The sequence below is a fragment of the Bidens hawaiensis genome, unplaced genomic scaffold (assembly GCF_021521415.1).
Source record: "Bidens hawaiensis isolate Kalapana, Puna unplaced genomic scaffold, B.hawaiensis_p1.1 tig00419638_1, whole genome shotgun sequence".
NCBI classification, from domain to species: domain Eukaryota; kingdom Viridiplantae; phylum Streptophyta; class Magnoliopsida; order Asterales; family Asteraceae; genus Bidens; species Bidens hawaiensis.
In genome coordinates this window covers 111,149-183,237 of record NW_027504918.1, presented here as the reverse complement: position 1 = coordinate 183,237, position 72,089 = coordinate 111,149, and the positions used below count along the sequence as shown (strand labels likewise).

General features: G+C 34.6%; 4 protein-coding genes and 1 pseudogene across 4 annotated transcripts; 3 read left to right on the top strand and 2 right to left on the bottom strand.

Moving 5' to 3' along the window:
* The first annotated feature begins 15,488 nt into the window (after nt 1-15,488).
* Nucleotides 15,489-20,450, top strand: LOC143609431 (putative respiratory burst oxidase homolog protein H). The gene is made up of 14 exons (XM_077084185.1): nt 15,489-15,813; nt 15,961-16,123; nt 16,207-16,255; nt 16,815-16,928; nt 16,999-17,802; nt 17,966-18,055; nt 18,146-18,261; nt 18,346-18,448; nt 19,172-19,263; nt 19,355-19,509; nt 19,586-19,782; nt 19,888-20,016; nt 20,097-20,175; nt 20,255-20,450. The coding sequence occupies exons 1-14, from the start codon at nt 15,489-15,491 to the stop codon at nt 20,362-20,364; spliced, it is 2,526 nt and encodes an 841-aa protein (XP_076940300.1). The 3' UTR covers nt 20,365-20,450.
* A 765-nt stretch (nt 20,451-21,215) lies between these two features.
* On the top strand, nt 21,216-23,592 carry LOC143609435 (uncharacterized; annotated as a pseudogene).
* A 530-nt stretch (nt 23,593-24,122) lies between these two features.
* LOC143609434 (uncharacterized) lies at nt 24,123-25,408 on the bottom strand. Its single transcript, XM_077084188.1, has 2 exons — nt 25,201-25,408; nt 24,123-24,514 (listed from the first exon to the last, which is right to left on the bottom strand). Exons 1-2 carry the CDS (start codon nt 25,397-25,399, stop codon nt 24,123-24,125), a joined length of 591 nt encoding a protein of 196 aa, XP_076940303.1. The 5' UTR covers nt 25,400-25,408.
* A 1,323-nt stretch (nt 25,409-26,731) lies between these two features.
* On the top strand, nt 26,732-29,783 carry LOC143609433 (enoyl-[acyl-carrier-protein] reductase, mitochondrial-like). The gene is made up of 10 exons (XM_077084187.1): nt 26,732-26,911; nt 27,003-27,100; nt 28,204-28,335; nt 28,431-28,574; nt 28,668-28,770; nt 28,863-28,962; nt 29,046-29,122; nt 29,218-29,296; nt 29,362-29,480; nt 29,562-29,783. The coding sequence occupies exons 1-10, from the start codon at nt 26,766-26,768 to the stop codon at nt 29,653-29,655; spliced, it is 1,092 nt and encodes a 363-aa protein (XP_076940302.1). The 5' UTR covers nt 26,732-26,765; the 3' UTR covers nt 29,656-29,783.
* Nucleotides 29,784-31,239: 1,456 nt separating this feature from the next.
* Nucleotides 31,240-33,561, bottom strand: LOC143609430 (mitogen-activated protein kinase homolog NTF6-like). The gene is made up of 6 exons (XM_077084184.1): nt 33,404-33,561; nt 32,439-32,568; nt 32,215-32,352; nt 31,792-32,124; nt 31,523-31,706; nt 31,240-31,427 (listed from the first exon to the last, which is right to left on the bottom strand). The coding sequence occupies exons 1-6, from the start codon at nt 33,559-33,561 to the stop codon at nt 31,240-31,242; spliced, it is 1,131 nt and encodes a 376-aa protein (XP_076940299.1).
* Between the last annotated feature and the right edge of the window lie 38,528 nt (nt 33,562-72,089).

Sequence of the window (72,089 nt, the reverse complement as noted above, 5' to 3'; positions counted from 1 at the left end):
CCGATCAGTGGGACACTTAATCAGAGTACACGTACCCGCAAAGTAACAAGAGTAGCACAGTCAAGAACAAGGTTGGAGATGGCTTTGATAAGACGAAAACGGTCGCTATGACGGGGATGAAGAAGGTTAAAAAGGGAACGAGTATCGGGATCAACTGGATCAAACAAAAGTATAGCAAATCCGCTCAAAAACGTTAACATAATTCATCGATCCGTCTTGTATGTTTTGGAACTTTTGTACTATATTTGACGATTAAGGTTTTGTATAGAATGATGGGTTTGATTTCTTCATGTGTTGTTGTCTTCATAGTATTTGGTCAAGATGCTCTTAGGGTGATATTTGTTATGTATATTTTCAAGTAGAGGCATGTGTTCATGTAAGTTGTCTATCTAAAAATGAATGGTGTAGTGAGTTAATTTGTGATGCAAGCAAAAATAGTTGACACGAAGAAAATTTACTATTTTTAATATGGTATGTTCTCACCCAAACCAAACTGACCATTTAAAGTGGTCCATGTTGAGCCATACCCAAACATGTTCCGACGCAAACTAAAATGGTCATTTTTAAAGCATTTGTTAATATATAATACACATATATATATATATATCGGATTCACACGCTACGTACATACAAAACAAAATATTTCCATCGATTTATGAGTTCATCAGTTAGTTAAAACCAACAGTAAAATTCCATGAGGCGCAAATATTATTATTACTTAAAATCTTGTTATAATTAGCGACGTATTACCTAAGTGTATGAGCGTCAAAAATAACCACAAAAATGTTGGGGATATATGTAACAATATTTAAGGTTTTGTTATTCCTAGCTCTAACGTATTGTTATCATCTACGTACGTAAGATCTTTGTATAATTGTATAAGGTTTAACTAATCATCTCTATCTTTACTTTGTTTGGATATGAAAAAATAAAAAGGAATCTTGGAACACCGTAGTTGTAAAGTTAATTAACTAATTTAAGAAATCATAATCTATTTGTAATTCAACAAAAACATGCGAATAAATAAAAGTTAGTACATGCACACCATTGTTGAATGTTGAAACTTCTAGATATATAGCCAAAGACTTTAGCAATGACGTAATCACCCCTTAAAATAAAAATACACACGCAAAGGAAATGAATGGGCATTATAAATAGATGCACCGGCATGGTTTATCTGACCAAAAACTGATTATCATCTTTCAATTCGTTGGTTAAGAGTTACTATAGTTTTCCAGTGTAATCAAATCATATCAAATAAGATGTCAGGAACCGGTTCGAATGGGACTTCATGGGCCGATCAGTGGGATCACAATCCGGATCCCATGCCGGTTTCCAGTTATGGTAGAAAAACAAATGACGGAAAGTATGGGAAGAAAGTCGGAGAAGGATTTGGGAAGACAAAGGAGGTGGCTGTCACCGGAGCTAGAAAGGTGAAGCAGGGCGCTTCAGTTGGTATCCGATGGATCAAAGACAAGTATCATAAGACAACCCAAAAACACTAACACTGATCTATCTATCTCTTATGCTTTTGTTTTTTCTATCTGATTTTTTATGTTATTATGTATGATAACCTATTTGTTTGATTTATGTATAAACCACGATTGTTTCTCTTCCATCATATTAGAATTTCGTTTTAAGATGTAATTCATGTTTTGATTTTCCTTTTTAACAACGTTTAGAACTATCCTTAATACCTAAGTGATTTGACGGTGTAGTGGCAGATCCTGGATTAATTTTTCGTCAGTCGGGGCATAAAAAGGTTAATTAAAACGGGTTCTAATTCAGATATATATAGAACTGGTCAATAACTTTCACATTTCTTCAATTTACGGGCTTGTGCTTCATCACAAGGAGCCTAGTCATGGGCTTGTGATTCAACAAAAGGGTGGCCTGTGATTCAATAAAGGTGCACTTAATGAATTTATAAGAAAACAACCCGTTTTAAGCTTTTTTTTTAATATGCATCTAGCCCTCTCTGTATATCATAGTCATAATGATAGAATACGTGTGAACAAACTAGTGGAAGACTAAAAATCTGACTTATGAGGCTAACAATTTGACTTCGATTGATACAATTCACGTTATTTCTCTAATGTTACTAACAAGAATTGGATCGTTTATTTATACACAAATCAATACCAAAACACACTCATATGGATTCTTATTAACAAAATGAAAGAAAAAAATAATGTAAAAACAAAGATACATTCCTTTAGATCTTGAAAACGAAAAAAAGAAAAAGAAAAAAAAATCATATCTTAAAAAAATCAAATGTGACATTTGTCAATTTCGGGTCTTGATTTGTATTCGTTTTATCTTGTAAACCGACCCGTTTTGTAAACCGAAGCTTGGATATAATCAAAATGATGGATTTTATGTTACAATATTGTTTTACACTTGTTGGGTCTTGAAAACATCATTTTCGGCACTTAAAACGCGTAAAAATCACTTAAAACGAACTACAAAGGCTAAATCTACCAATTTTGAAAGTTGGGTTTTCACCAGCCTGCACCCCATGCGCGATGGGGGAGGGTGCCCGGCGTCGCGCGATGGCCTTAGCTGCAGCAGCTACAGATTTTGTTGTTTTATGCTTTGTTTTGATCCATTTTGCATGCAAACTCTAGATATTTACACCCACATTTGACCATTAACATTACCATATATATACATCACCATTTCCCTTCATTTTCTCCTGCTACAACTCCAAATTCTCTCTCAAACTTCATAGATTCAAGGTTATTTTCTTAGTTGTTCTTGAAGGTTTGACTTCCAAAAGTCAAACTGAGTTTCATCTTTCATTTTAATTAACTTATATAGTCTTAAAAATACTTGAATATGGTGGTACAACATATATATAATATACACCTCTTGTTACCTTTGGTAGTTGCTTCTCCGATTCCGGACAGTGAGGTTTCGGACCTTGTAAGGCAAGGCTTCATGGAGGACTTCGTGTTCTTTATATATATATATATACTGGGGATGGTTCAAGAGAGAAATGATATTATTGTAAGAAATGAATATGGACCACTAGTTTTGTTTTAAGTTTTAAATGCTTAAAGCTAAATAAAGAAACTATTAATTATTCTCTTTCTTCAATTAATATAACTAATAAACCATAATACTTATTTATTTAATTAATATAACTAATTAAATTATTATAATTAAAAAATATTAAGAACTCGTTTATTTTTATAACTTACTTTTTGTTTCTTGAATTTTTATCCTACACAAGTATAATTTATTCATACATTAAAATTTCTTTCTATCCAAAAACTAATTTCTTCCAACTCAATATATTAATATCCATCAACATATACTTACATTATGATGAATAATACCAAAAAACAATTTTACATGTGTTTGCATTAGATATCAACAAAAAACATACAACCTACACAAAAGAGTATAATCTACACTTATTCTAAAATTAAGACAACATATAAGCTACACACGAAAAACATTTAACCTACACACAAAATTCATCATCAATAAAATACACACGCACACGAAAACATATAACCTACACACAGAAAACATATAACCTACACACGAAAATTTTATCTTACACAAATACAATTTATTCATACGTTAATTTCTTTTCAAAACCAATTTCTTCAAATTCAACATATCAATATCCATCAACACGTAGTTACATTGTGATTAATAATTCAAAAAACTATCTTACACATGGTTGCATTAAATGTCAATAAAAAATATACAACCTACACAAAAATATATAACCTACACTTGTACTAAGAATAAGAAAAAATATAGTTTACATATGAAAAACATATGACATACGCATGTGTAGGGTATGTGTATCTTTGTGTAGTTTATATAATTGTTGATGTCTTGTATGTTGTACGTTTTTATTGCTCAAAGCAAGTGTAGGTTATATAACTTTGTGTAGGTTGTATATTTATTGAACTTAAATACGTTGATATATGCTAATATATCGAGTAAAAATTATTTTTTTAATATAAAGAAATAGTATTATATGAATAAATTGTATTTATGTTGAATAAAATGAAGAATGTGTAAATAAAAAATAAAACTAAAGTAGTGTTTTTATCTTTTTAATTATTATAGTTAAATTAGTTAAATATATTAATTAGAGATATTTATTATGGTTATATTAGTTGTATTAATTAGAGAGAGAGTGTGCATTTATTGTTGCATTTACATCTTTTTATTTATTTATAAATATTTAAAACCTAAAATAAAACAAGTGGCTTATATTCATTTCTCTCATTTCTTGCGATAATTTGATTTCTTTCTTGAACTTAAACCTATATATACTTATATAACTTGTTTATACATACTAACCATGCTTAACTTCTGCTCATTTTAGTTTATTTACAAGTTCCATGGTTATGGGTTTGAAGAGTCTAAACATGGTTTAACCGTAACTAGCTCCAAACTGTAAACCGAACTTTGTTCACTTGTTTTGTTAAATAATTGTTTAAACATGTTTAATGTTAGATCTAAGTTTCCAAAATCATTTTTATGAGTTCTATGGTTATGGGTTTGTAGATTCTAACCATGGTCTTAACCCGAAACTACATCCGAACCGAAAACCGAACTTTTGTTTAAAGACTTTATTGTTAACTTTTTTGGCTGTAAAACTTAAGTATTTGTACATTATTATAAAATTTATTTGATATTTGGGCATGTGGGAACCATCTATGAACTTATTGTGAGATGAAAACCGAAGCAAACCGAACTAAACCGATTTTTACTCGCTTGAGACACACAAGTGTGTTTTTAGCTATCAAGACTTGTATATTTCTTTAAAAATAGTTTACAAACTGATTTTAATTATTTTCTTAAGTACTTGGAAATGTTGGATCCAACTTGATCTCATAACAAAGTTTGAACCGACAAAACCGAACACTCGCTTAACGTACGTTGTTAGTTCTAAAACAATATATCTACATACTTGGTTAAGTATTATTGGGTTTTTATGAGTTATCTCATAACATTTAATATTTTGGAAAGTTGACTTTGGGTTTGACCAATTGTCAAGACCCGAACCAACAACCTGAACACTCGTTAAAACCCGTTTTAGTATCTGTATTCCAAAGGGACTTGCATTCTTATTTTACCCACCTTATTACTTAACATATGTTGAGTAAATATTAAGATTAGATACTTTAACCCGGTTTCGAGCAAACTTACATTTCTAAAGGGTTATTATTATAAGTTCTTAAATAGTTACATTTAAACCTTGAACTTTAATTGTTTACATTTCTCAACTTTTATTTAATTAAAGACTTTCAAGACAACCTTTCTAAATCAGAGATTTCTTTCCTTTTAGGCATTGTTCGTTAAACCCGTCGTTCTAGCAAATCTTCAAATTATCATCTTTCAAGTTTATTACTTGAACGTGAATACTTTCATACCCCGTTTTCCATCTTTTGTTTTGGGGGTGACATTTCATACTTATTCAACTAAATGCTTTATACTTGAATCTTAAACCACAAACGTTATTGTATACTTTACTTAAATAATTGCTCGATTTGGTGTTCTATGATTATATGCCTATGTGTTTATCGCTTTTGGTTGGTGGAACTATAAAACCTAGTCTATTTGGCAACCCCTAATAGCAAGGTGTCGTTAACGTAATGCAATTAACGATAACTATAAAATCCTAGACTATTTGGCATCCCCTTATAGCTAGGTGTCGCTAATGTGTTTAGCAATATCTTTTTATCCAAATTATTGCTTTTATTTATTGTTTCGTATACGAGTTTTGTGGCTTTTCATTACTATATATATTATGCTCAAACGTATGAATTGCTCACCAACCTTTGTGTTGATAAACTTTATTTTATGAAATGCTACAGGTATGCATCTTGGTTGATTTAGGATTGTGAAGAAAACATCATCAAGACCTTTAAGATATTACTAAAATGAACAATATTTAATTTGCTATATTTTGTGATATCTTTTTATGACTATTTATGAATATTTGCTATGTGACATTTTCGATGTTGTGAAATGAAATGAGTTTGTTAAATGTTTTCTCTTTAATTAGTGTCATGTGCTTATGGGCAATCGTTACACCTCGGCATGTTCCGCCGCCTTTAGTTGTGGTGTGACATCAAAGATCTATAAATATATTCGAAAGAAAAAAAAGGTAAATATTAAACCAAACATCAAAGATTTACCCAAAAAACATTTAAAAAGGTAACCATTACTCAAAGAGTGAAAAGGACCAATAAAAAGAAAAGAAAAAACTAAATAAAGAAACAAACCTTGAATGCATACCGCCGGTGTTGGTGGTGACTTACGGATACATTCCCACCATCGGTGGCCTTGAATGGGTCGATGTAAATACGGTGGCATCGAAACAAAGATAAAGTTGGTGGGTGGCGGTTGGATTGGGGAAGAGATGGTGGTGGCGGTGGTTTTGGGATGTAGAGAGAGGTTGTGGATAGATAATATGAGAGAGATGTAGAGATATAATTTTGAATTGTGAATTTCGAAATTAAGAGATAAGATCTTGGGAAAGATGAAGATGATGGGAAGGATAACAGGAAAAGGGCGGTTGGAGTAAATTATTATAATAACATTTATATTAAAAAACCATTAAATTATAAACTGAACATGTGGCACAACAACCACCATACATTAGAGTTTGCGAGGTTTTTGTAACTGGAAGAGTTTCTAGTATATATATATATATATATATATATATATATATATATATATATATATATATATATATACGGGAGGGATATTTTGAGAACTTGATGAGTTGTAAGAACTTTAAGAACTCAATTTTGAACCACACATTTAATTAAATGAGTTAGAATATGTGGTTGAGATTAAATTTGTTTAAAAAATGAATCAGGAGAGAGAATAAAGATTTTTGTTGATTACACAAGTTTAAACTTTAGTTACACATGTGTAAAGAGTCGATTCGGTGTGTAAAAATTTACGGTAATTTTTGTACATTACTTACACTTACGTATTACACATGTGTAAAAAAAATTCAAAAAAAAAGTTGTTATGTTGAGTTTTTCGAGTTCTTAAAACTCAAAGCGGCTCTCAAAAGAAATCAATCATATATATATATATATATGATTAGGTTCATTTCAGAATTGTTTTTTAGTGCGAGAAGTAATTCTAACCAATCACATAATTTCTTTTTAATTTTGATTATTTAATAAAAATGGTACATTGGTAAAATATAAATTATTTTGTTTTATAACTAATACTCATTAATGGTCTAGTTGATGATAAGTTATTAACCAATGATAGTTACAAATATTATTATTATTATTACTATTATTATTATTATTAGTACTACTACTACTACATAAAAATCAACACATGTGTATGTGTGTATTTGATCAAACAAGATGCTGGTTTATATGAGAATAATAATAAATAGAAAATGCAACAGTTTGATTAATATATTTACACAATATATACCTTATGATTTTGGTTGTAATAATCCATAGCACATACAACTTTGTAAGTTTTTATGAGTATTGTATTCACATACACTTTATTTTGTAAAAACAAAAACCTTGTTATTATTATGCATTTGAACTAAAATCATTTTATTCTAAAATATGGTTAATTATTATTATTTTTCTCTTTGATCTCGAATGTAAAGTTTTTTTTCCTCGATTTCAATCAACTAATGTATTGTAGACATTATGTAATGTAGATATAGCTATGTAACATAGTGCAAGCTTATTTTAAATGTTGTGTAGTCATAACTAATGTAGTGTAGACATATCTAATGTAGTATAGATACACTTTCAAATGTTGTGTAGTCATAACTAATGTGATCTAATGTAATTTAGGCAAAACTAATATAGTGTAGGCACACTTTCAAATGTTGTGTGGTCATAACATATAAAGTGTAGACATATCTAATATAGTGTAGGCAAAACTAATGTTTGGTGAAAATTATCATACACACATAATATTAGTTACTTGTTTGGTAAATATAGTAAGCATTTATCCTACATACCATACTAGTAAACAAAATTATCTTATACACGTAATATTAGTTACTTGTTTGGTGAAAATGAAATGAATTAAAAATACCTTAACATTGAAATAATCCCTACGTAGTATAATACATGAACCTACACAATACACAATTCAAATACCACATATAAAGTACATATATGAAACTAAACCGTAAAAATAATCCTTACATAGTAAATATATAAACAGTAACATCCCCAAATTTTGGTCCAAATTTGACAACTTAGTAAAGTTGAAGGATCAAAATGATTCTCTAAAATAAGTAATGAGAAAATTTAAATAAAGAAAATAAAATCATTCTATAAGGAAATAAAAATATCTCATAAAGAAGTTATCTCATGTTAAGGATATGGAATAAGGAAATTCCATCTCACAATGAAAGATGTAAGAAAGTGGAAGCATTCCACATGGGTATAAATAAGGAAGTTAAAATCCATCCCACATGGAAAGTGGTAAATATTTGGAAGCTCTTTATAAAGAGATAAAATTTCATATTAATATTCCTTTATGCCTAGCATGCACCCAGTGGTCCTAGCGGAGGGTGCGAAGCACCTGATGCGCACGCGCACGGGCTCGGGCGATGGGCGCAATGTGGCGCTTTGATAGCGCACTTCGCACGCTCGCATCGCCGCGATCCGCTTGAGAGCCGCCTTAGTATTTTTGTACAATGAGAGTTAGACCTAGAAGTGACAAGCAACCAAAAGACAAGGGACCAAAAGTGAAAAATCTAATTTAGGAAGCCATCGCGATACGCGATGAGCACAGAACAAAGGTCATCGCGTATCGCCATGGACCTTGATGACTCAGCACCACGTGTCAGCTTGTGGTACGGCGGCGGAGAATATATGGCGTCGCGATACGTGATGGCTAAGGATGTGGGACCATCGCGTATCGCGATGGGACCCAAAATCAGCTATAAAAGGGGGGCTTACGGCTCATTCATTCACACACCAAAATTCTTTCTCTCTCTAGAATTTTACTCTCTACCTCGGATTTTGTGCCCTCGATCCGCGTGCTATTTCTTGAAGTACGTGCCGACCAGTCCTGACGACGGCACACCTCATTTTGCGTGCCGAACCTCGTAAAGCGTGCCAAGCTCCGAAGTTCTGTCAATTTGAACCATAGTACATGACGTAGAGTAAAAGTACTGCTCGTACAATCTTAAACATATATATACTCCGAATACCCGTGTAAGGTAGGGGTTCTGCCTAAGTCATTATTTTATTATATTATATGGCTTAGACCATAGTCAGGGGTATAACCTAAACCTTGATCATAATTATGTTTACATAAGCCTTAAATATACAAAGGATTATAATAATGTTTCCTTACAATTAAGAAACACATAAATTTACATTCGTAAGAATATATAGTTTCTTCGCGATTAAGAAACGTAACATTTTATATACAAGGAATATGGTTAATATATTGTTTCTTCATGATTAAGAAACATAATAATTTACATACAAAGGTAGCAGTCAATGAATGTTTCTTCTTGAAGAAGAAACAGATTATAGATGTTTCTTAATGAAGAAGAAACTCAGCATACGATTAGTCAATAAACAGAAAGACTACAGGTCTAAATATTTTATTCAAACAAATGATCAATCAAGGTTTAAAACTATCAAAACCAGACTAAAGGTCTATAGCCGGATCAAGAGATGATCCGGATATTTATATATACCTATTTTATTATAGGTCAATCAATCAATCAATTGTTCACAGTCAAGGTTTCAAAGGCACACCGACGGTACAGGTGAATACGTTAACCTTTACAATCAGTCAAAACATATTTATACTCGATAAGACGAACGGGTGTTTGTCTTAACGAGTCAGTCAACGTTTACATAAGATTATGTGATCTCTAAAACATTATAATATAAGATAGAAAATAAAAGCAACTCAGACCAAATACACATGTGTCTGGATCCGTACATAACTATAAAGGCTAATTGGCCGCGGACTAACAGTCATAACTAGTTCTCCTTTCAGGGACTACCATGGCTCGGGGAACATTTGTGTGTGTAGGGTAGTGGTACAAAACCCAGAAGTAGAAATACTTCTGCTGAGTGTACAGAATACTATAATTGTATTATAATTGTCATTCAAATGATTTTTAGAGTCATACGTATTCACCAGCATATAGCTGACGTAATTTTCCCACATTTCAGGGAAACAGATTAGCACATGTAGCAAGACATTATAGACATTCATGGATTTAGATACTCGCAAGGTAATGATTGCTCATTTTTTAATTATTAAAATATTGCAAACAGTATTTCAATAAGCTTTATAAATCAAACACCGGGTATTTATTATCCGAGAAATTTTCAAATAAATTAATATTTTATTTAACCAAAGTCTTTCGATAAAATAAACCGCAACTCTGATATATTTACAAAATAGGTACAATTTGTGGTCACACGCCTAGGCCCTAAGTCGGGGTGTGACATAAACCCACATAATACAATACTATACGAACATTTATTCCCCACACACATAAAAATTTGAATTCAATAAGTAACTACACGTTCACAAAACCCTTGCACATAATTGTATGTTTCTAATTTTTCTATGTAGGTGCTATATGAAAAGAAATACATAATATATAGTCTAATATTGACAAAATTAGGTGTTTTATGAATAAATACTAAAAAATAAATAAATAGCTTACACAACCATAAATTACAGTATATATATATATATGATGAGGTTATAATAAGAAGAGGAGTGTGTCTAAGAAGTGTAAGAAGTAATATGATGCGCTAGATATGTTGATCTGACGATGGATATGGAAAGTATGTTTATGTACGGTGTGTTTGTTGTGCAGTGTGTTTTATTAGATCTAATGGTAAAAACACACTTCCTACACTTCTTAGAAAAAATATACTTCTTATTATAACATTGCTCTCTCTCTGTATAATTTATTTACAAAATTTTAATGAGGAAAATTAAATAGTATTAATAACCTTATGAGCATTGTTATGGATTAAAAAATAACCAATGAATTTATTAATGTCTAGTTTAATGAGGCCTACACCACAAAAGATATATGTATACCCTTCCAATAATGTCATTTTTATTGTAGACCATTAATTAAACACAATCAGTGGTTCAAAATCATTTCTCACACTTTTCACTGTAATATCACTTCTCGCATGATCAATCCCATATATATATATATATATTGTGCTACAACATTCCACTTATGTTTGGGCCAATCTCATCATCTCTTCAATGTACTAAATATTGATATTAATCACTTTAGTGGATTCCTTCCACCCTCGATATCAAATAGTAACATTGGAACACTTTAATGCTTTTGTGAATAATCTCAAGGGGAGAATAAGATTGATTTTGAAAAATTGCAAAAACTGAAGTTTTTGGTTCTTGGTTTTAATAATTTTGGAAGCAACCCTTTGGATTGAAAGAATCTCTTTGATTTTTTGTCCAATTGCAACAATTACCAGGTTTGTCAATTTCCAAAAACAACTTAATTGGGGTGTTACCAAATTCTCTTGGGAACTTCTCATCCAAACTGAATTACATAGGCCTTGCTGAGAATTATATCAGGCAGTCTTCCTTCATCTATAGGAAATTTGGTTTGCCTAATTGAAATTAATCTAGAACTAAACAACTTCACAGGCATAATTCCTGAAAGCATAGGAAAGCTAGGAAACATAGAAAGACTATATCTTGCCTATAATGCTTTCACTGGGATTATTTTACCATCTATAGGAAATTTTTCGTTTCTAATCGACCTAAATTTGGGTGCCAACAAACTAGAAGGCACTATAGAATCGACTTTAAGAAGCTGTAAAAAGTTGTTGACTCTAACCTTTATGCAAATAACTTCAGAGGAAGTGTACACAAAGAAATAAACCAACTGTCTTCACTTTCCCTCGTTCTACATCTATGTCAAAACAAATTGTCTAGTGTGCTTCCACAAGAAATCGACAACATGAGAATGTTAGGATATCTTGATTTGTCATATAATCGATTATCAGGTGAACTTCCAAGCAGTTTAAGCAGTTGCATCGGCCTAGAAGCACTAAATCTTTTCCAGAAATTTCTTCCATAGATCGATGCCATAGGCATTGAGTTCTTTGAGAGGCCTTGAATATTTTAACTTGTGTTTTTAACTTGAGTTGTAATAACTTTTCAAGGCCTATTCCGACATATTTGCAAGAAATGGATTTAAAGTATCTAGATTTTTTATATAATAACTTGAAGGAAAGGTCCTTGTGAAAGGTGTTTTTGCCAACACAAGTATGATATCAATCACTGGGAACCAAAGACTTTGTGATGGCATACAAGAGTTTCACCTACCCAAATGCACACTTAACGAATCCAAAAGAACATTTTTTGTTGGCTGTTTTAGCGATCTCACTATCATCCATTGTTGTAAGTTTTGCTTTGGTGTAATATCTCTTGTTTTATTGTTGTATAAAAAGAAATAAATATGAACCAATGGATGCAATATTGATTGAATCGTTTGAGAACATTTCATATTAAAGACTTTTTAAAGCTACCCAAGGGTTCTCTACAAAAAAAATCTAATTGATACAGGTAGCTTTGCTTCAATCTACAAAGGAATTCTTGATAAAAGTGGCTTCACTATGACAATCAAAGTATTGAACTTTAATTAGCGAAAATGTTTTAGGAGTTTTATTACCGAGTGTGAGGCCTTGAGAAATATTCGGCATCGCAACCTAGTAAAGGTAATAACTTCTTGTTCAAGTATCAATTACCAAGGCAATTATTTCAAACCTTTAGTTTATGAATACATGCCAAGTGTGAGCTTTTAGAGCCGGTTGCATTCAATACACCAAATGCTAGATTTTGGTCAAAGAATTAACATTATCAAGGATGTGGCTTGTGCACTTGATTATCTACATTGTCACTATGGAAATGTAGTTGTTCATTGTGATTTGAAGCCAAGCAGAGTTTTACTGGACACTGATATGGTCGCTCATGTTGGAGATTTTGGGCTCGCAAAAAGTATTTCCCTTGAAAGAATTTCTAATGCAAACAACAATAGCTCAAGTGTTTTATAAGGAACCATTGGGTATGCACCTCCAAGTAAGTTAATGATCCATAGTCCATTTTACTATTTTCTTTTAGTCTACATTATGTTATGTTACATGATTAACTCTCCATGAGTTGCAAAATATGGACTTGGAAGTGCAATCTCAACCAGCGGAGGCATATATAGCTATGAAATCCTTTTATTGGATATGATGACATGGAAGAAGTCTGTTGAACCAATGTTTGAAGAAGGTCTAACTTTGCATTCTTATGCTAGGAATGCCTTGGCTAATGAATATGTGTTTCAGATTCTGGATCTAGTGCTTCTAAATGAGGATGTCGATAAAAAGAGTCTGATTTCGTTAGTTGAAATAGGAATGCAATGCTCTTATGAGTCTCCACAATATTGAATAGATACTAAGACCGTTGTTCATGAGCTCTTCTCTATTACAGTTGCAACTAGATCTTGATTTGTGAAGGGTCCACAAATAAAGTTCCCCAACCACCAAAAAGTATAGTATGTTATCGTGTTATCATGTTTGTCTATAAATGTTTGTTCTTATGTCTATCATGATATGGGTACGATTATGTTAAGTGTTTTTTGGAATGTATTACATTTAAATCTTTTGGTACTTTACTTTGATTATTTTGTTTTAAGTTTTGAAATGACATTTGAATGTTGACTTTTTTAGAACTTTTGATACTAACTAGATTATAATAAATGTTTGTCTTATTAAATTAAGCCCAAATTATAACAACATAGTAGTCCAATTTTACAACCCATACCCAATATCCAAAATTTAATGTTTTAATTAAGCCGATCGACCGTTTGGACATTTCATTTTATCATCAGTCAACATCAGTCAATTCTTTTCATCATATGCGATTAATGAATGAATTACTACAAGTAGACACCACATTGTCACTAGTCACCTCTAAGGCTCTCAGTTATCACTATAACAGGCACCTTCAAGTGATGGTGTAGTGGTAAGCATTTGATTCTCTTTTAGAGCGGTCTCTTGTTCGAATCTTGTTTCACGGGCTTCCTATCATAACATACGAAGGCTACTTACGTAGCGTAAGCAGTGATTCATATGCTCTTATTGGTTATCAAAGTACTGATGGGTCCCGTGAATTTTTTGGCAACGGTTCTTATGGTTATCAAAAAAGCACTAGAGTTGGATTTTTTTTTCTAGGTTATGCATTAACATATTATTTTTCATTAACATAATAATTCTCACATTTAGTGGCCCGCATTATTATTTCCATTAATTGGTTGCAAATAGGGCTGCCCAAACCGCTAGATGCTCGTTCGTCGTTTTCGCTCGAAAAATGCTTGTTCGATTTCCGCTCGATTTGGAAATGAGTCGATTCAATCGGTTCGATATGAAAACAAGCCAAGCACGAGCGAAGCTTCGCTCTGTTCGATTCGGTTTGTTTTACTCAAATTATTTTTTTAGTTTAAAATTTATATATAATATATATTTATATAAAATATACAAAATTTTATGGAATTTTAAATTTCCCACTTTTGTGTTGACTTCAAAGTTAATTTTTAAACCCTAGACACTGGTTCAATACTTCCACAATCTCACTTTTCCATAAACTTTCCTGTCATTCTGTCATTCAGTAGATTTCGATTACACCTTTGAAAAACTAGCTACTGGTTCTCGTCACACTTGATACATGAGCTATTTTTTCTATTGTTAGGAGAAAATATCGACCACGTATATTCGTTGAACTTATTCTATATGTTTTATTGCTAACTTTGAGTTTGAGACATTTTAGAGTTGGAACTCTATACATTTTTTAGTTGAAAGTTTTGAATATAATTAATGACATTTTGGAGTTTTAGAATTTTAAAATTGAAAACTTTGTACGAAACCAAGCCCAAGACCAAGCCTAACCAAGCCACTCGATTTAAAACCAAACCAAGTTCAAGCATAAACATATCGCTCGTTTCTTTAAATTCAAGTCGTTTGGTTCAGCTCGGTTTTAAACCAAACTAAGTATGAACGTGTATGCGTTCAGTTCGTGAACAACCCTAGTTGCAAAACTGGAAGAGTACAAAATAAGTTGTTAATTTAATGGAAATGTGACAGAAGTAGGTCGTTATTTTTCAAACATTGAACAACATATGAATGTTTTTACGGTCAATAAACACATGGATGATCCGTCACTATTTCAGAACATGTAAAGACAAGAAGAAGTCTTTGTACTCCAACATCTTCTTGTTTCCATATTTGAGAATCTAAGTATAGGACTTGATCCATATTTTTCTCAAACACTAATTATAAGCACTATTTTCCCCTCATTACTAGTGACTATTTCCCACTCATGTCCATAAACATGTCTCACTCATTTTAACCAAAAGAGTTGTTAAAAAACCTATGTCCACAACACTAACAAAAATGAAACAATCATTTTCCTTTGCATTCTAACTAAAGATGGAATTTGATGGAAGCGCGGTTTTGTCTATTGACCGGTCAAACCGAACATTTCTGAAACAGGAAGTGAAATTGTCAGCCTCGGGCAGGCTAAGCAGGAATGCTAGTAAGTCGGGTTCTAGCCGACGAAGACTTCTGCCTAATGATGGACCACGGTTTGAAAGACAAGTTACTTCAAGTGCCACTAGAGGCCTTGATGGCTTGCGGTTTGTTGATAGAGTCATGACTGGGAAAGAAGTAGACGCGTGGATGGCTATCGAGAAACGTTTTCAACAATTTTCTACAGATGGAAAGCTGCCTAGAGAAAAATTTGGAATATGTATTGGTTAGTTTTTCGGATCTTGAATGATATGTTAACAAACCAAGGGTGTAAACGAGACAACTTCAAGCTTAGCCAAGCTTGCTTGGCTTGTTTACGCCCCTAACTTACAATATAATTGTTTTTTAATATTATTTTGGTTTGTTTTTTAAGGAAGGGGTGACGGTAGCGAGTTCTCGGGCGAATTGTTTGATGCGCTTGCGAGGCGGAAGGGGATCGACGGATCTAGAGGGATCACATTAGAGCAAATGAAAGTATTCTGGGAAGATTTAACGAATGAGGATCTAGATACTCGAATTCATATTTTCTTCGATATGTAAAATCAACATTCATTTATATTTTTGCATACTGACAAACTAGAACTCGTAGGTTGCAACTAATAATGAAAATTCTATTTAGGTGTGACAAAAATGGAGACGGGTTGCTATCAGAGGAAGAAGTAAAAGAGGTACACCACATTGATAAGCTATATGACTTGTATAACATTTTCCACATATCACACAATGCATGCAAGGTTATACGGCCCAAATTATATGTGGAAAATGTTATACAGACCCGTATAAAACTAACATAAAGTTTTATAATACGAATCGTTTAAGTTGGTCTCCAAAAATTATTTAGGTGTATAACTTCTCTGAAAAGGTGACATTATTGTGTTGTTGATTGAAAGTTATACTTCACGTATAACATGTTGGGGTGGTGTATCTGTAACACCCCCCCTAACAAAAGGTCAAAACATCCAAGTTAAAAGTACTCTCACAGCAACTACTAAATCATTGACTATTCTTATCATTTCAACCAGATCCATCCCGTTTAATTGAGCGAGCATTTAAGCACGTTTTTCAAGCCCTCTTCGACCTGTTTGGAAGCGCTGTTTTGCCTAATCAGTAATCACACTAGAATGATTTAACTAAAAGAGTCCAAAAAACACTTGTTTCGTTTCCTAGGTTCTTTTCCGTCTTAATCTTGAATTTACGTTGACTGTTTCGGCTTTCCTTGTATTTAAGGTCCTGATAATGAGTGCATCAGCGAACAAGCTTTCAACTTTCAAGAAACAAGCTGGTACATATGCAGCTCTAATCATGGAAAGACTTGACCCTGATCACTGTGGTTACATAGAGGTAAATAACAAACAATATACTCGACGGTCAACATATCACACATTTCTTTTAACACATAATCAACTGACAGATGTGGCAACTCGAGACATTGCTTAAAAGCATTGCAACACCGAAGGAAGCCACTGTGAACTCTGATGACACAACTGATCTAGCCAAAACAATGATCCCAGAAATTTACAGAAACCCGTGGAGAAAATACATGACAAGATTTTTTGAATCTGGACTCGAGAACTGGAAAGTATATTGGGTATTATTTCTATTTTGGGAAATGAATGTCGCACTGTTTTTATGGAAATTCCACCAATACACGATGATGCCTTCGTTCCAAGTGTTGGGGTATTGTAGTTGCGCCGCGAAGGGAGCAGGCGAGACTCTAAAGTTTAATATGGCCCTCATTCTCCTTCCAGTATGCAGAAGAACACTTACAGCCATCAGAGAAACTTATGTTGCAAAAGTATTACCGGTCGATGAAAATATTAATTTCCATAAAATCATCGCAAGCGCGATAGTGATGGGGACAGTGGTTCACACTATTGCACACTTGGCTTGCAATTTTGTAAGGCTGTCACATTGTCCTTTGAACCAATTTATGGCCATCTTTGGGGGTTTATTTAAAAGACAACCGAGTTACATGGACCTAGTACTAAGTATCCCGGGTTATACTGGGATTATTATGATTATTCTGATGGCGATCTGCTTCACCTTTGCGATGAGTTCTTTTAGAAGAAACGTTGTTAAGCTGCCTCCACCGTTTAACAACTTGGCGGGTTTTACTTCCTTTTGGTACACTCATCATCTGTTAATCATTGTCTACTTCTTGTTCATCATTCATGGCTACTTCTTAATCCTCACCGTAGGATGGTACAGGAAAACCGTACGTCACTTGACAACTTGACTTATATTCCCACACAACTGCAAATACACAATATTCACAGAAAGTGTGAAAATTGCGTATTTGATGGAATTTTTGTATTTATATATGGTGTAGAGCGTGAAACATAAGTTGACCAAATTTTGTCAAAACAACATGTTTGCAGACATGGATGTATCTGTTGCTTCCAATGCTGTGTTATGCGAGTGAGAGGCTCCTTACAACGGACCATACGTTGCATGTTGACACCATTACGGTGACCCTATGTTGAGATCCTTAGTTGTTATTATACTTTTTCATTGTTAAGACAAATCCTTGATTATCAGTTTGTGTTACGCAAATCCAGGCTATAATATATTCTGGAAATGTGTTAGGTCTCTACATGACCAAACCTACAGGATTCAAGTACAAGAGTGGCATGTACCTCTTTGTGCAGTGTCCAAAAATATCTCGATTTGAATGGTATGAGTGTTATTTAAATCTTTAATGATGAATATATATTAATTCGATTATTAACTGTATATAGATATTGGTTTACTATGACAGGCATCCTTTTACCATCACTTCTGCACCCGGAGATGATTATCTAAGCGTGCATATCCGTAGCTTGGGAGACTGGACGAAAGCCCTACGGGAAGAATTTGCAAAGGTCAAACACTGTATTCTAGTGAATGGGTTTCAATCGGGGTAGGGTTGAAATAGGCCGGACCGGGTTGGATTGATCCGCTGACACTTCTTTTTCATTGTAGAACATGTTATACATGATGAAAGATTCATTACAAACACTAATTATTGTGAGAACAAAAAAGAACACATCTATAATTTTCAATATATTTATCAGTGCTTCGTATTTTTTAAAACTTTTACTTACATACAAATGCGTTATGTACACAAAAAACCATAAAATTAATTTGTTTATATGTTTTTTCTAAAAAAATTTAAACGTTTACCTACACATTGCTTGCACATGTGTAGGTTGACTAGGTTCAATAAATAAATAAAATTTGTTCATAGTTCGTTTTTAATATCAGAAGAGATGAATAAACATTGCATTTCAACAATTTTCTTATATTTTAAAAAATTTCAAGGTTGAAAAAACGAATGATTTAGGTTGTTCTTTCTCTTCTCGTAAACAAATGTGTTCGGCCTAGAACTCTCCCCTTCATGTATGTATATTTGAAAGGCACCAAAGACCATATTATTACAATATAAATTGGCATGTGCCCATTTTACCTAAATTTTCTATATTGACCCGTCCCATGTAAAACACAACCCAGATCGACACTTTCATAAGTAAAAGAGTTGAGATTGCCACCTCAGCTCCATACCAACCGTTCTATCTTAATCTAAATTCTGAAACGAAGAAATGCAGGCCTGTGAGCCTCAGCAGAAGCACCCAACAGAAGGAAGTCTAGCCAGAATGGAAACTAAAACGAACTTGACCATTATGGAATCACAAGCAATGTGAGTGCCACATAATTTAAGCCTATATCACCCGCTTTTACATAATTTCTAATTAAATTCCATGATATAATATTGTTATGCGTTTTGGCAGATATCCTAAAATCTACATCAAAGGACCATACGGCGCGCCAGCACAAAATTACCAGAAGTACAATGTCATATTACTGATCGGTTTGGGTATTGGAGCCACCCCATTTATCAGCATATTAAATGACATTTTATACAACCTAAAACATTCAGTAAGTAGTAAATTTTAAATAATACAAAACTACATAATATAGGTAACCAACTTTCAAAATAATAGTTAAGGTAATCTGACCAGTTATCAATCAAAATGATGATGTGGCAGCTGATGTGACGACAACTTTGACCATGTTGACTTATTTTTCCTCATTTCTATTGCAGAAACCAGGTGAAAGCTTGGATAAAAGAGCTTACTTTTACTGGGTGACAAGAGAGCAAGGTTCATTCGAGTGGTTCAAAGGTGTACTAGATGATATCGCAGAAAATGATCACGATGTGAGTCTTAACCTTAACTAAAAGTTTTATTGTACTATTTACTTAACAAGAACCTACTTTCTTAAATCTTTATGTTCTCATGAGGATTTCATATGTGAATATCAGCACATAATAGAAATGCATAACTACCTCACGAGTGTATTCGAGCAAGGTGATATGAGATCAGCACTTATATCCATGGTGCAGTCGCTGCAACATGCCAAAGATGGAGTTGATGTTGTCTCACAGAGTCGGGTATAAACTTTCTTCGAATATATGATCAGTCAAAACCTAATTCAAGAATTTATTTTCTAATAACAAACAAATTATTGCAGATTAAAACACATTTTGCAAGACCTAACTGGAGAAAGGTATTCCATAACTTGGCAACTACACATGAAGGTGGCAGAATAGGTAAAGTTAAAACATTGCTCGAATACCTTTGTTTGTGATGGATCAATATCTTGAAACCCTGGGTTCCAATGAATTGCAGGTGTTTTCTATTGTGGAGCCCGAGCACTCACAAGACAGTTAAAAAAACTCTGCAAAGAATTTAGCCAGCCAATTGGGACTCATTTTGATTTCCACAAAGAGAATTTCTAAAAGGAGATGAAAATATACAAGTGGTTTTCATTCTGGCGTAATGGCAAAATAATCATGCATACCAGTGTTTGTCGAAGTCTCAATATGAAACGGTTTTGGGTGATTCTAATTACCACAATTCACTCTACTCCAATGGATGGCTACATATTCTTTTATTTGCTTCCAATAATTAGTGCACGTGCATATGCTGTATATGTGTGTGACTCCACCAGTTTTTGGTGAAATTTTATATGATACCAGTGGGTACTCCAAGTCATGGTATGCCTCAGTTCTCAACTCGTGTTGCCACAACGGAGACGAAGCCACACTTTTTTAGAATTTTTGTAGTTTGAAAGCTTATTTCTTTGTGATCAGCATTTACTAATGCTTTGTAAATTCAGCTTTATGTAGGGTATATATATGGAGGCTTATTTTAGTAAGGACAATTTTGATGATATGAGAAAATTAATAGAAAAATCTACCTGTTGGATCATCCTATAACTGAAAACTCACCTCCTAAATACACAGTCGCGTATCAAACAAGCGTTAATCACACTGCATCTGCCAAGTCCTAACTCCTAACTCTAGTGCCAGGAAGCCCCCAAATTTGCCAATCATAAAAGTAGAACCTGACTAAAAACAGATTCTGCAGTACGATGAACGATAACAATTAAGCATATAAGCAGGCGATCGCAGTTTAAATTACCAATCAATTAGCTAACAACTCTTAGACGTCTTAAAATTACATTTACACAAAAGTTGATTGATTCTAGCCTTTTCAATCAGAGGATGAGATTAAAAAATTGAAGTAACAAGGTTCTCAGATGAATGAAGTCACAGGCTGCGCTCACTTGGAGTCGGACGGGTGGATCTTGGGTGGTGCAAACTTATTAGGTGTGGAATGAAATATATTATATGGATTTTTGTTGAAAGGAGGCTAAATTCTTTTATTAGTAATAAGAAAATTCATAAGGAATTGTCTCCCTCACAATATTCCGAACATCACTCGCCTCCTAAATCATTCTCTTCATCCAACCTTTTTTCTCCAAACATCACCATACCGTTGCAAATTTGATATAACAATGGGTAAGCCATTGCCGCCCACCCAAAACCACCACCCTAATGGCACCCTCCTCCTCAGCCACCGCCCAACACCGCCACCATTCTCGTCTCCCCACCATCAGCTCTACCATCCCATGGTTCTTCCTTTCATTACTCTTCCTCTACGTCATCTACTATTCCACCCTCCTCTTTGAACCTGCCCCTACCTTCACCAGCACCAAATGCCTAGCCACCACTCAAAACCTCCAAACCAACACCTCCCAAACACAGGCGTTTCGGTTTGACACCGAGCTCAAACACATTGCATTCGGCATAGCCGCCTCCGCCAACCTATGGCGGACCAGGAAGGAATATCTAAAGCTATGGTGGCGGCGTGGGCAGACCCGAGGGGCTGTTTGGCTAGACAAGCAAATAAAAACCACCGAAAACGAAAACCTGCCCGACATGCACATATCTGAAGACATCTCAGATTTTCCATACACTAATCCTGATGGGGACCAATCCGCCATACGGATATCGAGAATTGTATCGGAAACGCTGCGGTTGGGAATGGAGGACGTACGGTGGTTTGTGATGGGAGATGATGACACGATATTTGTTGTGGAGAATTTAGTTAGAATTTTGTCTAAATATGATCATAATCAGTTTTATTATATTGGGACATCCTCAGAAAATCATGTTCAAAACATGTTGTTTTCGTATGGGATGGCGTTTGGTGGCGGTGGTTTGCCATTAGTTATCCGTTGGCGGTGGAGTTGGAAAAGATGCAGGATAGGAGTCTTCAAAGATATGCTGGTTATTACGGGAGTGATGATAGAATTCATGCTTGTATGTCTGAACTTAACGTCCCCCTCACCAAAGAACCAGGGTTTCATCAGGTTAGTTTTAAACACATTCAACTACCATGAGTTTTTGACATAAGACGAAGCTATCACAAAATCACCAGGTGATGATGTAAACGAGTAATGGTCAGTTTTGGGTCGAACCTATGAACACGTTTAACTAACCAAACTTAAGTCAGTTTTGGGTAGAACCCATGAACACATTTTGCTAGATGGGCTGGGTTCGCGTTGATCCATTTAACCCGATCATTTTTCTATTTTTTTAAAAATCTGTTATTAAGTCGTAGCTTAGATCTAGGTCTTTTATGCCAAATTTTTAAAAGTAAAAAAGAAATTGACACAAACTTCAATAATGCATACATATTTTTTTAATATATATGTTTGTATTTTGTTCCTAATTGCTTATAATCTGTAATTTTATTAATAATAAGCACAAAAAAAAACAAAAACAAAAAAAAATCAGGTTGAATGGGTTGTCTTCGTGTCAACCCATCGTGTCATGTTCAGGTTCACGTGTTGGACATAATTTCAGGTTCGTGTCAAACTGACACTTTTAGGTTTGTGTCGAGTTCGACCCGCCAAACCACAGACATGACCTGTTTAGCACCTCTAGTTTACAGTATTAAATGGTAACGTGTTTCTACAACCTGACTCGACCCATGTTGAGCCACTGACCAACCAACCATTTTGTCATCTCTAATGTTTACCTTCCAAAACTTAGCTCCAACATTTAATAATGATGTTTTACCGAATGTGCAGTATGATGTGCATGGGAATCTATTGGGCCTGTTAGTAGCCCATCCAGTAACTCCATTAGTCTCACTCCATCATCTGGATGTAGTAGACCCGTTATTCCCGGGGATGCGTAGAGTACAAAGCATCCAACACTTGCTAGAATTCGGCTAAATATGATTCAGCTAGCATCATACAACAGTCCATTTGCTATGACAAGAAAAGAGAGTGGACCATTTTGGTGTCATGGGGTTATGCAATACAAATCATAAGGGGATTTTTGTCTCCAAGAGAGCTCGAGGCACCCGCTCGCACATTCCTATACTGGCACAAAAGGCTTGATTACACTGCATACGCATTTAATACTAGACCTGTTACAAGGAACCCGTGCCAAAAGCCTTTTGTGTATTACATGAGTTCAACCAGGTATGATAAAGCTAAACAGAAGATTATTGGGATTTATAGTCTTCATAAAGAACGTTACCCTTATTGCAAATGGAAAATGGATTCTCCTGAAGATATTGATACTATTGTGGCCTTAAAGAAGGAAGACAGTAGTCAGTGGACAAAGGTAACCTTTTTTCCTTTCAAATTCATTCCGTAAAATGTAAAAGAGTAGTAGAGTACTTAAAGTTTTAATGTTTTATGATACTGCATTCATATTCTAACTGGTTTTCTTAATGCAGGCACCAAGAAGGGACTGTTGTAGGGTCTTGCCAGCTAATAAAACAGGAAATTTATACGTGTGGGTTGGTAATTGTAGAACAGATGAGGTTATTGAGTTGTAGACTACTACAAAGGTACCCTAGTTTCTCATAGATTCATAAACAAAAACAAACAGTGTAATCATTGTAACAACATGTTAGGAATTTTCTATATTTCCTTTGGTATACATCTTATGTGTAAATTCTAGAGCAGCCCATGTATTGTACCATTGATTAGAAATTTTGCATGTGCAGTCAATATATCATTTAGTTTCTAAGTATAACAATGAACTTGTCTATTATAGTACTATATATTCTTCTCCGTATACTCCAACTTTAGTCTAATTATAGCAGGAAATGAATCGTATCAAAAGAGTCTAGCAGTTAACGGTTCCCATACAACACATATGGGAAAAACCAGATGAAGATCATTACCTGGTCAGCCTTCTTCACTAGCCTGCTGTAAACCTTTGTCGAGTCTTGGTTCATCAGAAACCGCGAATGATGCATTTGACTCGTGTAAATCAACAGACAACTCATTGGGCTCATGCAAATCAGAGAATGTGGCACTTGGCTCTTGAGAAATTGAGAATGGGGCTTTTAGGTCATGAACAACTGATAATGAGGAATTGTGATCATGAGACACATTAGGCTGAGTAACAAGAGCTACCGAAGCATACGGCCCATCAGAAACTGACAAGAAACCATCTGGTGGACTTTCTAATGCCAATACAGTTAGATCAAGATCTGTAGATTCACTGGTTTGCGGTGACTTCTTGTTCTTGGCTCTTGGGACAAATATAGTTCTTCCATCCTTAGTTTCCATGTCCACTAACAAAGCAAACAATAGTTATCAGATATGAACTTTCAATTTCAACAATTCCAGTATGTGACAAACCTTATAGCAGAAATATTCTAACTAAATTTATTATCACCATAAATAAAATCGACCAAACAGACCACACTTTAAAAATTCAAAGATAAATTCCGCACAAACTGTGACTCAATTCAGCAGCTTATCAAGGCTTATCGATCACACACTTTACTGCTCAAAAACGCGTTCCAATAATTCTCTATTAACCAAGCCCTAAAATATAATCTAACCCTAACTTGGTGACTGACCAATACATCACCATATTAAATTATAAATCATATTACAATCAGGACACTAAAGCAACTTGACCGACTTATCAACCTAGTCCTTCCATATTCACCAACTTGTGAATACGGTCCGGAATCACCAATAGATTAAACCTAATTCTGCAAGATAATGTCATACAGTCATAGAGATTGCCAGAGTAACCTAGGGTTTAACTAATCGCTTCATTATCAAGCTATTTCTAATTACAGTAACAATTAACAACAATCAAATGATTAATCACCATTTATTAAGGCCTAACTATCTCGAATTGAAACTAAAACAGAAAACGCACTAATGTAGAGACACGTAAACGAATTTAACTACTAACACAATTAGGAAGACATAAAGTTAACCGAACTGCTAACGTAATAGATACCAGGAGAACTGAAGCACCAGAGGATGAAGAAGCAGGCCATGACAACAAGCGGAATGAGATGAATCAGTTTGTACGTCACCTCTGAACTCGTGCTCGACTCTCTCCGGCCAGCGGCGGAAGCCGGATTGAAGATAGGAAGATCGCCGCCGGTGAGGTCCGCCGCAGACATGGACCTCTTCCGCCATGAGTGTTTGTTCATTTGAAACTGCCGCATCCGATCGAGAGTAAGGGTTTTACGATCGGGTACTGTGTGTGTTGATTTTAGGCGCCAAAATTCGTTGCACGTGACAGGATAAAGAAAGCTAGTGAGTTAAGCTGGTGTAGACCAGGTGTTTGTTGAAATGTATGGTATCTATACGACTAATCCCTTTCTCATTTAAAACTTATAAATATTTTTTTCTCAAATAACATATGGTATATCGTATCTTTTAAAAGACTAAATGCAAATCTATCTACACGTGAGCCGAGCTTGCTATCACTCAAGTCAAATGAGTCGAATTTGAGCATAGGTAAGATCAAGCCCACCTCAACCTATTACACACCTTTTTTGAACAACAATTATTATGCATACTCTATTACACCAATAAATATAAACTACACATTTGCCTAGGTTTGAATCTGGGACCTCCTCTCTAAGAGACAAGTGTTTTTATCAAGTAAGCTAGCTGATAATTCATTTGTTGGAAATATAATAACAAAATTAATTATATAAATAACTTAACAAAACAAATGAAAATTAAATATATTGTAACATTGTTATATAAATTTGTATCTAGATAAAATTAATAAGTTGATTAGTTAACTTTAAAATAAGCATTCAAAATCATATTTTTAAAACTAAATATCAGGAGTGGAAAATAGATGCGTAAAAAAACTTGGACCGCCACAAACTGACAACTATTTTTACGGATGGAAATTGTCGACTCATATTTGGACGGATGGAAATGTGAAAATGTGTAGAAAAGGGACCAATAACTCAAAAAATAAATTGTTAACATAGAGTATATTTTTAATAAGTTGGTTTAAATTTGGATAGTTTTGATTACTTAGTCTAGCTAAATTCTATAATATTAATCGAAATTTTGTTATTTATGTGATTACGTCTCTAGTTATTAATCGGTTACTTTGACCAAGTGTAATGTGTAAGATAGTAGTATAGTCTATAAATAAAGACAAGACCTTCGGTCTTATCTAAACATATGCTAGAACTATTTAATTTTTGATGACACGTTGTGTTGGAGTGAATCAACCTCGTTGTTCTTGCATCGGAGATCACCGGGTTAATAGTTTGTGGCGTGCCTTGGATGACCTCAATGCTAAAACAGACAATGTCGACACAATCATTGTAGAAGTGCATACTCTGGTGATGGTAGCACGAGTCATACCTATAAAGAGAGTAGTTAACCCGTTAACCGAACCCCAAGTACCCGATAATAAAATAATAAATATGATGTCAACGGCCAGTGGCATAGTCAACAACTCATGAATCATCAGTCATAAACCCGTCTAACGGAAAAAACGTATCGATCGGAAACCTGAATAGTGACAAGCTGAGCTAGACTGCAATGGCGTGTGCGAGGCTTCTAACTCTAAAACCCATTCATTCCCTCCGGCAACTTTCCGGCGAGGTTAGGGCTTTCTCCGCCCTCATGTCACCGCCTTCCACGGCGGTCTTCTACGAGACCCACGGCCCTCCGGATACCGTTACTAAGTCATATTCTCTCTGTTTTCATAATCTACCTTCTATTAAATTTTCAATTAACTAACGGTTACTGAGTTTGTTTGTTAAAACTTGTGTGCAGAGTAATCGAGCTTCCGCCGGTTGAAATTAAAGCAAACGACGTCTGTGTTAAAATGCTTGCTTCTCCGATCAATCCATCCGATATTAACCGAATTCAAGGTTTGTTTGAAATCACAATTATTGACCTGATCATTTGGAATCGTGTTATCAGTTATCAATTTGAGTTAATTTAGTTACTCATTTTTAACATCAAGTGTATTTAAGGGGTTGAACAAATTGTATATTATTACATGGAGTAAATTAAATATCCTGCAGGTGATTAAGATATATTTAAAAAAGAATAATTTGACATGAGATTTAGACCACCCGTAGTGGGCGGTTCCCAACCCTCAACCCCCCACCACCACCAAAAAAAAAAATTTTAAAACCACTCGGAACACCACTCCCGTAGCGTTTTGGTCTTCAAAAACTCTCCCAACGTTTTGTACACAACGATATATGAAGAAAATGGTGGGTGGGTTCAAGGATGAAAGACACTCATGAAACCAACCAATGGAGATTAAGGTGGGCGGCGTTTTCCCCCACCCACTACACATGGTCTTAAAAATTCCGTAAAGTTAATTTTTAAAACGTTGCTGCAATCACTTGAAAGACAAAGAAATTAAGTAAAACATATTTTGAACTTGATGATATTTGGAGACTTAAATAAAGGCTTTTAAGTAAAAAAGAAACTAAGCTTATTTAGAAAATTATTATTAAAAAATGTAAACTTTTATTAATTATGTCGGTGTCTACTCGTTAGTTTGATTGTTATTTATTGATTAGAATTGAATGTAGGTATGATTATGAGATTTGATATTTTTTGATTTTGGAATTTTTTTTATCAAAAATGAAAATTTTGACATGATTGAATTTTCATTAATATTTAATAAAAATGAATTTTGAAATTTTAAACTAAATTGGAATTTTGACATAATTATATTGTTCAAGGGAAATAAAGAATATTTTAAATGGAAAGGTGAAAATGAATGTGATGGTTACAAGTTGAAAAATCATAGGAAGAGGCCATGTTACATCCAAGTTACTTATTTGTCAGATAGGAAGATATGTAACGATGAAAAATTACAGTAAGACTTGCTAGATTATGGAAGGAATCTGTACAAAATAAAATGGACAATAATGCCCCTATACATAACAAACTGTTATAACAGTCAACACTCATGATTATGATTGTTGAGATGTACGTGCTTTTGTTTTTGTAGGTGTGTACCCTGTGAGGCCGCCGCTGCCTGCTGTTGCAGGATATGAGGGTGCAGGAATCGTACACTCTGTAGGCCCGGCAGTACAAGCTTTTTTGCCAGGCGATCTGGTCATGGTGTCTCCGCCATCACCTGGTGAATTTCATAATCTTTAGTTCTTGTTAACCTAGTTTATTAATTATTATCTATCATATTGTTATTGTTTTATTTGTTATTTAATACCTTCTTAGGTACATGGCAGACACATGTTGTTAAAGATAAAACTTTGTGGCACAAACTTGATAAAGATACACCAGTCGAATACGCTGCCACGGTGACAATTAATCCTTTGACTGCTCTAAGGATGCTAGAAGACTTTGTGGAACTCAAATCAGGTGCTAATGTCTGATAATATTATATTTTCATGTTCTAGTAGGCTTTCACCTGATGAACTTGAATTTTGAAGTTTATAAAGTATAAATGAACAGGGGATTCAGTCGTGCAAAATGGAGCAACTAGTATGGTTGGCCAATGTGTCATTCAGCTCGCTAAACTTCGTGGCGTTCATACCATTAATATTATAAGGGACAGGTCAATAAGTAATATCTTTCATTTTGTACCTGAAGTTAGATTCAGTTGTTACTTGTTAGTTTAACTTAATGATGGATTCTGTTGACTTGTAGGCCCGGGTCAGATGAAGCAAAAGAGAAACTCAAGAAACTTGGTGCTGATGAAGTGTATACCGAGAGCCAACTCGATGTGAAAAATGTCAAAAGTCTTTTGGTATGTTTTTTACTTCAAGTTTTCAACCTACAGTCTGCAACTTGTTATTTTTATTTGTGCCACACTTCTAATTCTTGTTGTAGGATAATATACCCCAACCTGCTCTCGGATTTAATTGTGTTGGTGGAAATGCTGCTTCACTTGTTCTAAAATTCTTAAGGTGAGACTAATACATTATGGCTTATACACACCTTACCGTATCTCATTATAATGTGTTTCTTTAATTAGATTCCTTGTTACTATCAATGGTTTCAGGCAGGGTGGAACGATGGTGACTTATGGTGGTATGGCTAAGAAACCTGTAACCGTATCAACTTCATCCTTCATATTTAAAGTACGTATCCAGCTTATAAACAGTTAAAATATTAAAATTTATCCTCATAATTCGTTTTCTTGCAGGAGCTTACTTTAACAGGATTCTACTTACAAAATTGGTTGGGTCCAGATAAAAATGAAGAGTGCAGAGAAATGTTGGATTATCTTTTGGGCTTGATTCGTGAAGGGAAATTGAAATACGAGTTAGTCACTTAACATTAAAAAAAACACATATTTTAGTTGTGATTTGTATTTTGATATATGATTGTTTTTTTTTTTTGCAGCATGGAGGTTGCTCCATTCAGTGAATTTCAGACAGCATTAGACAAGTCACTTGGAAAGCTTGGAAGCCAGCCTAAGCAAGTCATTAAGTTCTAATATTTGGTTTGGCTTTATGTATGTAACTCTTTGTATCTTCTCTTCGGTATTTACAAAATATATTATGAATGGTGATCAAGCATAAAAGTTATGGAGATAGTAGGGTAAGAAAGATTAAATCACACAAACACAATAATATGATGTATAGAGGATCTTGGTGTGCAACTAAAAGTTGATTTTGTCATTTTCTTATCTCTAATACGGTATAAATCACTGTTCATAGCTATAATTAGTGCTTGATCGATATTACATTTTTTTTTCACAAAAGCCTTGTTTGCTGATATATGATCTTCGATCTAATGTAAAAGATGTGTTTTAAGAGTTTAGAGATTGTTTAAGCATGGTTAAAATTGTGGAGTTCTTGGTTTGGTTTAGATGAGTTAAACCTGTTAAAAGTGTTGATAAAACTGAAAGGGTTTCTTTATAAAACTGCACTCAAAACATCTTTTCTTATTTAAAAATTACTTTACTAAGATTAAGCATCTTATAAAGTTTAACTATACCATTTATATATAAATTTATAGACATTGCGGAAGGTTGATAAGTCAACATGTAAATATTTTCCTCAAATGTATTTTTGCAATCAAACAGTAAGTTTTCTTAGTAAAGTGAGGTCATGTTCGGATTTTCCTTACATGGAAGATCGCCTCTAGTCATTTCTTGATCAAAAAACATATTATACGAACTTTAAGTTGTTTTATATAGTTTAGCATTTACATATAAAAGCTGTACTACTTTGTGTAGCTTAAAAACAAATTTATTCTGAAGTGATCATTCAAAACTTAAAAGGTCATATCAATATACCATATCATGATCTTTTTTCTTTAGTTTCTCTTTTTTCTTTAATGTTCAAGCATGATCATGTTAGGTGTTGACTGAAAAACGATTTTTCTTTAGTTGCTCTTTTACTTTAATGTTCAAGGATGATCACGGTGGAAGTTGACTGGAAAATGGTTGAATTGTGTGCATCATTTTTCTTTTATTTAATATGTGATCTTTTGGAATTGGATTTCAGTTTTCGTAGTAGATTAAAAATATTGAAATATGAGCATTTTTAGATACTACACGTCTTATACTTGCATGCTACTAATTTTGTTTATCAAAACTTGCATTATAAATGTGTACATATTCTTTTTTACTAACAAAGATGATAAATTTATCACGCATAAAAACATATAATGAACACAAGGATAGAAAAACTTTAAGAAATTTAATATAGATCATTAAATTAAAATATCAAAAAAATACATTGTTGCTATACACAAACAGAATCAGATAGTTTGATGAAAAATTGAAAAGTTTATTTTTATGAGCCTATTTGTCAAACAAATAAAAATAAATAAAAAAAAATCTCATAATTATATGATCAAATGTTAAAAATAACTTAACATAGTTACATAAGTTAAACAAATACTTTATAGACTTTGTTCTTGGATTATTATCAAATATCAATATGGATCATGTAACTTGTTCTATATAGATGTCATATATTATATGCAACCCACATTCCAAACCAAAAAAAATACACACTCCAAACGGATATACTACTCATAATGCACAACTTACAAGTATTACAAATCAAAATCACTCCACCCCACCATCACCATCACTGTCTGGATTAAACTTCAAAGCTTCCTTCCAAATAAGCTCCTTTACATCTTCCTCACTTAAGGCTGTTTGCTCAAAATCAAACACAAATGGTGATGAACAAATGGGCTCCTCATTTATCTCGTGTAGACTTAGCAAGAAAGGGTGATTAAGAGCATCTTCAACTGTAATAAACATGTTAACAAAGTGTAAACCATATTAGAATATCAGTAACCAAAATGTCCTTTTAACCACTATCCCAATAAAAAAAAACATTTACCAGTTATGCGTTTAGAAGGATCAAAAACTAAAATCTTCTCTGCAAGATCCAACACTAGCAGTGACACATCCGGAAACTTTTCTTGAAAAGATTTAGTTGGTACACGAGGAAGCTGTTTAACGTACTTTCTAGCATTATCACTTCTTAAAAATCCAAGATCCGAGTCATCTGGTGAACCTAAAAGCTGCACGCATTAAAAACAAATGTTCAACTATTACAATAATAATAATAATCAACTCTTTGAATAAAATGCTTTATAAAACCAGTACCTCAGTTATAAGCACCAATTGCTGGACATAATCTTTACCAGGAAACAAAGGTTCCCTCAAAGCAATCTCCATTAAAATACAACCAACTGACCAGATATCAATGGCTGTAGTATACTCAGTACAATTAAGCAACAACTCAGGAGCTCTATACCACCGGGTGACCACATATTCAGTCATGAAATCTGACTCAGATGTCGTTCTTGCAAGCCCAAAATCACAAATCTTTAAATCACAATTTGCATTCAGAAGCAAGTTGCTTGGCTTTAGATCGCGGTGCAAAACATTTGCAGAGTGTATGTACTTTAGCCCGCGAAGCAACTGGTACAAAAAGCACTGCCAAGTGCAAAGTGCAATGCGATTATCAGAAAACACTTGCATATCATATAATGTTTACTAAAGATCAAAAGAAATGCATAAGCTCACTTGAGAGTGGTCATCTGTTAATGCCTGAGATGAGCATATAATCTGATGAAGATCTGTATCCAGTAACTCATACACAATGTAAACATCCTTGAATTTCTTTTTACTTGGTGGTCGAATGATATCCTTGATTTGGATGATCTATGAAATATGAGTATTAGATAATATGAATACACAAATTATGGGATTGAATAAAGAAAAAGTAATGAATGTGAAGATGTAAGTACATTCTCATGATCCATATGGGTTAGGAGTTTGATTTCCCTTAAAGTCCTCTTGGCATCAATATTGTTATCAAACGCATTCCCGATTTTCTTGATTGCAACGTCTTCTTTTGTGTCAGAGTTTTTAGCACAACTACAATAACAGTAACACACGATTACATTTTGTCAATATAGAACAGAAAACAAGTTCAGTGATTGAAATGAAGAGCCTTCATCATGTCAGACGTATAGTCAACAACCATCATTTCACAATTAACAGAACCAGAAGAAGATAAACATCAATAGGGGTGTAAACGAGCCAAGCCGAGCCCGATCTCGGTTTGTTTTGACTTACGAGGGCTCGAGCTCGAGCACAGCTCGTGAGCTGTTTTTCAAGCTCGGGTTTGGATTGTTTATTATTTATTAATTAATTAAAATAAATTTTTTATTATTTTTGTATATTTTGATATAATAAAAACCTTTGTTTAACGAGCCAAAGCTCGGTTGTGAAGTGTTAACTTAATACCTAGAAGTCCAAAAGAGGAAAAAATGAAAATACACAAGGCTCGTTAAGGATGACGAGCCTAAACGAGCTTCCCATACAAGGCTCAAGCTCGGACTCGATAACTAAACGAGCCTCAATCGGGCTAGGCTCATTTCGAGCTTTTTATCGACCCGAGCTCGCGAGCAGCTGTGCTCGTTTGCACCCGTAAACATCAACTTATGACAATTATCAAGGAAGGTTTTGATAGTAAATTACAATATATATAAGTTTTAAGCATTAGAGTAATGATCAACCTCACATTTAATTAGTTTCAGCTGATAATTACAAAACAAAACAAATCTTATCATATATTCTAATCTAATTTATATAATTGGCATAATTACAAGTACAAGCCCTGACTAATACATACACTACTAATCTAGTAATCTGAACATCAATTGTGGATAAAGTTAATAAAAGAAACAAATAAAAGCGATTTGATTACCAGACGATGCCGTAAGCACCACGGCCAAGAGGTTGAACAGGAGGAACGTATTTGGAAGAGACCTCAAATACGTTGTAATGAATGTACTTGCCGCCGTACGACGGAACGCCCTTTAACACTGTTTCTCCTTTACCTTTAGATACATCTCCTTCTTCCATTGATTCTTTTGTTAATTAATATTCCATCAGAATAATCGAAGCTGAGGTGGATGTGTAGACTGGACTGGAGGGTTTTTTATTTTGAATTGGGAATTTGGGAGTGCAAACAAAACCTTTTTTCATAAATTATAATTTTGGTTCTTGTTATTTTCTCTTTATTTTCAAAGGTTTTTTTTTACTTTCCATCAAAAGTAAATCATGTCTTAAAACAAGGTTTACTATCCCTATACCAAATGTTGTAGTGTACAAAGTTTAAAAAAAACTCCACATTTTTAGATAGTTTTTAGCTTAAACTAAAGCTATTTTTGGCGACTACTGTTAAAATACACATGTGAAGTTATACATTAAAAATATTTTGAGTAAGTAAGAATAGCTTTATTGTTAGATATTTATTTGTGTAAGTTGTTAATCTATCTATTCAAATAAATAACTACTCATTTTTGTCATTTGTCACTCTCATAGTTCTCTTCCTCTTTTTTTCAACATTTCAATATTGATCCTTATATTTTGAGTCATTTCAATATATGAATTGAAGTTTATTTTTCTTGATTATAAATCCTATTCGATTCATTCATTAACATTAATGTTGAAAGATAATAAAATAAGAAAATATCAAAATTGAAGTTGCAGACATATTAGAATAAAATTTTAAAATCACGGGTAATTAAAATCAAGGTAAACTATAACTTGTTTTTAAACTGTGATTTGAGCAGCAATGCATAATTTTTTATATAAGATTTGTTTCAAATTTGAATTTAAATTTTTCTCATATGTATTTGAACTCAGGAAAATGTGTATTTTCTTAATTTTCTCTAACCATTTTATATAAATATTGCAAACATGAAGAATACATTTTATATATATCTCGGTGTTTAGCATTAAATCATTGAAGATGAATATTATAGTTTACGGATGGCAATGGGTCGGGTTTGGTTCGGCTTTAGGTATTCCCAAACCCATACCGGTTATGAAAGTCTTGTTGGAATACCGTATGCCCGAGACACATAATTAGGTTAATGTGGCTAGCCGTGTTTGATCCAAGTCGGGTCATACCCAATAACGAGTTAGACACACACCAATTATGTATTTGTTGAGATATGATCTATAAAACAAATACAGAACACAACACATTCAGAAATCGGGTTTCTGAATAATTACTTGAAAGTGTTAAATAAATTAATTGGTTAATTTATTTATTCAAATAATTATTATTGGAATGATTATTTAAACATGTGTTCTTTTATAAAATGGTTTATAAAAGATGGGATGTTTATATATTTTATAAGGTATAAAATATATATTATTTAGACATGTATGCCTTACACCCCATACACTTGGTCAAAGTTGGTAAGGACTTGATGGAGGTTGAGTAACTTTTACTTGACCAAAAACCTAACTTAAGATATGAATGAGATATGATCTCATTTATATAAAGATCAACATACTTTCAAGATATAATAAGTAACCACAACTCTCTCTTTCCCTCTAGCTTTTGGTTCGGCCGAAGTCAAGAAACAAAAGAGGTTCGAGTCTCGGTTTCTCGTGTTCAAGCTTCCTAACATAGCTCGGTGTGTGTTGGAGGCTCGGGGTATCTTCCGTTTGAGGATTTTCCCTTTGAAAGTCTAGCATCAACATCATCATCTTCTTCAACCATCAACTACATCTCTTAAGGAGTTAAGAATGTAAGTTTTACAAGCTTTGATAGTTTAGTTTTTCCGTATTATTTGATCCTTAGTCTCGGGTTTCTAATCTTAAGATTAATGGTAATCTTGAAACAAGAATAAAGGGTTATTCATAGATTAACACACATATGAACTTGTAATATATATATGGATATATGTACATAAAGTTTATAGATAATCACGCTTCCGCCTTTTAATGACTAGTTAAATGATTAACTAAGTCTAAAATATCCATAGAAGCCCAACAATTGACGCATTTGGATGCGGGATCAAGTGGGAGCTACAACATCCATGAGTCGTGTGTCCCTTAGGATCGGACCTAAGACACACACTTATTTCGGCTAACAAGTGTGGTCTAACTTAGTGGCTCGTGTCTAGTATAATTGTGTATGCTTGTTAATTGATTGTTTGATTATGTGGTTGTTAGATATTAGGATATCAACTTCGTCACATAGAATTAATTAACAAAGCATAAAACGGGTTCTAACAATTATCGGTAATTACGTGACACGTAGTTTAATAAAATGGATTTATTAACTAGCCGTCTCACGCCCATAATAAAATGGTTTTATTATAAATTAGAATTTTGAAAATGGTTTCAAAATAATCATGTTACTAAATGCATGTTAGAACATGATTTAAAGTTTTACAACTAGAATTATTAAAACTAAAAATCCCTTTTAAAATTAAGGATAACAAGTTAAACATCATCCTTTTATATAACGCTTAACATATTAGTAAGCTCTTAGTGGGAAAAAGGTCACCTAACCGCGTAGAGTAAATTAATATGTTGAGGTAATATTGGCATATAAATGGGAAAAAGGTCACCTAACCATTTGTATGTTGATATTACAAGTTGATACAAGTAGGACGACTTAAATTAGAACCATGTGAAGAGGGTCACCCAAGCATGGGGTCTAATAGGTGTTGATGGGATAAACATGCCGACACGAAATATGATTTCGAACCGGTCCCATAAACTCTAGAAGTTGCAAAAGGGTTTGCAATTGTTATGAATAACTACCTTGATAAACCGACAATGGGAAAAAGGTCACCTAACCGGAGTCGGGTTTATCGTTGGATTCTAGATTTTAATTATTAATTATATTTGGTATATATAAAAGGGTATTAATAATTAAAATAAGTAAAACACTAAAATGAACTTAATTAAAATTCTGCAGATGGCCGCACACGTCGACGACAACATAATCCCTAACGTCCAAAATGTATCTCTCCAATCTATTCTCGCTAAAGACCGTCTTAATCACAATAACTTTTCGGATTGGTTCTGAAATTTAAGGATTGTTCTAAAACAAGAAAAATTATATCATGTTTTGGAAACACCTATCCCCAACGAACCGGAAGAGGGAAGTGAGGTCGAATACATGAATTGGGTCCAACACACGGAAGATTCCATTCAAGTGTCATGCTTCATGTTGGCGACTATGGTTCCCGAAATCCAAAAGGATTTCGAAAACCATAATGCGTACGACATGATTACTCAACTTAAGGAAATGTTCCTTAAGCAATCGAGGGTTGAAAGGTTCGAAACGGTTCGAGCCTTGCATGCATGTAGAATGGATGATAATCAACCAGTTTCAACTTATGTACTTAAGATGAAAAGTTACATTGATCGCCTCGCCAAGCTCAATTGTCCCATCTCAAAAGAGTTAGCAACGGATTTGATCCTTAACTCTTTGTCGAAAAGGTTCGACACTTTCGTGTTAAATTATAACATGAACGGGTGGGACAAAAACATTGGAGAACTTCACTCAATGCTTAAACAGCCGAGGCGTGCATGGGTAAAAGGGTTTTACCCGTGTTTGCGATCAATGAAGGTGGATCCAAGAATCGATCTCAGCCCAATCCTAAGGCTAAGGTAGCAAAAAGAAAGGGTCCTCCTGTGCATCTTAAGGGTAAGGGCAAGGCACCGGTTATGGCAAAGAAACAAAAGGTTGTGGAACCGAGGGGTCATAAGGATGATCCTTGTTTTGGTTGTGGGGAGACCGGACATTGGAAACGCAATTGCCCGGTCTACCTAAAGGAGCTAAGAGACAAGAGGAATGCGGGGCATGCCTCGGGTAATGTCTTTATGATTAATATTGAGCTAAATCTTATTTCTTCTAACACATGGGTATTGGATACCGAATGTGGAACTCACATTTGCAATTGGTTGCAGGGGTTCAAAAGGAATGAAGACTTAAAGAAGGGCGAAGTGAGTCTTTTCATGGGCAACGGTGCAAGGGTGCACGTGGTCGCTAGAGGAGACTTCACTTTATCGCTTCCAAGTGGTTTGGAAGTTGTTTTGAGGAATGTTTTGTATGCTCCTAGTTTGACTAGGAACATTATTTCCGTGCACCTTCTTAGACAATGTAATTTTGACTTTAAATTTGTAAAATCAGAAATGCATGTATCATCTAATGGTATCTTTTATTTTAAAGCTGTACCAAACAACGGTATTTATGAATTGGTTCATGATAATACCTCAAATAGCTCATTATATCAAACTTCCACCAAAAGACTCAAAAAGGATTTGAGTGATTCCTACATTTGGCATTGTCGCCTTGGACACATAAACAAGAATCGTGTAAATACTCTCCAAAAGAATGGTCTTTTGAAAACAAACGAGTTAGGTTCGTTTGATGAGTGTGAATCTTGTATTCAAGGCAAGATGACCAAAGAGCCTTTCAAAGGTACAAATGAAAGGGCTAAGGACTTGTTAGGTATCATACATACGGATGTATGCGGACCTCTCAAGCCCACTAGTAGGAATAGTGAAAGGTACTTCATTACCTTTACCGACGATTTTAGTCGATATGGGTATGTGTATCTAATGAAACACAAACATGAAGCCTTTGAAATGTTCAAGGAATTTCAAAATGAAGTACAAAATCAGCTCGACCGAACAATCAAGGTACTCCGCTCCGATAGAGGAGGCGAATACCTAAGTGATGCTTTTCAAAGTCATCTTAGAGATTGTGGAATTGTTTCACAGCTCACTCCTCCTGGTACTCCTCAACATAACGGAGTATCCGAGAGGAGGAATCGAACACTGTTGGACATGGTTCGATCAATGATGGCACGAAGCTCACTACCACCATCATTTTGGGGATATGCACTACTTACAGCAGCTCGTATTTTGAATATGGCCCCGACCAAAAAGGTGGATCAAACACCCTATGAAGTGTGGCATGGAAAGGTTCCATCCCTTTCATATTTAAGGGTATGGGGATGCAAAGTTTATGTTAAACGTGACACCCCAAATAAGCTTGAGGCTCGATCCATCAAGTGTATCTTCATAGGATACCCAAAGGATGATATAGGATATATATTCTATGATCCTAGTGAACAAAGAGTGTTTGTTTCACGCAAAGGATACTTCTTAGAAACTAAGTTCCTTATGGAAGGACCTAGTGAAAAGAGAGTGGAACTTGAAGAGGTTCAAGAATCACTGGATGATACACAGTTGGTCGATACTAGCTTTCAACACGAGGATGTTGAAGGTGATCAAATGGTTGATCATACACACGTTGCTCGCAGATCTAGTAGGGTTAGTCAACCTCCGGAGAGATATGGATTTCTCGTGGATGGTTGCTACTTGGTCGATTCGGATGAACCGATCTCCTACAAAGATGCTATGTCACAACCTGATTGTGAAAAATGGCTTGAAGCCATGAGCGCCGAGATGCAATCCATGCACGATAACCAAGTTTGGGAATTGGTTGATCGTCCACTTAACTCCAAACTGGTTGGATGTAAGTGGGTCTTCAAGAAGAAGACCGATATGCATGGAAATCTAGATACTTACAAAGCACGACTTGTAGCAAAAGGTTTCACACAAACTCAAGGGATTGATTATGATGAAACCTTCTCGCCGGTCGCGATGCTTAAGTCGATCAGGATATTATTTGCCATTGCAGCCCATTTTGATTATGAGATATGGCAGATGGATGTCAAGACCGCTTTTCTTAATGGATATCTTGAGGAAGATGTCCATATGGTTCAGCCTGAAGGTTTTGTCGATCCATCTAATCCTGACAAAGTATGTAAGTTAAGGAAATCAATCTACGGGTTGAAACAAGCATCACGGATGTGGAATCATCGTTTTAATGAAGAAATCAAAGCGTTTGGTTTCGTCCAAAACGGTGATGAGGCGTGTGTGTATAAATGGGCTAGTGGGAGTATAGTCATGTTCCTTATTTTGTATGTCGATGATATACTTTTATTTGGAAATGATATACCAAGTATGGAAAGCGTTAAAGCGTGGTTAAGTAGTCGTTTCTCAATTAAGGATCTTGGAGAAGCGACATATATCTTGGGAATAAAGGTCTATAGGGATAGACAAAGGAAATTGATCGGACTCAATCAAAGTGCATACATTGATAAAATCCTGAAAAGGTTCAGGATGGAAAACTCTAAGAAAGGTTTGGTACCTATTCCTAGAGGAACCGTGTTAAGCTCATCCCAAAGTCCTAGCTCTAAGGAAGAGCAGGATAGGATGAAGCATGTTCCTTATGCTTCGGCAATAGGATCTATTATGTATGCAATGATGTGCACTAGACCGGACGTCTCGTATGCTTTAAGCATAATGAGTAGATACCAGCACAACCCAGGTGACAGTCATTGGATGGCTGTCAAGAATATATTAAAATACCTTAGAAGGACTAAGGATATGTTTTTAATATATGGGTCTGGTGATGAGGAACTCGTCGTAAAGGGTTACGTGGATGCGAGTTTCCAAAATGACCGAGATGATTCTCGGTCACAGTCGGGATATGTCTTCATTTTGAATGGAGGCGCTGTCTCTTGGAAGAGTTCGAAGCAGGATGTTGTTGCGTTATCCACTACAGAATCTGAGTACATCGCCGCTTCAATGGCAGCCCAAGAGGCTGCATGGATGAAAAAGTTCATCATGGATCTAGGGATTATCTCTACCATTCAGGAGCCCCTAAAGATATTCTGTGACAATGAGGGTGCTATTGCACAGATCAAGGAGCCTCGTGCTCATCAGAAAACGAGGCATATTGAGCGCAGATTCAACTACATAAGGGATGAAGTTGAAAAGGGAAAGATATGTATTCATAAAGTTCATACCGATCAAAATATTGCGGACCCACTCACGAAGCTCCTCGATAGGCCAAAGCATGAGGGTCATGTTTGTGCATTAGGACTTCGGTATTCTAGTGAGTGGATTTAATCTGTGTTTAGTGTTTGTATAAGAACGAATGTAATGGGTATCTCATGAAAATTAATTATGTTTTAATTATTCAATGAGTTATGTTCTATATTTGCATGTTTAATCCATGAATGACTTATGTTGTTCTAAACGTCCGTAGTCGATCATACTTGTGGGAACAAGTATGAAGGTAAGACTATTATGAACCCGGATTGGTTGATATTCATGTGATGAATATAGGGCATAGGTTTGCCACCAAAGTTCATAGATATTTGTGGGATACAAATATTGGACTGACCCGCTCTCAAGGATCACTGCATAGAGTTAGTGTAACTGATCATAAGTAATCCTTGAGTAAAGGCGAGTATCATTGTGTCCTTTGACCTAAGATGTATATTGGATCTGGTTTTTCATCAAGTCTGATAACTTGACTCTCTTCTTTGTTATTTCGGTAACACGATAACGTGTAAGAAAGAGCTCAGATATCATACGAGATGTCAACAAGGGTTTATGCAGTCAAGATGGGATTTGTTCCTCTTATGTGTTGAGAGTTTAGATGTCTAAGGCCTGTTAAGTTAAATCATTGAGAGAATGATCACTCTGTGTCTCTTCGATTTGACAGGACATCTAGTAACAAAGGGATGTAATGATAAGACTTACCTATATCATATCAAGTATGGACTTGAAGGGGATGATGTTATTGAATGGCACTTAGTCAAACACACTAGGGATGGTGACCTGTTGTTAGGCGGTATTCACCATTAGCATTAACTTCCCATGAGTCTCGTGCAAGTGGGAGATTGTTGGAATACCGTATGCCCGAGACACATAATTAGGTTAATGTGGCTAGCCGTGTTTGATCCAAGTCGGGTCATACCCAATAACGAGTTAGACACACACCAATTATGTATTTGTTGAGATATGATCTATAAAACAAATACAGAACACAACACATTCAGAAATCGGGTTTCTGAATAATTACTTGAAAGTGTTAAATAAATTAATTGGTTAATTTATTTATTCAAATAATTATTATTGGAATGATTATTTAAACATGTGTTCTTTTATAAAATGGTTTATAAAAGATGGGATGTTTATATCTTTTATAAGGTATAAAATATATATTATTTAGACATGTATGCCTTACACCCCATACACTTGGTCAAAGTTGGTAAGGACTTGATGGAGGTTGAGTAACTTTTACTTGACCAAAAACCTAACTTAAGATATGAATGAGATATGATCTCATTTATATAAAGATCAACATACTTTCAAGATATAATAAGTAACCACAACTCTCTCTTTCCCTCTAGCTTTTGGTTCGGCCGAAGTCAAGAAACAAAAGAGGTTCGAGTCTCGGTTTCTCGTGTTCAAGCTTCCTAACATAGCTCGGTGTGTGTTGGAGGCTCGGGGTATCTTCCATTTGAGGATTTTCCATTTGAAAGTCTAGCATCAACATCATCATCTTCTTCAACCATCAACTACATCTCTTAAGGAGTTAAGAATGTAAGTTTTACAAGCTTTGATAGTTTAGTTTTTCCGTATTATTTGATCCTTAGTCTCGGGTTTCTAATCTTAAGATTAATGGTAATCTTGAAACAAGAATAAAGGGTTATTCATAAATTAACACACATATGAACTTGTAATATATATATGGATATATGTACATAAAGTTTATAGATAATCACGCTTCCGCCTTTTAATGACTAGTTATATGATTAACCAAGTCTAAAATATCCATAGAAGCCCAACAAGTCTGTCCCAAACCCGTCGGGTTTTAATCGGGTAATTACCCGTCGGGTTTCGGGTTTCTTATTGGGTTTTGATAAAAACTCATTGGGTATATCCCGGCTCAAAACCCGCTAGATTTCTACCGGGTTTTGACAAAATATAATTAATTGATTACAACGAAGGTTACCATAAAGATAAAATATCACAAATAATTGACATAAACAAGTTTCGACAAATAATATATTTGGAATATAGTATATATATATAATATATAATAAGCTATATCGGGTACATCGGGTATATAATCGGGTAAATGGGTTTATCTTATCGGGTAATCGGGTCGGGTAATCGGGTATATTAGAAATCCCAAACCCATCCCAAACCCGCGAAAAATTTCAAAACTAATCTCAAACCCGTCTCAAACCCTAATGGGTCGGGTATTACCCGTCCCATTTATGTCGGGTTTTGGGTTTTCCCATCGGGTTCGGGTTTCATTGTCATCCCTATTATAGTTTTAATCCATATGAATAACGATTTACTATATGAACTATCTATCATTTATTTATATGACTTTTTTGTGCAGTATAAAATGTTAGCAACAAGAAGATCAATATTTAGTTTTCAATTTTTTTTTTCATAACTCAAGACAAAAATGCTCCAAAAACATATATTTTAGGAATATTGGATTTTAATAATCCCTATTGAATGGTATTGGCCGATAATAATCCATATTCATTTTATTACCACTGGCGGTCCCAAATTCAAAAAAGTTGGCCCTCAATGGTCTCCCGTTAAATGTGACTTAACGACGTTATAGTTTTTTCTGAATTTCAAACCAATGTTTTAGGGCTTTTGATCGTTAGGAGGATACAAGTCGATTGGTGTAAAACTTAGTTCGAAATAGTGCTTCAAAATGACGAAGCAATGCTTTAATACGGGTGTTTGAACTTACAATTAACCAAAATCAAGTCGTTTAGATCATTGTTTGGAGCTAAGTTTTATATCATTCGACTTGTATCTTCCTTCTGATTAATAGCCCTAAAAAGTTAGTTTGAAATTCGGAAAAAAGTATATCGCCGTTAAGTCCTTTTTAACGGGGGACCAATGAGGGCCAACTTTTTTGAATTTGGGACCGCCAGTGGCGATAAAATGAATAGGGATTATTATCGGCCAATACCATTCAATAAGGATTATTAAAATCCAATATTCCTATATTTTATGACTTGATTTATACTTTTTATACATTCAAATATATTAAATTTAATATGTCTTATAAGACAAATTACTTAATTAAAAGCATTCAAATTTTTAAACAAAAAAAATATGTTTTAATCCATTTCCACTATTTTCGCTTTCCAAAAATCATTTAGGATATGAAAACCTAGAATATCGTTTTCATCAGTTATTCATTCAAATCATTTCAATATTATATTACTTAGTAATTTTAATTTTAGACAAATACAATAATTTGAGGTTATGTTAGTGTAACTTGTTGGGTAGTACATAATTAAAGTGTCTATAATAGTTTATATTCAAAATAATAAAGCTATACACAACTTAAAAAAAAAAAAGAATTTACTGTTATTTGAACATGGCTTTAAGGTTAGTATGTCATTGTCATTTTCCATTCATATGAAATGAAACAAATCATTTTGTTATATTTAAATTTTGGGTTTTATATGTTTCTTGATTATAAAATTAATTAAAATTTGTCATATGCAAAATATTAATAACAACAAATAATTTATCATGATCAATCAATTTCAGATTCCAATGATGATTATATCATCAAAGTTCAGGTAATCTGTTTTTTGAGATAATAATGTTTTTTTTTTATAAACATGAGCAAATGATCTCAAATGACATCATGTATATTAATTGATCAAAATGTATGCTATTTTATGTGTATGAATATTTTTTTGTTAGTTTCATGGATATATATTATAATTTCTCTAGGGTTGCGGTATGTACTTGACTAACCTTATTTGTCACACAGACATATATGTTACCTTATAAAGAGTTACAAGCAGAAATGGACTAAAGATTTTGATTTTTGATAAACAATGCATATCAACTAATACAATCACAAATGTAGTGTACAAGGAGGGTTTTACTCCCTCCGTTCCATTAAAAGTGTTGATGTTTCTTTTTTTGTTTGTCTCATTACAAATGTCCACTTTCAAAATTTATTAGTCAATATCCAAATTTACCCTTAAACGCACACAATTAACATTAATAACTAATATTGATAGACCCAATTTCCAAGGACATTACTGTCATTTGGTAAGCAAGAAAAGTAATCATCCAATCTACCTTAAACTTTGTGTTTTTCAAACCATGACACTTCTAATGAGACGGAGGGGCTACTTATTTGTAACATATTTGTGTTATCTTAGTTATGTAATTTCTGTGATTTTCATATAAATTGTAATTGCATTAACAAATATATGATCATTTTGTTGACTGAAATTCACTTAATGATTAAAGTTAATGTTTTCATCAATTAACCGTGTAATACACGGGCCTCAATCTAGTAATATTAATAAAGAAAAGTGATATGGGCTAAATTATTTATAAATATTATAAGTATTTCTTACACTTTGAGCCACTTTTGGGTTGGTTTTTATTAAGTTTTACTCCTAGTCGGTTCAAATTTTATATATAACTAGTTTTTTACCCCCGTATTACGGGGGTCGTTTTATATTATTTGTATTTAATATTTATCTATTTTTTAAATTTTAACTTTTTTTATTGTATGAAAGTTAATAATATACTTATGGTTTGATATTAAATTGTTTCACAAATAAATGAGATGTTATAACTCGTTTTAAAAGCTATATGAGTTTGATGGGACCCAAGCCCCGTTTGTTTTTTTTACTATAAAATTAGTTTTTTAATTATAAATAACATATATCTTTTTTTAAATAAATCATATATTAATTTTTAATATATTTCTATTTTATCGGATTTGTGTATCAAATATTTGGTGAGATTATTTTTTAATTTAATTAGATGTTATAACCCGTTTAAGAAATATCTGGGTTTGATAAGACCCATACCCGTGAATTCGGGTCAAATGCATGAGAAACCTCCATTTAACAATCAAGCAAATCTGGTGACTCCAAAAAAAGGGGGAGCGACCACATCGCGACACGTAGGATTTTTATGTTTTCGTTTATATATATTATAGATAGTCTCGTGAGACAACGAACTAAAATGGAGTATTTTTGCTAAAATAAAGACCAACAAATAATATTAAAAGTTTTATGTATTTCTATTTTCACTAATATTAAAAAAAATAGAAATCGATTTTTTCTAAGTGTAAAATTTACATTTAATATATTAAATGATCTTGAATGTTAATAATTGTTGGTGTGTATTTTGTGATGTAGGCCACAAGAGTTTGGACTCCAAATAAAGTTAATAAATGAAATAATGGCATGCCTCAAGTTGTTAGTTTTACTCAATTATTAAATGCTTTATAAAAACAAAAAGATGAAAGTTCATTAATAAAATAAACAAGCCCATAAGAACACATAAGTTATATCAAAGGGTTTATCAATGAATATAGAGAAAAAAAAGAAAGGAGACGTCAATCAGAGGGGGGCGCCTCCTTTTTGGGGCCACTTTGCACGTGAAGGCAGGAGGGAACCAAAGGAATATTATTTATTATTATTGCTTCTATTTTGGAGGGTCAACAAAGGTCGAACGCAAATCAAGAGTTTAGGTAATGATTGCACACGAGAGTGAGTTACCTTAGACTTCTTTAGATTGCTACAGATCCGAATTATAACCAAATTCAATAGAATACCCCTTTACGCCTTAGGGTATATTGTGATTAGAGAGACCGGGAGGTGATTTGGATCTTTGGGTACCTTAGCATATTTAGGTAAGGTGAGACCGGGAGGTGATTCGAACCATTAAACTGTTGAGCTTACATGATATTTAAGGTTCTTAGGTATTGTTGGTGACACCGGGAGGAGATCTAGCGTACTTTTCCATAAATTTCATATTTTTAGAATACGGTACCAATCATAAATCCAATTCCGAGAGTTTACGAGTTTACTAGTAGGATTCCTTGCCTAGGTAGTTGTTTCCCCTATTTGAGTTTTAAACCGATTTGTCCGTGTCTAGTTTAGTTAAAGTATCTTTTTATTTTTATAGTTAATAATTAAAAAAGACCAAAAATCAATTAAATCTGTTATAAATGTATATTATGGTGGTTATCAATACCTAATATAGATTAGGCTTATTGTCCAAGTGATATTCTCTTTATATACATCTTATTATACCTCATTGTAAGATACACCTATCAATGAAGTCTCTCCCTTTCTCCCTACAAATTGTAACATCCTAAAATATTCTAATATTAAATAAAGAGAGTTACGTTAAATTGTCGTGTGTTAAGTAATTAATTAGTGTTAAACAAAGATGGATCATGGACTTGGACTAATTAAGATGGATTAAAGGAAATGGGCCTAAGGTCCATGGGCTTTAGGGGATATAAATATCCTCCTAAACCACCCTAAAACCCTAATCCTAATTTCTTTCCATCCTAATCTCTACACACTCCAAAAACGCACACATCACCATATACGGTCGAGAGAGAGACGAGATGGATTTGAAACCAAACGGACGCTAGCTTGTATTAGATCTTTATCACACGAGCTACATACAAGATTGAGAGTTCATAACCAAGTTAAACGAGATCCAAACGAGCACTAAAGGTATGCCTTTTACCTTAAAGTTTACGTTTTTATTAACGTTTAACCTTGAAACTTAGAACGAGATTAGATCGAGTGTAAATGGAACGTAAAGTTGTAAACTTGATGTTAGAGACGAACTTAACGAACTTACGGCTGCTATGGCTCGTTTAAAATAAACCCTTAAACCTAGTATTGAACGTTTTAATCTATAGGTCCAAACTTTACGCACTTTTGGGTCGTTTTTTATCCAAAAATGGCTAAGGGAATGTTTGCGAGAATTATTAACATCTTATCAATGTATTACACATTGAAAACGGACTGATTATAGAGGTTTTGGGATGAGCCGTAGTTGCGGCTGGATAACTTCGCTAAGCATAGCAAGTTCGCCAGTCCTTAAGTTTGCTCTCGCATAAGTTCGCCTACTGTGAACTCCGCTTAACGATAAGTTCGCCACTTTAAGTTCGCTAAAGCTTAACTTCCCCGGATCCTAAGTTCGCCAGAAACTAAGCCCGCTGAATGTTAAGTTCGCGTACACATAAGTTCGCCCCATTCAAGTTCGCCTGCTACCAAGTTCGCATACTATTAACTTCGTTGATGATAAGTTAGCCAAGTTAACTTCGCTGAACGTTAAATTCGATTAAAACGCTAAGTAAAAGTAATCCAGTAATAGACCATGAATCGGGCTAACGAATGAGTAGGTGAATAAGATAATAACTTAAAATCCTAAAGGAAAATGCGTTAAGACAGTTAATGGAAATAACTGTCTGAATGAGTAGGTGAATGAGCAGCTTAACCCCAGCCAGGGGCTCTGCCCCTTGGACCCCGCTAGGGCTGCCGCCCCTAGAACCCCGCTGCCAGGGGCGCTGCCCCCGGACCCCCGTTCGTTGTGGGTCATATAAAGATAGAAATACGATACGAGTAGTAATAGTTAATTGATACGTGTAATTGTTATACAGTTAGTCGTGTACAGCTCAAGAAAGGGATTACGATTAACGGTGAACGTAACCGCATTCAGGTGAGTTTCTAGCCCCATTTCCTTGTTATGTTTTCGGGGCTGTGTGCATACTCGATGTGATAGTTAATACACTTACCTTAAATGGTAAGTGTATGCCATGTATGATTTATGTGATAGATATTATGTTAAGATTGGGAATGAAAGCTTGTCGATACGTGAACGATCTTCGGATATTGCACGTGTCGACAAGGGAGGTATGTATATGAAAGCTGAATGTGTATGATATAAATATATGTACGATATATGAGTATGTAATGATGAATAAAGAAAGTATATGTATGAGTATGTAAAGATAGTACGAATGAAGATGAAGAAAGAGGGATCAGACCCTAATAATATCTGAGATAGAGAAGACGGAATCAGAACCTTATAATATCTGAGATAGAGAAGTAAAAAGGGATCAGACACTAATAATATCTGAGATAGACAAAGGAAAGATGGATCAGACCCTAATAATATCTGAGATAGAAAAGGAAGGGATCAGACCCTAATAATATCTGAGATAGAATGGACAGTAAATATAAAATATGAACTTAATAAAGTATGTACGTATGTATGAAAGTATGAAATAAAAGTAAATTAGTAAAGTAATTATTATGTATCTTCGGATTCATGGTTGAAGGTAAGTGAATGCATTGTATGATGTATGATTAACTAGAACTCACTCAGCGTAACTGACTTTTAGTATGCACGCAGGTGAGTAGGATGCGACAGATGGCGTAAGCGGGACACATGGCAGAAGAATAAAAGCCTGGCATCTAAAGACCTTTTATGTTTTATAAGTTATGTTTTAATTTCGAAAGACAAGAAGAATGTTTTAAGACATGTTTATGATTTGATATGTAATGTTTTATGAAAGTTTTATATTCCGCGTAAAGTTTTTAATTAACTCGGATTTTAGAACTGCGTTTATGAGTAAATCCCACACCAAAGTAGGGCTATCGGCAACGGGGTCTTACACAACTCCTTCTCCTATGTGTTAGCTATTAGGCTTGTTTCACAACACGTTATTAGCACGAAGCTGTTGATGAAATTATGACGATCAAAATTGCTATAAGAGATTCGTTTATCAAGTTGGATCATCCATTCCAAAACCTGGAGACGAAATAACTTCCATCCTATAATCAGGTATTTGTTTAAAAATCATTAGGTAATTTAAAGATACATTCTCAATATTAATGGTTATTCTGTTTGAAGGGGATTATCGTAGGTTAATTTAAAGGTTCATTATAATATTGGTCTTTAATATTTGCCATAGTTTAGGAATTTGATTTTATATTTCCGTTATATCAAGATCTTTAACTTTTCAAACATATAACTGATAAAAAGAAATCAAATCGATCAAACAAATTAAGTATTAATCAAATTACAAAAAGAAAATTTTTAAATTAATAATCATGATAACTTTACTTTTGATGTTATCAGTAGTTGAATTATAACTATAAGTTATCATCTAAAATATTTTAACAATTCAAAGTTTAAAACAAAGATCTTCGATCTTTTAGTTTATTGGAATCTTTGCATTGATCAAGGTTTTCTTATGCCAAATAATGTAATAGTGATTGACAATATTAATATTGTTTATTAACTAGAGTACGTGTGTTCATGCTATGGATAGATATATCTTCAATTTTTTTCTTTTCAATCAACGTATGTATTATAAGAGATATAAAAAGTAAATTTATCTTCTCTGTTCTTGAAAAGTTGATTAGAAAATGCCGATTTTATCAATTTATATATAGTTCAAATATTACATGAAGTTGCTTTTATATTATATGCTAGTTTGTTATGTAAGACAACATTGGGGTTGGCTTAGAAATCAAATACGTAATAATACAATATTTAACTAATGAAGATTTCTGATGGTAACCTCCAATACTTTTGAATATTTTTTTTATCTTATTGAGTTTATATAAGTTTTCTTACTTGTCATGATACAATGGATGATGTCATATATGTGTTTATATTTTATAACTTTATTATGCATGTGAGAAAAGGAATATGATTTTCTTTTATCAAAGAAAGAAAAGAATTTTAGTAACTTTTGATATGCTAAATAAAGTATTAAATGAGTTTCTTAAAACAATGATTTTAAAAATATATTTCAATTTATCGTGTAAACCAAGTTTTGAATGTGGATTTTAATTTGAAAACTGCACTATCCTACGAGATATTTCAATTAATCTTAAGTTTTTATTGAAAAAAAGGTTTGCAAATGTAACGTGTATCTGGCTTAAATCTAAACCATTTTTATTTGTTTATGTTTTAGTGTTGGGCAAGAAATTTGTATGTGAGATACTCATGTGAATCGTTATATATGTTTGGGTTAATACATAAGTTATATGTACTTGCTTGTAAGTAATGATAATATTTATTTCGTTAACTTTTAGCGTAACTCGTTTTATAAGAACATATATTATAACGTCGTGTATTGTATAATATATTGTATAATATAAGTGTTATGCTATTATTTATAATAGAACAAATAAACCAAATATATGGTTCATTATCATTGTCATGAAAGAGTATACATATGTTCAAATATGAGCCTTGAAGTGTCATATTCCCTAAATCTCATAATTGAAGGTTATATAATATTAGCATGATAAATCTTGCATGACTCATTCATGTATTACTTCTCAATATTTGTTACATGAAGAGAAGATTAGTTACGAGGAAAAACTGGACAAGACCATTTTTCATTTGTAAAACCTCAAATATGTTCACGAAGTAGCATATCATTAAAGTGTATGAAATGTGTTAAGTGATTTAATATTCATGACCGAGAAAGTTATGAATAAACCATGGAAACGGTTTGGTTTTATACCATTCCTGAAGTGAATTTGACAACGTATTGATCATTGCAATCATGGACATAATTGAGAAAATTGTGGTTTGGTTTTACACCAATCCTGAAGTGAATTTGACAACGTATTAATCATTGCAATCATGGACATAATTGAGAAAATTGTAATGGTGATTATACTAATAATGAGATCGATCATTAAATTATAATGATGCCCATGCTAATAATGAGATAGACCACCATATGTGGCAAAGAGATTGATCATATATGAGAACAAAATCTTGAAATACAAAAGTGAAAATCACATGATCGTTTGAAACGATAATACAATGTTCACTCATATTTACAATCTTGTACTAAAGAAGCATGATACATATACGATCATAAACCTGAAGTTTATGGATCATGATTATCTTATGGTGTGACCGGTTAGACCACACCGAGTCAATGATGTGAAATTTATTGAGGAACCAAAAGATTCTTCATAATAATTATACATGTAATATAGGGAAATTATTTATTTACCAACTGAAAGAGGGTGTTAATCCCTAAATGTTATGAAATTGAGAAAAGGATACACATATCCTAACATGATACCATTTAGTGTTTTGAAAATCGATGCATCGTCTAAATGGTTATCAAGATCGCAACTTCATGTTTGCATGATCTATGGCTTAGCTAATAAGATAGCAAGCATAATATTCCATATTGGTATATTTAAATTCGGTTATAATAATGATTTGATGCCCAAGTTAATAATGATCATTGGAAAAGTGTTGAACTTCATAAAAGACTATGTTCTCCACATAAAATTGTTTATTTAAAGACAATTATTCAACGTCTATAATTGATTGCAAAGGCAATTATCATAAGAGCAAATGTTCATATTTGTATTTGAGTACATATGATTTTACATGTGTTGAAAACTAATCCACATCAAGCCAACAAGTTATGATACTTCCTTCCCATTGTAATTGGTTTTTGGTCAGTAACCAAGTATTTCTCATCTAATGTCTGTTATATACTGAAATTAATCCACCACAAGACACAAAGATGAGGCCACAAAGGAAGTTGGGAATTCATGTCGATATCTATCATTATATTAGAGTCGTTAATGTGATATTTGTTTATAGCTCATTAGTTTTCACTTCAGTGAATTAGCATTCCCAACATCAGGGGGAGAAATAAAGCAGTTGGAAAACGAATTTAGTTGGAATGAATTATCATTGATCCTCAAACTAAATTATATGAACTAAAAGTTCAAAAGATAATTCATGTATAAAGATTAGCGAATCAATTACCGGACGATTCACTAACCAAAAGAGAGTGTCTAACTAAGACACGTATAAGAACTGCTAACGCTCCAGCTTAATTGTCCCGGAAGGGCAAACGCATATTGATAATAAGTCTAGCGCACACGTGTAGCGTGGTAGACTGATCGGTTCCAAAGGTAAAATTTCCTCGAAAATTGGAGCAAGTAATAAAGATGGTCAAGTCGAGGTATAGTAAAAAAGGTCTCTTGAAAGAGATTAGACATGATGGTTCTTGAAGAACCTTAGATACCTGAAAATAAAGAGCTCTCAGTAAATTATATTTTATCATGTCTACAAGATATATGGAATCAAAATAAAGTCGACATCGTTATAGTTTTATATATAATATAGCGCTTGAAAATGACGAGGATCAAGATTTAAGATCTGCCTATGAAATATGATTGGCCAAAGTGGAAAGACCCAAACAGGGCAGAGTTGAATTCTCTAAAAAACGGAAAGTTTGTTGGACCAGCAGTCCGTACAACTAAAGTTGTAAAATGTGTTAGATACAAGCGGGTCTTGTATATGAGTTATTCATCAAGTGATATAAGGCAAAACTAATGCATAAGGATTTTGCAAAGACCGATGATTAAATATGAGGAGACACATTCTCCAATGGTGGAAGCAATGATTTTCCGATAACTTAATAGTCTGGTAATATAAAGAGAGAATTGACATGCGTCCAATAAATATTGTTATTCAGTTGATACTGAGTTTACAAGAAAATCTATGAAGGATTTGAATTATCAAATCATGTAAAGTAAGTTCTCGAGAACATAATGATTGTTGTGTATAGAGTCGTATTTGAATACTTTACGATTATTGAATATGTTGAACATAAATGGAACTCTTGAAGAGTTTCCTAAGGTAATTGAATACTTGAAAGATTAACTGACAAATCTTTATGATGTAATTATATGCATCAGTAAGCATACACATGGAATAAAATGTACATGATGAGTACAATATCTCAATAAACAAAGAAATTATACAATATGGATTTTTGATATGTGATACAAAATGATATGTTAATGAGCAAGTTTATGCAACAAAAATCCTGAAAAAGTGAATGGGTATACATAATTTGTCAAGTTGAAAAGAAGTCCATGATGGATTAGCAAATGCATGGATTTATGCTTATTATGTATGGACTAAACTATTTGAAATGAGCTTGGCACAAATCAAGAGATATTTTGATAAAGAGGGAGATAAGTTGGATATAAGTAGCCATACTTTTATCAAAATTTCACTCTTAAAGGGTCATTATAATCACATTTTACAATGATGATGCACATATCATCTAGGAAAAGTTATGAGCTTTTAAAGAGAAAATTCTTTTTGAAAGACCTTGGCACGATGTGATTATTGTTCGACTTATAGTTCGAGTATATGTATAATTATATGTTTATAAAGTGTATCTAGAAAATGTTGAGACATTTTACCATGGACAATTTGAATCCTTTTAGCATGTTAAAGGATGTCTAACAATGACTCTATATCATTGTCTATCTAAATATGAATTTTATTGGTTCGGAAATACCATAATTAAATTCATTTGTGCATTATGTTGTACAGTTAACTATATTTGATTATTATTTTCTTTATTTATATTTATTGGCATGTGTTTTACTAGGAGACATCACAACGGGATATATTTCAGGTATGAAAATATGTGTTTATATTTTACTAACCCATCATAACAAGTTTGGTTAGTATTGTTGATGCAGAGAAAACACAACAGGATCATAACCAGATGAAGCAATAGAAGTTTTCACGTGAAGATCATACAACATCATTCAACTTAAGGATTCAAATGTCAATGAACGAAGATACAAATGATTGACTACAAAGTTTTGGGCAACTTTCACAGAAGATCGATATCTACCATTTTAATGGGCATATAAATCAGGGGGAGACATACGCGCTGCACTCTTTTTTCCCTTAGCTATGGTTTTGTCTCAATGGGTTTTCCTAGCAAGGTTTTTAATGAGGCAACATCTCCAAGCGTATTAAGTTGATAACCAAGGGGGAGTGTTATAAATATATATTATGGTGGTTATCAATACCTAATATAGATTAGGCTTATTGTCCAAGTTATCTTCTCTTTATATACATCTTATTATACCTCATTGTAAGATACACCTATCAATGAAATCTCTCCCTTTATCCCTACAACTCCTTCTCCTATGTGTTAGCTATTAGGCTTGTTTCACAACAAAATCAATTTATTTAAGTTATTAGTCAGAGTCTAGTTTAGGTGTCGCTAGTGTCTCGTGGGTTCGATATCCGGACTTCATTGGGCTTTACTACAGTCAATAGGTACACTTGCATGTCTAGTGGTCTAGCATTAGGAGAGTCTAGGTTTATAAATTTAAAACTAGAGTGTCTAGGTTAGGTTAAGTTTTTATAGACCGTTTCACACATTAAAAAGGATAAAAGGCACGTCTTCGTTACCTTTCTTACTACCAGATTAGACAGACTTAAGACCACTTTTATTGATGACCTAGTATTGGGTTCATCACCAATAAGACAAAAGTTAAAGTACTGGGTTCACACCAACGTAAGTTGTCAACTGTATTGGTGGAGCAACCTTGGTTGCAACCTAAACGTGAGTGGTTCATGTCATATGCCATAAAATAATTGGTTGTAAGTTTGTAACCCATAATTTAACTATTAATTTTCTCCAATAATTTAATTATTTAAATAAATAAAAATACATTACAATTAAAAAATGAATAAAAAATAGATTACAAAAAAAACATAAAAACTAATATCCATAATATTTGTGCATTTTTTTGAACTCGTCGTTGTTCCAATAATGCGGCATCTTTGACTAACCCGGCGTGACGAGGAATTCGTAGTCTTTACCCATTTGCCGAAATTCAGACAAAGCGGTAAGCTTTTCATGGAGTTTGTTGGTTTCTTGAAGGGTAGCGGTACGTTCCACAATATGGGTTTCGAAACGACCGAACACCTAATTTAGACGTTTGACTTCTTCGTTGGCCTCAACATTGACTCGTGACGACAAACTCTCCCCTTTTTTCGTATTCTTTTTTCTTCCTCTCCCACGGGGTCGAGCCAACTATTGTGCGCCATCGTCGTCTAAATTAACTGCGTCATGTTCGTCAACAAGGTTGAAGTTACGAGCATCGGAGGGTGTTGTTGGTGTGCTCGGATTTGTCGAAGACGATGTCCTCGACTTTTTTGTAGCTCAGGATGATGCACCAGCTCGTCGAGCGACCGGAATGGTGGGTGCCTCTTTCTATTTCGAAAATATTGAGTTTTTTCCAAGAACTTAAATGCTTAAACGGTTTCCCGGTCTGCCTTTCGGTTTGCCCTTGAGTTTGAAAGTCGCTTAACGCTCGAGCTTGGATGTCGACATCGTTTTTCCGCTACGCCAACCGCGATCACTCAAGCGGTTGTATATCCTAGCAAATTTTTGGCATTCTGAATTGACTACCTTCCAATGGGCTTGAACCGCTTCTTTACCCCAGTATTCTTCCGGTTTACCCGTTAGCACGCCAAGCTTCAAATACTTTCTTCCAAAATATTCCGAAGGCTTGAAAGTTAACTACAAATTAAAATTATGTTCACAACTAATATAAATTTTTAATAAACACTACATAGAGTTATATAAATACTTAATATTAAAAAGCTTACCAACGTCGAGGTCCTCCAAAATGGCGATCCAAGATTATGTGAGAGCTAGTTCCTCATCCTCCGGTCATTGCTTGTATGGATCACGTGGCGCCATTGGCTCCCTCGGTTGCTTCTTTTTGTGTTTATGGGTCATCTTTTGGCTTGAACCGTAGGCCCGTGTTGTTTGAGTCTTCGGTTCCGCTTGGCTAGACCTGAACACCGACATGGAGGTTTTCGGGATGAGGAAGTTGGCGTACATGTTTAAGTTTGGGTTGGGAAAAGGATATAAATAGTTTAGGTTCGGTTGGTTTCCGGTGTTCGGGAACCATTGAATTTTTACGCTCGGTTGGTTCGGTTGGTTTTGTGAACCATGGTATTGACCGAAAGGAGGGAATGGTTGGTTTGGGTGGTTGTGTAACATCCTACTTTTGATAATAATAATAAATAAAGAATTTTTTTTATAAATAGTGTGTTATTATTCAATTAAGTTAGATAAAAATAATAGAGTGTGAGTTTGGTCAATAAAAGATGGAATAAGGGATGGTGATGGGTCTTAAGTTCATGGGCTTAAGGATATATAAACCCCTTAAACCTCCCTAAAACCCTAAAACCCTCATTTCCACCAACCTTGCCTCCCAACACAATCAAAACACACACAAACACTCCTCTCCATTTCTGATAAGATTTGATTCCGAACAAAGAAGGGTTTGTGGTAGATCTTCATCATAAAAACAAGAAAGGGCGTCCATAATCACGTGGTGAGCCAACCCGTAGCTAGAAGTGAACCGAAAAGGTGCGTTTTAGATGTAAAGGTTAAGTTTTTAAGTTCGATTTGCCCTAAGATTTCGTAATAAGGCAAATCAGGCCTTATTATGTAAGAAAAATGCAAACTTGAATGTAAACGAAATGTTTGGAATGAGACGGAACAAGCAAGTAACGTTTGGATCGGGTTAGTGCAAGAACACGATGTGGTTATAGACCAAGGCTCATTTCTTATGCAAGACTGGCAAAACGGGTCAAGAGGAAGGGCTGGAAAGTGATAAGAATGGAAATCATATATGAATCGAGCCCTTAAGAAACTTGATTCAAAAGAAAAGTAATCGAATTGAATTGACAGAAAAGCAATCGAATCGAATGAGCAAAGTAATCGAATCGAATGGGCAAAGTAATTGAATTGAATGGGCAAAGTCATCGAATCGAATGAGAAAGGTAATCGAATCGAGTTTCCATTCGATTAGAATTTCCATTCTATTAGAATTCCCATTCGATTAGAATTCCATTCTATTAAAATTTCATTCAATTAGAGTTTCATTCGATTAGTCCAAACTTAAGTTTTCTGATGAACTTTTAGTAAAGGACTTTTATGAAAATAATATTTTTCCAAGCTGATCCCAGCTAGGGGCTCTGCCCCTTGGACCCTTCTAGGGGCCGCTGCCCCTAGACCCCGCTGCCAGGGGTGCTGCCCTCGGACCCCCGTTCGTTGAGGGTTTTATTAATCTAAAAATATGATATGGATAGGGCTAGTTAATTGATACTTGTAATTGTTATACAGATAGCTGCGCCCAGTTAAGGAAAGGAGTTACCATTAACTCTGAAAGGAATCAGACCCAGGTGAGTATCTAGCCCAATTTCCTTGTTATGCTTTCGGGCTGTGTGCATACTCGGTGTGATTAGTTAATACACTTACCTTAAGTAGTAAATGTATGATATGTGAATGTTTGTGAATGATGTATGTATGATATACATATGTTTATGAATGATGTATGTATGATATAAAAAAGATTAAGAGTATGTATGAAAGTATATAAATATAAAAGAAAATATAGGTATGTATGAATTGACAGTAAAAGGGTGGTAGACCCTAATAATATATGTGAAAGGAGGGTGGCAGACCCTAATAATATTTGTGAGGTTATAGGGCGAAAGACTCTTTAAAACGTATACGTATGTATGTGAAGTAAGATAAAATATGAAAGTATGAAAGAATGACAATATGAAAGTAAGAATGAAGGTATGTACTTATGTATGCACGAAAGAAAGTAAAGTAGATTAAGTATGTAGTATATGAATGTATTGTATGTTGCCTGATTAAGTAGAACTCACTCAGCGTAGCTGACTTTTAGTATGCACGCAGGGTAAATAGGTTAAAAGAGATAGCATGAGTATGGCACGTGGCATGGATTGAATGACTGGTATCTAAGGAAGGAAGACATGATGTTTTATTTTTAAGTTTTATGTTGAGACAATTTGTGATGTTTTGAGACAAGTATTTAATGGTTTGTAAGAAATGATTGACTTAAATATTTCCAAGAAAAGTTTTTAATTAATTATGATATTTAGAACTGTGTTTATGAGTAAATTTAACGTCCAATGTAGGGCACCGTGGCCGTGGCCTCACAGGTTGTCACACCCCAACCTAAGGCAGAAATGTCGGGGCGCGAATTGATTGTTCACAACCCACAAGGTACTATCATGCAATCGTAAGTGACAATATCTAATTAATTATTTTAAATAAACATTTTACATTTAAGTACATCAAGTATAAAAAAACTACAAAACAAAATCAAATAATTATTGAATAAGTTTTATATCCTAAAAGTCATCTCTAAGTGATATTCATCTTGATAAACAACCAACCTGATAACCTGCAAATGCGTACAAAATATTTTTTTTGTCAACACGGGGTTGAGTGAGAAAATCACCAGTTTTAAATACAATATATTAATATATAAATGAAAAGCGAAACAACTATATGTGAGTATATACAATCAAACCATGGCATGTAACATTGTAAACAAATAATGATGAGCAGTCTAAACCGTTGCTATGCGAATCAGGCGTTGGTTACCATAATTGAGTTGTCGGTGAGATAATTGTCATGCGATCGGACACTGACCACTACGGCATGATGTGATTATTATGATGAACCTCTCCAAATGTGATAAATAAACACAAAAGCAAATAACAAGTAACAAGTAGCCAGTCAATTGATACACAACACAAATATTAACAGTTTGCATTTGATAGTACGATGTAAAAATTAAATTTTGATAAAAGGTACGATAATTCCCCAAACAGTTTAAAAATCTGTAAAATAGAGGAGCGATTACTCACCTGATTAGATGCACAATATACAAATGAGGATGTGAGAATGTTAAACCCTTCGGGATTCACCGACAAGGATTCCTAGTTAATAACGAAAATATAAATTAATTGTAAAGGATATAACAAGTAAAATGGATTTAGGGTTTCGATGTGATTTAAATTATGTTTGTGATTATTATTGATTGAACGATTGATTTCTATTGCTATAATTATTTAAAAAAAAATCATTAGTTAAACATGATATAAGAAACATGTAATTGAACATATAAATACTTAGTTTAGATATAATTTGATATATGATTATGACAACGTGAATATAAATATATAAAAAACTATTTTAAATCTATTAACGACAAATCAACAGTGAAAATAAATTTAATCACTTTAAACGTTTATTATACTTTTGTTTAAAAATAATACCTATATATATAATAATGATAAGAAGTTTGAAAAAAAACGTTCAACGACAAGAATCATCAATAAAGGTGTCGGGTTTTAATAAAATAAAGTTGATTTATTATTAATGTATACTTATAATGCATTCATATATAAATAAAATATATACACACACACACACATAAACGAAAGTTTTTAACGAAATTTTGACAAGAGACGTAACTTAATGACTAGAAGCGTGAATTAACAAGTGTCGGTTAATAAAAGTAATATTTATTTTATATCTAATATTAATTATAAATCAATTAATAACTCATTTAAAACCCTTTACAAAAAAATAAAATAAAAACCGCGTTTTTTAGGGGCTCAAACCCGCGCACCTGGCCGGTTCCATGGTTTGAACACACAAACCCTAGACCAACTGTGATGAGGTGTCAGTTGGTAATCTTATAGAAATAGTTAATTAAATACAACAGCCTAGAACACCCCCAATTCCCATGAACCCTAGCTTTTACAATTGGTTAATCTACTTAATGTTTGATCAATTTATTATGGGGTTATTGTTAATGGGATCAAAATGAGTCAGATACATATAACAATTACATACCATTATGAGGAATTGATTGTGAACGATGATAAAGAACTGACGGCCACAAATGAGATCAGAACGTTTATCCACAGGTCAAAATAATTCAATTCGTGATTGGGTTTTGGTCGCTGGGTTATGATGACAGTGCAGACGAGATTAATTTGGTTAAAATCAACTGTTAATGGTATATACTATAGTGTATGAAGACTGTTTGGTTAATAATATATCTTCGTATTATTTTGATCTCGTTTCCAAATTAACTATGTCAGTGAGAATCGCAATAGGCAATACAACGATCTTCAATGATCAATTCCATGATTACAATGAGAACTAAGGCTCAAGAAACAATTGGATTGCGGGTCAAATACGGATTCGGATAATGGGTTTGGGTTTTGGATTAATAATATAATAAAATGTTTAAGCAGATTTGCAATTTTAGTCCTTGAGTTCTAAGATGGAAACAAAAGGGTTAAAACTAAGGTTTAGGGGTGAAAATGTATATATCTCAAAGTTCTATTTGAAAATTCATTAAATATTAAAAACAATAATAATAATAAAACAATATTAACTCGATAAATGCGATGTTTTGTTGATTAAGATTACCCAAAAACAATAACGGGTCGAGTATTGGAATTTATATAAAATAATGAAAACCCGAGTTGTTATAGTGATTCAGGTTATTTTATATATATTGTTTTGTTTTATTTTGTTTTTTTTCTTTTTTATTTTAGACCGTTTGCCAACAATCAAAAATTTACATAATAATAAAAAACAACAACATATATATATTCCCCCTAATCGCCCCTATTATCGCCGCGGGATGGGGGCTGTTTAACAAAAAAAACCCCATCGCCTACTTTTCTTTCCTCACTACGACCAACTTTATTAGGTGATAATTTAATTTTCTTTTTCCTTTTTCTTTTCAAACAAAAACGTATATTTTGAATTTTGTCTAATAACTTGTAATAACTAATTTTCTTCTCAAATTTTAATATACAAACTAGTTTTATTTTTCTAACATTTCGAAATGAATTTTATTGAAATCCAAGTTATTTAAAAATGTTTATTTTTAACATGGTTCTTATATGATATTATTGGCTCGTAAACTTATTATTTAATATTTTTTTACATTTAATTAATAAAACTCAAATTTATTAAATAAAAATTTGGTTTAGGTTGGGTTCTGAATGGTAGTGAAAATTATTGGTTTTAAACAATCTCACTCACATTTAGGTGACTACCGGTCCAACTATCGAAATAGTTGGTGACAGTCACACCTTTTAACATGTTTGCTTCCAATGATCCACGAGTAACGGAAGCGTAACTATGTTAGTCTCTGATCGTCGGAAACTTCAATCTTCATATGAAACCTTAAATCGGACAATTAGGAATCTTTTTTATTATTATTAAAAACCTCAAATATTGAGGTCTTCGCATGTCAAAACCCCAGGAAAAACATTTTTTGCCGAAAAACTCCTTTTTCAGGTGAAAACCGTCGGTGGCGGTGTTCAGATAGTGATGGTCGGTGGTAGCAGTGGTGTTCGGGTTGTGGTGATAATTGGATGGTCTAACATTTTAACAGTCCCACCTTTTAACATGCTTGCTTCCAACAGTTTATACACCAACCAAAATAATTGATAATTGTGATTATTTAAAACAAATATACCCCTCTTTAATGACATGTTGGGTGAAATTTGGATGGTCTAACCATATAAGATTGGATCTTTGAGTTCACGAATTCTTTCAAGATTGGATTCACAAGTCTATAAAAGTTTCATTTCCTATTGGTGAATGGTGTGTTTATAATTTGATATAGTATCAGACTAAGGGGAACGCAATAACTCAAATCTAGACATACGAGAGCCATGATAGATCACCTGAGGAGGGAATGAGTGTTTCGGTTGGTTCAGGTTGCTTCTAGGACTCATCTTTGTTGTATTTTTGAAGATTTTGGTTATGTGTAGTGTATGAAATGGATATGGGTTTGGAGAAGAAAAGTATATGTATATATATATTGTTTAAAGACAGAATTACAAATTTTGTCCTTTAGAGAAAGTCAATTTACGGTTCGTGTCCTCTATTTAGTTTGTTTGCAGGCGGTGTCCTTTAAACATTTTTTTCCTACACGTTATGTCATTTACTCTAACTGTGTTAGAAAAGCTCAGTTAAATTTCGTCACGTGAGTCGCACGTGAGGGCTTTTTGGTCTTTTCATATGCATTCCCTGCAACCATGAAAAGAACATCGTCATCGCCTATATTATTCTTTTCATCGCCAACTGCAAAGGGCCACCACCACCACCACCGTCACACCGGGAATTCATTAGAAGATTCCGACGATTTTTGGTGTTTCACAGATTTATAACAACGATCTAGGTAGCTTGTAGGTTTTCACTTTTCACACATCTGCAACGGTGATTTGGGACCTTCACCACCTCCATGCTCTTTCGACTGTCGCCGCTTGAACCTGCAACTCCGACGTCAACACACCCAAACCCAACATGAACACCTAAATTAAATTCTTCCACTACCACCGCAAACCATGGAAGTTTTCAGAGGTTTGGGGTTTTCACTTATCTGTGACGATGATTTTTATGGAGGTTTTCACACACTCGCAAACTCCTTCATCTTCATTTTCTTGTTCTTTGTCGCACGAGATTGGGGGTTATAGTTGTTGAGTAAACAAATTGATAATGATTAGTTCATATGGTCGATTTTCTCGATCCAATTTTGGTTTTGCAAAAATAAGCCGGCTTGTGTGTTGGTTTGATTGGGTTTTATAGATGTTGAGGAAAATCAGGTGGGGTGGGTGCGGATAGGGTTGCAGTTGGTGGCTGTGGTAACAAATAAGATAATGAAGATGATGATATTCTATTTTGATAGTAATGAACACAATCACCGGATGCATGTATAAAATCGGCCGTCAAGGTGATTGTTGTGATCTGGTGATCGGATAATGAGGACTGAGGGTGTTTGGTGATAAGATGATGCCATGGTGGGGCCATAGGGGGCATGAGTCTTTTAATTTCATTTTAAGTTTATTATTACTATAGTATTATTTTAGGTATGAAATTACTATATTGCCCTCACGTGCCTAGCACATGCGACTCACGTGACGAAATTTAATTGATTTTTTCAAACCCAATTAGCATAAAGGACATAACGTGTAGGAAAAAAATGTTTAAAGGATATCGCCTGCAAACAAACTAAATAAAGGACACGAACCGTAAATTGGCTTTGTTTAGAGGACAAAACTTGTAATTCTGTCTTGTTTAAATTAATTTTTTTTACATTTGACTGTTTGTAACGATCTTATTATTATTTTATTATTAAACTCAATCAAACAATGGCGACAAATGGTTTGCGCCCCCCTTATCTCCCCACAATTCGTCGGGGGGGGGGGGGGGTGTGTTCTCGCCGGATGTCGCCCAAAATCGCCCCAAGACCACGCCCACCACGGGTGGCCTTAGTATCAGCAAATGAGTTGAGCCAGATAACTTTTTACAGGTGTGTAAACCGGTACGAATTTCAAAGTGGCATTTACAACAGGTTAAAAAAATTCCCGTGGTGATACCGGCAGAACTCCGACCACCGGAGATGTCGACAATCACCACCATGCAACACTCATCCCTTCGCTTCTTCCTCCCATCCCGGCCTCACTTTCGGTTCTAAACAGAGGACCGTCCCAGCAGCAACACCATGATAGCAGCTCAGGTTGTTGGGTTTCACGGTGGTTTGAGAAACGGTTTAAAACAATTATAACCTGTTTTTAGAGTATTTTCGTTTAAGTAAATATTAATCATTTAATATATAAAACGAACCAAATAAACGCAGCGGATAACACGAACAACCATTGAACCGAAACCCGAACTTGGATCCGGTTACAACTAATACGAGTACGAAATAATAAACGACAACCATAGATAAAGTATTAAAGGTTATACCTCGGTTATACACAACCGGGTGAGACACTGAGAGATAACGAACTGTGCTAGACAGTGACACAACAGCAACCAAGATTCCGGCAACTTTTCTGGCAGACGGCGGCGGCAGGTGGTGATAGACAGCGGCAGCAGTTGGAGCACGTCAGCAGCAGCCGGAAACACAACAGCAGCAAATCCGGCAGCTGCGGAATTTTCCGGCGACCGACGATGGTTTCCGGCAGTGGGCTGGTGGCTGATAGCGGTGGTCCGGCTGTGATGGCTAGGGTGTTTGGTTAGTAGGTTAGTTTAACTATAAACAATAAGTTGTTTATATATTAAAAGATTAGGGTTAAACCCAATCATAAACCCATTGGGCTTTTAGCCCAATCACCAACTTAAAGCCTTGTCCACTAAAGGTCCTTGATTAATCATGTCTAGCCCAATTAACGATTAAGTGGGCTCGGTGTTCGTTATTCTCGGTGTAACTCTTGCCGCGTCATAATCGGGTCGGCCCGCGTTGACTTGACTCGAACCGACCATTTTTCCAACAGTCTTCCCACTTGGACGGATTTGGATCAAGTAGCACAACGCTGACAGTCAGAGGTGTTCTAGCTACACATAGTTGTCCCCAACTGATTATGACATTTTTAAATCCATAACCAAAATATATTGGAATACATTATCGCAAGATAATGAACTTATTGTAACCGTTGTCATCTATCCTTTCTGTATAAGACATCAATTGAACAATGAGACATGGATCAAATCAATCTCATATAGCGTTCAATCATTGTAGTTCTCGATATAGAGTCAAAGTTGTCCAATCAAACACACCGTAAGTTTGGGTGAGGCCTCACACTTTACCAGTTTGAATCAACGAGGGCGCCAAGATGTCTAACTGTTACATTTTTCATGTAAGAGTACAGAATCCCATCTTGACTACATACAACTCCCACTGAACTCCAGAATATTCCCAATCAATGCCTTTATGGTTGGCAGTTACGCAACAACGGTTAACATGATCAAAGAATATTCCTCGGTAAACGAAAGTTCCAATATGTATCTCAGGTCTAAGGATACTAAATGAGCATACTATTATCAAAACATCTTATTATCAAGATCCATGGAGATGATTTGATGCGAGTTTCATCCAACGCTATTCATAATGAGGTCTGTGAGTTTGGAAGTCAACTCCTTGAGTCCAAAGTCAGAATAGTCTTAATTCAGAATCGTTCCCACGAATCTGACCGACTACGGATAATTTAGAATATAATATTCACGGATTAAACGTATTAAAAGGAACACAGTCGTATCATTCAACATTTGCATTTAACCATTAAATCAAAAGTGAACTGAAAAGTACAACTGTTTAAATGTTCATACATCCAAATACTAAATCAAAATAAATCACTAGCAAGTCTAAGCCCGATAGTATCTCTATGTTGATCATGCTTGTCCTGAATCATCGGCTTAGTGAACGGGTCAGCTAGATTTTGATCTGTGTCTACTTTGCTTATCACGATGTCACCTCGTTCCAACATTTCCTGAATACGATGGAACTTCCTTAGGATATGCTTGGTTCTGTGATGAGACCTTGGCTTTTTGGCTTGAGCAATAGCACCTGTGTTATCACAAAATACCTCGATTGGTTTGCGAATACTCGGAACCACATCTAGGTCGGTTATGAACTTCTTCATCCAAGCAGCTTCGTTAGCAGCATCCGATGCAGCTATATACTCGAATTCGGTGGTAGAATCCGCCACTACACTCTACTTGGAGCTCTTCCAATAAATAGCTCCTCCATTGAGAGTGAAAAAGAAACCTGAGTGTGAACGAGATTTATCTCGGTCAGTCTGGAAGCTAGCATCAGTGTAACACCTTACAGTGAGCTCCTCTTCCACTCCCCTAAACACTAAGAACATATCTTTGGTCCTATTCAAGTACCTTAGAATGTTCTTTACAGCAGTCTAATGGGCAATGCCGGGACTCTGTTGAAAACGACTGGTCGTGCTCAAGGCATACGAGACGTCTGGTCAAGGACACAACATAGCATACATGATAGAGCCAACCGCAGAAGCATATGGAATTGCTTGCATATGCTTAGATTCAATGTCCATTGCCGGAGATTGCGATTTGCTCAACACGGTTCCTTTAGTCATTGGAACAGCTCCTTTCTTGGAGTTTTCCATTGAGAAGCGTGCCATTACTTTGTCTATGTAAGTACTTTGACTTAGCCCTAGAATCCGCTTAGATCTATCTCTATAGATATTTATTCCCAAAATATAAGCGGCTTCTCCAAGATCTTTTATTGCAAAACAAGATTCCAACCAATGCTTAACTTCCTTAAGCATAGGAATGTTGTTTCCAATGATCAGTATATCATCCACATACAAGATGGGAATGACATAGTGCTCTCACTAGCCTTTCTGTAAACACAAGGCTCGTATTTATTTTTTATTAAACCAAACTCTTTGATTTTCTCATCAAAGTGAAGATTCCAGCTTCGAGATGCTTGCTTAAGTCCATAAATGGACTTATTCAATTTGCAAACCCTATTAGGATATTTTGGATCAACAAAACCTTCAGGCTGAACCATATAAACATCCTCAGAAAGATGTCTATTAAGAAAAGCGGTTTTGACATCCATTTACCATATCTCATAGTCGTAGTATGCAGCTATGGTAAGTAATATCCTTATTGACTTAGTCATAGCAACGAGCGAAAAGGTTTCATCATAGTCAACCCTTGAGTTTGGGTAAAACCTTTTGCGACTATCCGTGCTTTATAGGTTTGCACATTTCCATGCAAGTCGGTTTTTCTCTTGAAAATACACTTGCTCCCTACTGCCCGACCATCGGGGGGAGTAGCTCAAACAAGTTCCAAACTTGGTTGTCATGCATGGACTGCATCTTGGCGTTCATGGCATCTCGCCATTTCTCGGATTCCGGATCCAAGATAGCAGATTTGTAGTTAGTAGGCTCGTCATTAGACTCGGCTACTAATAAGACTTCGGGACCATCTAAATGCCATAAGTATCTAGAATTTGGTACGGGAGTCCTACTACTTCTGCGAACGCTCGTGTTCATGTCTGATGTATCAGCAACAACTACTTGTTGATCAGACACTCCAGCTTCCTCAGCAGTTGTTTGTGGTTCTTGAATTTCTTCAAGATCGACAATGTTATCTCCAGTTCCTCGATCGAGAAATTCTTTCTCGAGGAAGTGGTCTTTCCTCTTGATAGAAATAGAATTTGTATCAGGATGAAAGAAATAATAACCGCTTTGGTTATAGTATCCGACGAAAACAACTTTTACGCCGCGGGGATCAACTTTATCATTAGATTCACTTGTGATATAAGCATCACATCCCCATACTCTAAGAAAGACAAATTTAGCTTTCGCCCATGCCATATCTCATATGGGGTTTTGTCTACCTTCTTAGTTGGAGCCAGATTGACAATGCGGGCAGCGGTCATAAGGGCATAACCCCAAAAGGAGTGAGGCAATTTGGTTCTACACATCATAGATTGAACCATGTTTAGCAAAGTTCGATTCCTCCTCTCTCATGCCATTATGTTGGGGTGTGCCAGGTGGAGTGAGTTGTGAAACAATTTCACGCTCTTTTAGATGAATGATGAACTCAGAGCTGAGATATTCTCCACCTCGATCTGATCGAAGCATCTTAATGGTTTTACCAAGTTGGTTTTCCACTTCGTTCTGAAAATCTTTGAACTTTTCAAAAGTTTCATGCTTGTGTTTCATAAGATACACAGAAGCATATCGATTATAGTCTTCGATAAAAGAAACGAAGAATCTTTCATGGTTTCTAGACATAGTTCTAAAAGGTACACACACATCAGTATGTATGAGTCCTAACAGATCTTTTGCTCGTTCATTCTTATGAGTGAAGGAGTCCTTGGCGAGTTTGCCAGCTAAGCAAGATTCACAATCGTCAAAAGATTTCGGTCCTGTGAATTCAAGAATCCCTTCGGATTGGAGTCTTTTAACTCATTCCTTGCTTATGTGACCAAGTCGGCAATGCCATAGAAATGTATCATTGATGCTAGATCTGATACGTTTTGAAATATTATATACGTTATTATTAGTTTGAACATTAATCTCATAAATACAATTTCGAGGTTTAGCCTCAAAATAAAAGATATCATTTAAGTAAGCAGAAATAGCCATGTCATTAAAAACGTACTTAAAACCTTGTTAAAACAACAACGAAACTGAAATGATGTTTCTGGTCAAACCAGGAGCATACAAACAATTATTCAAAGGAAAAACTAGGCCAGATGGAGAAGTAAAATGAAAAACTCCAGTTGCCAGAGCTGGTACTCTCTTCCCATCTCCGACGATGAGTTCCATGTTGCCTTTATTCAGCTTTCTCCACTTCTCAGGCTCCTGCATGACATTAACAATGTGGAAACCACATCCGGTATCAAATACCCATGTGTTGCTAGAGACAGTGAAAAGTTCAATAACGTATATGGAAATACCTCGAGAAGAGCCTTCACCATTTGCTCTCTTCTTCTTGATCTCAGCAAGGTATTCGGGACAATTGCGCATCCAGTGCCCCATTTGGTTGCATCTGTAGCACTGGCGCTCCTCAAAGGGCGGCAGTGGTGGCTTTGCAACTTTCTTGTTAGTGTTGGTGGCAAACTTGGCAGCAACAATAACCTTCTTCTTGCCTTTTCCCTTATAACCCTGATTCTTGGGTTTAGGCTTCTTCACACCAGCAGATCGGATCATCAGAACTTGATTGGTCCTTGAAGGAATGTTTATCTAAGCCGTTTTGAGCATGTTGTGCAGCTCCGGCACTGTCTTCACCCAGGCATTCATGTTAAAATTCATTACGAACTGGTCGTAAGAGCTGGGAGAGAGTTGAGGATGAAATCCGCTGCCATCTCATCAGGCAGGGGATAATCAAGTTTCTTAAGCTGATCGATGTGCCCATTCATCTTTAAGACATGCGCACTGACGGGAGACCCCTATGCCATCTTGCAGCTAATGAGCTGCTTCATGGTGTCGAATCGTACCTAACGGAGTTGTTTCTGGAACATTACCTTGAGTTGTTCAAGCATCTCATAGGCAACAAAGTCTTCCAAGCCTTTAGCAAGCTCAGAAGTCATGGTGGCTAGCATAATGCAGGAGACATCAGCCGAGTCATCCCTATGCTTCTCAAGAATTTTTCGAGCAGCGGCTGTATTGTTTCAGGCTCGGTTGGAACAGGTCCATCAAGAACATACAGGAGTTTTGCCATGGTGAGAACAAGTCTCAAGTTGCGGTGCCATTCTATGAAGTTGGTACCGTTCAGTTTATCCTTCTCAATGATAGACTTAAGGGCGTAGGGTGAGTTTTCGTTTGACGACATCTGATTAATAAATCAAAAGTAAATTTAATTAGTATTTTCGACATTGTAATCCTATTATTAACGACCCAATAACATTAATATAATAGGAACTTGAGAATCTGGTTTCCAGTTATTAAAAGCAGTTGTAGCACACAACATTAATAAGTGTTTAGGCAGATTGACAAAGATTGCCAATTGTGAATAGAGCACAACTCTCGATTATGAGGCCTATTAAGGCAACGATTGCCTAAATAGATACGTTTAGCCTCATATTTGCCCATTCTAAGTCTCCAGACAGCTGTAATATGTAACATGAGAGTAAAGTAATAGTCGTCCTAGTACGGTCACATGTGAAAGGGCCGGATGTGTCAACGAAACGCTTTCACCTTGATGGGATAGGCTAGAAAACAAGTGCGGTGCAGTAGCTCCAAACACTTGAAATTTCGCAGTATGCCTCAAGTGTGACATGTAGTAGTATTGGCATAGACTATTGGTTTTATATTGGGATTAATTTTAAAATTACCGAATAGAGTAAAATTCAAATTTTACTGTATATAATCGGGACAAAATGATGAACCCTTTCATCTCTCAGGACACTTAGTTTTGATCACCTATTAAAACTAAGTTTGTCATGATACGGCTAACCAATTTTAAGTTAACAGAAAATCTATTAAGTTATAAGTTTTGGAAATCAAAAAGCTTTTATTTGCAAAACATAATTGGTTAATTAAAATTGTTTATTTTAAATTTATTTGATATTAGGTTAGTGATATTATAATCCTAATATAAACAACCAAGCAACCACAATAGCAAATAAAATATGTAAATCCATAATGGCCAATAAAGGTGATCGGTCTCGCTAGAGCCAATTAACAAGACCGATCGGGTCAAGGGGTTACAACACAAAATAACTACAAGGATGGAGTTCAAGGTGCATCCCGTCATCTTGTCCGAATTCCCACTAACTCCAAGAAATCCTTGGGCTCGTCCTCGGTTATCTTCGGGTCTTCTTTACTTATAATAATACTAACAATAATTTCCTATTACAAATTTGAACCATCCGTATGGCCAAAAGAAAACCGAAAAATAAAATATAACATTTACAATTTTGAACCATCCATATGGCCAAATAACAAGCTCAACAACCAAACACGCATAGGTTGGGGCCGGATTTACATATTCAAATAAAAATAATATTCGGGTCGTTTTGACTTGGTCAAATAAAATAAACAAAACTTTGACCAAATCTAAAATTACCCGAAAACAAATCTAGATCAAGAAACTTTAAACGATTTAAAGTTTGTGATGTAGATCCGGTTAAACGAACCGGTATCGACTCGTACGTTGTAACCGCGGCTCTGATACCACAGTTGGGTTTCAACGGTGGTTCGAGAAATGGTTAAAACAATTATAACCCGTTTTTAGAGTATTTTCGTTTAAGTAAATATTAATCATTTAATATATAGAACGAACCAAATAAACACAGCGGATAATACGAACAACCATTGAACCGAAACCCGAACTTGGAACTAATACGAGTACGAAATAATAAACGACAACCATAGATAAAGTATTAAAGGTTATACCTCAGTTATACACAACCGGGTGAGACACCGAGAGATAACTAACTGTGCTAGACGGTGACACAACAACAACCAAGATTCCGGCAACTTTTCCGGCAGACAGCGGCGGCAGCTGGTGATAGACAGCGGCAGCAGTTGGAGCACGTCAGCAGCAGCCCAGAAACACAGCAGCAGCAGATCCGTCGGCTGCGGAATTTTCTGGCGACCGGCGGTGGTTTCCGGCAGTAGGCTGGTGGCTGATGGCGGTGGTCCGGCTGTGACGGCTAGGGTGTTTGGTTAGTAGGTTAGTTTAACTATAAACAATAAGTTGTTTATATATTAAAAGATTAGGGTTAAACCCAATCATAAACCCATTGGGCTTTTAGCCCAATCACCAACTTAAAGACTTGTCTACTAAAGGTCCTTGATTAATCATGTCTAGCCCAATTAATAATTAAGTGGGCTCGGTGTTCGTTTTTCTCGGTGTAACTCTTACCGGGTCATAATCTGGTCGGCCCGCGTTGACTTGACCCGAACCGACCATTTTTCCAACACAGGTCACTTTGTTCCTTTGGCCGCTACAACAAATCTAGAAACGATGACGATGGTGACATGGTGTTGGTGATGGTTCACAACGACAGAGAGAGGATTAGGACACCCTTTCGGTTTCCAAATGGTTTCTTTGCTAACCAGCCTGCGGCTCCATACAAAAGACACAGGTAGCGATGGATGGTTAGTGTTATTTTTTCTATGGATGGTAAGTGTTAGTGATGAGATGTTAGTTGTTGAGGCATTGAATTGAAGAAGATGAAGGGTGCGTCCAATAATAATAATATTATAATTATATTTTTCCAAGGTTCGTGATGAATCAATTAGAATTTTAAGATCTAATCTTTATTGAAGTAAAGTTAAATCCCTTAACGCTAACTTACAAATAGGGGTGGGCAAAAAACGGTTCGGAACCGCCAGAACCGCGGAACCGGAACCGAACCGGTGCCTCAGAACCGCTAACCTGTGTTACATTACGATTCTCGGTTCTTAGAATTTGCATTAAACGGTTCGCGGTTCGGTTCCTGGTAAAACCGGCGGTTCTAGACTTGGAACCGAAGAACCGGAATATTAAAAACGTTTTAACTAAATTTACCAATACCCATTTATTATAGAGTAACTTATTAACCCGCGTCCATTCAATTATTATTTAATTCCAAATCTTATTTCTTTGCGTTCAAGACCTAGCAACCATGATCAATTTTGACTTAATCTATCAAGGTAACTTAATATAAATCGATATGATCTTCCTTTAATCTATCGTTGCTAATGATTTATTTAAATTTGACAATTAAGTTTTAATAAAAAATATAACGGATGTTCATGTTGTAACCAAAATTAATTTTACCGTGAAAGAAGACATACAATTATATAAACTTGTTTTGTAATTTGCAAAGTTTGGACAACATATTTGATAAATATACAACGGAAACGGTTCTGGCCAGAACCGATTAGCGAGAACCGACTTTACCGGTTCTGGAACC

Excerpts from the sequence above, each read along its gene's own strand:
- LOC143609431 (XM_077084185.1), top strand. The coding sequence starts at position 15,489 with ATGGAATTTGATGGAAGCGCGGTTTTGTCTATTGACCGGTCAAACCGA. Across the intron at positions 18,056-18,145 it reads TGCATGTTGACACCATTACG|GCTATAATATATTCTGGAAA; the intron begins GTGACCCTATGT and ends ACGCAAATCCAG. Across the intron at positions 20,176-20,254 it reads ACATGAAGGTGGCAGAATAG|GTGTTTTCTATTGTGGAGCC; the intron begins GTAAAGTTAAAA and ends AATGAATTGCAG.
- LOC143609434 (XM_077084188.1), bottom strand. The coding sequence starts at position 25,399 with ATGAACAAACACTCATGGCGGAAGAGGTCCATGTCTGCGGCGGACCTC. Across the intron at positions 24,515-25,200 it reads CTGGTGCTTCAGTTCTCCTG|TGGACATGGAAACTAAGGAT; the intron begins GTATCTATTACG and ends TTGCTTTGTTAG.
- LOC143609433 (XM_077084187.1), top strand. The coding sequence starts at position 26,766 with ATGGCGTGTGCGAGGCTTCTAACTCTAAAACCCATTCATTCCCTCCGG. Across the intron at positions 28,336-28,430 it reads GGTGTCTCCGCCATCACCTG|GTACATGGCAGACACATGTT; the intron begins GTGAATTTCATA and ends ATACCTTCTTAG. Across the intron at positions 28,771-28,862 it reads ATTAATATTATAAGGGACAG|GCCCGGGTCAGATGAAGCAA; the intron begins GTCAATAAGTAA and ends GTTGACTTGTAG.
- LOC143609430 (XM_077084184.1), bottom strand. The coding sequence starts at position 33,561 with ATGGAAGAAGGAGATGTATCTAAAGGTAAAGGAGAAACAGTGTTAAAG. Across the intron at positions 32,353-32,438 it reads CCCATATGGATCATGAGAAT|ATCATCCAAATCAAGGATAT; the intron begins GTACTTACATCT and ends CATATTTCATAG. Across the intron at positions 32,125-32,214 it reads TAACAGATGACCACTCTCAA|TGCTTTTTGTACCAGTTGCT; the intron begins GTGAGCTTATGC and ends TGCACTTGGCAG.